Below are 72,089 nucleotides of genomic sequence, written 5' to 3'. Positions count from 1 at the left end.
AAGGGAAACGTAAAGAACCTCCCGGATTCGAGCATAACTCCGCTAAAAAACTGAAAATTAAAGATGGCACTATTTAGATCTATCTTCGCTTTTATGCCTAGCTAGGGGCGTTAAACGATAGCGCTAGTTGGGAGGCAACCCAATTTTTCTTTGTGTTTTTTTGTTTTTACTCCTATTTAGTAATAAATTTTGCATCTACCTTCTGTTTAGATGTGTTCTTATCTTTTAATTAGGGTTTGTGCCAAGTAGAACCTATAGGATAAACTATGATGATAGTTGATTTGATTCTGCTGAAAAACAGAAACTTTGCGCTCACGAGAAAAAATTCAATAAATCACGGAAACGTGATTTTGCATTGATTCTTTTTGCTGATGATCAATAACCAAATTTTCCAGTACGTCCTATTTTGGTAGGAATTTTAGAGTTCTATAAGTTTGCGTTAGTTACATATTGCTACAGACTGTTCTGTTTTTGACAGATTCTGTTTTTCGTGTGTTGTTTGCTTATTTTGATGCATCTATGGCTAGTAAAATAGTTTATGAACCATAGAGAAGTTGGAATACAGTAGGTTTAACACAAAAATAAATAAAGAATGAGTTCATTGCAGTATCTTATGTGGTGGTTTTGTTTTCTTTCACTAACGGAGCTTATAAGATTTCCTGTTGAGTTTTGTGTTGTGAAGTTTTCAAGTTTTGGGTAAAGCTTTTATGGACTATGGAATAAAGGGTGGCAAGAGCCTAAGCTTGGGGATGCACAAGGCACCCCAAGATATTCACGGATAGCCAAAAGCCTAAGCTTGGGGATGCCCCGGGAAGGCATCCCCTCTTTCGTCTTTGTTCATTGCTAACTTTACTTGGAGCTATATTTTTATTCGCCACATGATATGTGTTTTGCTTGGAGCGTCGTGTATTATATTATTTTTTGCTTTTTAGTTTACCTCAATCATCCTTGCTGTACACACCTTTTGGGAGAAGCCTATTTGATTAGAATTTTCTGGAATACTCTATGTGCTTCACTTATATCTTTTGAGCTAGATAGTTTCTGCTCTAGTGCTTCACTTATATCTTTTAGAGCACGGTGGTGTCTTAATTTTGAAGAAATTGCTAGTCTCCCATGCTTCACTTATACTATTTTGAGAGTCTTTTAGAACAGCATGGTATTTTTTATGGTTACAAAATTGGTCCTAGAATGATGAGCATCCAAGTTGGGTATAATAAAAACTATAATAGGAAGTGAATCTGATGCTATGATCAATTTGATACTTGATAATTGTTTTGAGATATGGAGGTACTGATATTAAAGTCATGCTAGTTGGGTGATTATGAATTTAAAGAATGCTTGTGTTGAAATTAGCAAGTTCCGTACCATGCACGTATGGTTAAAGTTGTTTAACAAATTTGAAACATGAAGTGTACCCGGCTTGTGCATCCTTATGAGTGGCGGTCGGGGACGAGCGATGGTCTTTTCCTACAAATCTATCCCCCTAGGAGCATGCGCGTAGTACTTGATTTTTGATGACTTCTAAATTTTTGCAATAAGTATATGAATTCTTTTGACTAATGTTGAGTCCATGGATTATACGCACTTTTACCTTTCCGCCATTGCTAGCCTCTTCGGTACCGTTCATTGCCCTTTCTCACCTTGAGAGTTGGTGCAAACTTCGCCGGTGCATCCAAACCCCATGATACGATACGCTCTATCACACATAAACCTCCTTATATATTCCTCAAAACAGCCATCATACCTACCTATTATGGCATTTCCATAGCCATTCCGAGATATATTGCCATGCAACTTTCCACCGTTCCGTTTATCATCATCATGACATACGTTACTTTTGTCATATTGCCATTGCATGATCATGTAGTTTGACATCGTATTTGTGGCAAAGCCACCATGCATTATTTTTCATACATGTCACTCTTGATTCATTGCACCATCCCGGTACACCGCCGGAGGCATTCATATAGAGTCATATCTTGTTCTAGTTTTGAGTTGTAATTCATATGTTGTAATCAATGAAAGTGTGATGATCATCATTATTAGAGCATTGCCCAAAGAAAAAAAGAAAGGCCAAAAAAAGCCCAAAAAAGAAAAAGAAAAAAAGAAGAAAAAAAGAAAAAAGGGGAAAAGAAAATAAATAAAAGGGGCAATGTTACTATCTCTTTTTCCACACTTGTGCTTCAAAGTAGCACCTTGTTCTTCATGTAGTGAGTCTCATATATTGTGCTTCAAAGTAGTACCATGTTTTTCATATAGTGAGTCTCATAAGTTGTCTTTTTCATACTAGTGGGAATTTTTCATTATGGAACTTGGCTTGTATATTCCTACGATGGGCTTTCTCAAATGCCCTAGGTCTTCGTGAGCACGCAAGTTGGATGCACACCCACTAGTTTTCTTTTGTTGAGCATTCATTTATAGCTCTAGTGCATCTGTTGCATGGCAATCCCTACTCCTCATGTTGACATCAATTGATGGGCATCTCCATAGCCCGTTGATTATCCTCGTCAATGTGAGACTTTCTCCTTTTTTGTCTTCTCCACACAATCCCCATCATCATATTCTATTCCACCCATAGTGCTATATCCATGGCTCACGCTCATGTATTGCGTGAAGGTTGAAAAAGTTTGAGATTATTTAAGTATGAAACAATTGTTTGGCTTGTCATCGGGGGTATAGAAGTTGGGAACATCTTTGTGTGACGAAAATGAAGCATAGCCTAACTATATGATTTTTGTAGGGATGAACTTTCTTTTGCCATGTTATTTTGAGAAGACATGATTACTTTGATTCGTATGCTTGAAGTGTTACTACTTCTTTATCAATATGAACTTTTATTTTGAATCATTTGGATCTGAACATTCATGCCACAATAAAGAAAATTACATTGAGAATTATGCTAGGTAGCATTCCACATCAAAAATTCTCTTTTTATCATTTACCTACTTGAGGACGAGCAGGAATTAAGCTTGGGGATGCTTGATATGTCTCCAATGTATCTATAATTTTTGATTGTTCCATGCTATTATATTAGGGATAATTGCATTTTTACCCCTAGTTGGTTCCTACCCACGGGTTTTGCCCTTACTTTTCGAGCTTGCTCAGTTTTGCCCTTACTTTTTTCGTTGAGGTCCCTCGAATGCCCTTTGACCGTTTGACCAAAACTTTGAAAATTCATAACTAATTCATATGAACTCGGAAAAATGCAAATAAGATATTAAAATGTTCAGATAAACATTACATTTATGGGCATATCATTTGCATTCAGGACAAAAGCATCGTTTAAACTACCCGAGGTAATTAATGTTATTAACATTATTAAAAATAAATAGGTAAAAACAATATTTTTTCGTGAATAAAAATTATATACAAATGTAGGTGATGTTTTCTGAACATCCTGATACCTTATTTGCATTTTCCTGAGTTCGTATCAACTTGTTATGAAGTTTCCAAATAATGGTCAAAGTCGTTAGAACATTCATAACAAGTTGATACAAACTCTGAAAAATGCAAATAAGTTATCAGGATGTTCAGAAAACATCACCTACATTTGCATGTAATTTTTATTCATGAAAAGAAATATTGTTTATACCTATTTATTTTTAATAATGTTAATAACACTAATTACCTCGGGTAGTTTAAATGATGCTTTTGTCTTGAATGCAAATGATATGCCCATAAAGGTAATGTTTATCTGAACATTTTGATATCTTATTTGCATTTTTCTGAGTTCATATGAATTAGTTATGAATTTTCAAAGTTTGGTCAAACAGTCAAAGGGCATTCGAGGGATCTCGACAGAAAAAGTAAGGGCAAAACTGAGCAAGCTCGAAAAGTAAGGGCAAAACCCGTGGGTAGGAACCAACTAGGGGTAAAAATGTAATTGTCCCATTACATTACCCCTTTTGGATGCTTATGGGCTTTATTTTACACATTTATATCATTTTTGGGACTAACCTACTAACCGGAGGCCCAGCCCGTATTGCTGTTTTTTTTTTGCCTATTTCAGTATTTCGAAGAAAAGGAATATCAAACGGAGTCCAAACGGAATGAAACCTTCGAGGGCATGATTTTTGGAACGAACGGGATCCGGAGGACTTGCAGTGCAAGCCAAGAAGCAGCCAAGGCGCCCACGAGATAGGAGGGTGCCCCCCCCCCTGTAGGGCGCGCCCCTATCTTGTGGGCCCCTCGGGTGGCCACCGACGTACTTCTTCCTCCATATATATACCTACATACCCCGAAAACATCCAGGAGCACCACGAAACACAATTTCCACCGTTGTAACCTTCTGTATCCGCGAGATCCCATCTTGGAGCCTTCGTCGGCACTCTGCCGGAGGGGGAATCGGCCATGGAGGGCCTCTACATCAACATCCTTGCCCCTCCGATGAGTTGTGAGTAGTTTACCACAGACCTACGGGTCCATAGTTATTAGCTAGATGGCTTCTTCTCTCTTTTTGGATCTCAATACAATGTTCTCCCCCTCTCTTGTGGAGATCTATTTGATGTAATCTCTTTTTGCGGTGTGTTTGTCGAGATCCGATGAATTGTGGGTTTATGATCAAGTTTATCTACGAATAATATTTGAATCTTCTCTGAATTCTTTTATGTATGATTGAGTTATCTTGGCAAGTCTCTTCAAATTATCGGTTTGGTTTGGCCTACTAGATTGATCTTTCTTGCCATGGGAGAAGTGCTTAGCTTTGGGTTCAATCTTGCGGTGTTCTTACCCAGTGACAGAAAGGGTTGCAAGACACATATTGTATTGTTGCCATCGAGGATAACAAGATGGGGTTTATATCATATTGCATGAGTTTATCCCTCTACATCATGTCATCTTGCTTAATGAGTTACTCTGTTCTTATGAACTTAATACTCTAGATGCAGGCAGGAGTCGGCCGATGTGTGGAGTAATAGTAGTAGATGCAGGCAGGAGTCGGTCTACTTGTTATGGACGTGATGCCTATATACATGATCATTCCTAGATAATCTCATAATTATTCGCTTTTCTATCAATTGCTCGACAGTAATTTGTTCACCCACCGTAATACTTATGCTATCTTGAGAGAAGCCTCTAGTGAAACCTATGGCCCCCAGGTCTATCTCTTATCATATTTGCTTCCAATCTACTTTTATTTGCATCTTTACTTTTTGCATCTATATTATAAAATACCAAACATATATTTATCTTATCATACTATCTCTATCAGATCTTAGTTTCGCAAGTGGCCGTGAAGGGATTGACAACCCCTTTATTGCGTTGGTTGTGAGTTCTCAGTTTGTATGTGTAGGTGCGTGGGACTTTTGAGGAGCCTCCTACTGGATTGATACCTTGGTTCTCAAAAACTGAGGGAAATACTTATGCTACACTTGCTGCATCACCCTCTCCTCTTCGAGGAAAACCAACGCAAGCTCAAGACGTAGCACTCCACCGTCAACTGTTCATCCAGCTCTTCACGGGGTCGTCCTGTTCATCCAGCCCTCCACGGGGTCCTGTTCATCCAGCCCCAACCAGCTCGATTGATCGGGGTCCTGTTCATCCAGAGGCAATGCCACAAGGTCCTGTTCATCCATCCCCACCACCCACTGTTCATCCAAACCCCCCTGCAACGCTCACTGTTTATCCGGAGGCAGCATCGATCGGCTTCAGTTAGCAGCAGTAGCAATGGAATTGCTTGGCGGGTTCAGTTAACAGCCATCGATCGATCACTCGGGTTCAGTAACGCGTAGCCTGCAGTGCAATCGCTCGGGCTCAGTTAGAGCCCAACGCCTCGCTCCGGTTCAGTTAGAGCCAACGCCTCGCACACACGCACGTACGTGTACAAGAGAAACGCACATCGCTCGGCCCCCGACCACCCGCCGTAACCGGGAACTCCCCAAAATTCTCCTCGCCCTCGCTTCTACCACGGGTTTTTCCGTCATGGACGGCCCAAATAATGTCATGCAGCTGCGTCTCCGGCCCGCCCAAGACTAAAAGCCCATTTTATGTCATGATTTTTTTGTCATAGAAGTAGGATCCCACAACATCTATGATAATACCGGGTTTTGTCACAATTATCGTCATAGAAGTGTCATAAGTATGACAAAAAAATCGTTCGGCCCAAAATGTCATGGATGTGTCTTTTTTTTGTAGTGCGTGCGGCCTTGTGAATGGCCGCCAGAGAAGTTTATGGTCAAAGCGGGCATCAAGGATGAATTTGATGCATATGTGCATAATATTGATCTTGAGGACTTCATGCAAGATAAGTGCCCTCAGTACTACCATTTAACTAACTCCTTTGTGAGAAGGTTCAAATTTACATCTTCGAACAATTCTCAAAATGTCCTATTTGATATTTATGATAAATCATATACCATGGACCTAGAAGATTTTACTACTGCTTGTAAACTTCCGTAGTGGGGCAGTGTTAATGAACCTCGTAAATCTGAATATAAAGACTTTCTTGCTAGTATCACTGTGGGAGAATCCAGAGAAATAGCACAAGCTACCATAGGGAGCATTCATTTTCCTGTTATACATTATTTTTCTCTCTTCATAGGTAGGTGCATTAACGGTTCAGATGAAGCTTGTCACATGTGTTTTCCGGATCTCAGTGTTCTCAAGAGTGCTGTATTAGGTGATAAACAATATAACTTGGGGCAATTTTTGCACGTAGGTTGCACAATAATTGTTTAGATGGAGACTTGTTTGGAGGGATTTATGCGACCCGTGTGGCCAATTATCTTGGTATACACGTACATGAAAATGATAGGGAGTTGCCTCCCGCTTATTTAGATTACAATGCCATGGTTAATCATCATTTGTTGAGATGAATGAACAAATCCTCCAGTATCAACTAATCTTTCACAGACGTCGTGCTGTCCATATTACTCTCCCTGCTCCTGCCTTCTTTGACTATCAGGCAAATGGAAGGTATGTAATCACTAGGGAGGAGGCGAACGAGTATGAGAGGAGGACGGAGGCAGCTCGCCTCCAGGCTGCAGCTCGCGAGGCAATGGTTGCTGCATCTCAGTACGACCCCAGTTACAACTTCGGATATCCGCCAGGCCATCCATGGGCATAGACCAAGTTACGCCAAAATCCTAAGCTTGGGGGAGTACGTATTTCTCACCGACATTACATTCATGTTAACACACTCATTCTAGTTGTCGGTGCTCGTACTTTTTCATTGTACTATCCATGCTAGTTTATTTTCTTTTCTAGCTTTATTCTTGTGTGTTTGTTAACCTTAAGAAAAAAACCAAAAAAATATATTAGTAGTAGCTTTTAGCTAGTCTATTTTCCATGCTTTTAGTAGTAGTAATTAAAAGAAAACCCAAAAAGATTTCTCGTTCTTCTTTTGCTTGTTGGGAGCTTTCCTGTGTAAATAGTTTTATTTCTTTTCTTTGAGGGACGAGAGGGTAAGACCATGATGAAAATGTTGAGTGGCTCTCATATGCATTATTGTTGATTTAACCAAGAGCCCATATTACCTTGTCTTCTCCCTTGAATTGAATGCTTGCAGATTCCAGCTTAGTCCAATGCATGTGCACTACTATTATTATCCACACCGTTCGGTTGTGCAAGTGAAAGGCAATAATGACGATATATGATGGATTGATTGAGATGAGAGAAGCTGGTATGAACTCGGCCTGTCTTGTTTTTGTAAATATGATTAGTTCATCGTTCCCGATTCAGCCTATTATGAATAAACATGTTTGCAATGACAATTAGAGATTACAGTTGCTTATGCCATGCTTAATTAGCTAGGAGTTTATAATGATTTACCTTGCGTGCCAACATGCTATTAAAATGGTTGTGATTGTTATGATAGGGTGGTATCCTCCTTTGAATGATTCGAGTGACTTGACTTAGCACATGTTCACGCATGTAGTTGAAACAAAATCAGCATAGCCTTCACGATATTTATGTTCATGGTGGATTATATCCTACTCATGCTTGCACTCAGTGTTGATTAATTTTAATGCATGTTCATGACTATTGTCGCTCTCTAAGTTGATCGCTTCCCAGTCTCTTTCTAGCCTTCACTTGTACTAAGCGGGAATACTGCTTGTGCATACAAACTCCATAAACCCCAAAGTTATTCCATATGAGTCCATCATACCTTCCTATATGCGGTATTTACCTGTCATTCCAAGTAAATTTGTATGTGCCAAAATCCAAACCTTCAAATGAAATTCTGTTTTGTATGCTCGAACAGCTCATGTATCAACTAGGGTTGTCTGTATCTTCCATGTTAGGCGGATTATTCTCAATAGAAGTGGACTCCGCTCCTCATTCATGAGAAAATGGCTGGTAACCAGGATGCCTAGTCCCATGCTCAAATCAAATCAAATAAATGCAAAGAAAACTCCCCCAGGATTGTTGTTAGTTGGAGGCACCCGTTGTTTCGGGCAAACCATGGATTGATGCTTGTTGGTGGCGGGGGAGTATAAACTTTACCATTCAGTTTGGGAACCGCCTATAATGTGTGTAGCATGGAAGATATCGAGATCTCTTGGTTGTTATGTTGACAGTGAAAGTATACCACTCAAAATGTTATTTATCTTTATTTCAAAATCGAGCTCTGGCACCTCTACAAATCACGGCTTCCCTCTGTGAAGGGCCTATCTATTTAGTTTTATGTTGAGTCATCACCCCTCTTATTAAAAAGCACCCGCTGGAGAGCACCGCTATCATTTGCATGCATTACTATTAATTTATATTGGGTATGACTATGACTGGATCTCATTTACCATGAATTACAATGTTTAGTCGGTCCTCGATCTTTAAAGGTGCTCTGCATTTATGTTTTGTGGTCTCAGAAAGGGCTAGCGAGATACCATCTTGTTATATCATATTATGATTGTTTTGAGAAAGTGTTGTCATCTGAGATTTATTATTATTGCTCGCTAGTTGATTATGCCATTGATATGAGTAAACATGAGACCTAAGTGTTATTGTGAATATGGTTAGTTCATAATCTTTGCTGAAAACTTGAATGTTGGCTTTACATATTTACAACAAGAGCAAACAGAGTTTGTAAAAGTTTTTCTTTATCACTTTCAGTTTGTCAACGGAATTGCTTGAGGACAAGCAAAGGTTTAAGCTTGGGGGAGTTGATACGTCTCCGTCGTATCTACTTTTCCAAACACTTTTGCCCTTGTTTTCGACTCTAACTTGCATGATTTGAATGGAACTAACCCCGACTGGCGTTGTTTTCAGCAGAACTGCCATGGTGTTATTTTTGTGCAGAAATAAAACTTCTCAGAATGACGTGAAAACCACGGAGCATCTTTTTGGAATTAATAAAAAATACTGGCAAAAGAATCAGCACCAGGGGGCCCACACCCTGTCCACGAGGGTGGGGGGCACCCCCCCCCCCTAGGGCGTGCCCCCTGCCTCGTGGGCCCCCTGGACCTCCACTGACCTCAACTCCAACTCTATATTTCACATTCGCGGAGAAAAAAATCAGAGAGAAAGATTCATCGCATTTTACGATACGGAGCCGCCGCAAAGCCCTAATCTCTCTCGGGAGGGCTGATCTGGAGTCCGTTTGGGGCTCCTGGGAGGAGGATCCGTTGTCGTCGTCATCATCAACCATCCTCCATCACGAATTTCATGATGCTCACTGCCGTGCGTGAGTAATTCCATTGTAGGCTTGCTGGACGGTGATGGGTTGGATGAGATTTACCATGTAATCAAGTTAGTTTTGTTAGGTTTGATCCCTAGTATCCACTATGTTCTGGATTGATGTTGTTATGACTTTGCTATGCTTAATGCTTGTCACTAGGGCCCGAGTGCCATGATTTCAGATCTGAACCTATTATGTTTTCATGAATATATGTGAGTTCTTGATCTTATCTTGCATGTCTATAGTCACCTATTATGTGTTATGATTCGTTAATCCCGGAGTGACAATAATCGGGATACTTACCGGTGATGACCGTAGTTTGAGGAGTTCATGTATTCACTAAGTGTTAATGCTTTGGTCCGGTACTCTATTAAAAGGAGGCCTTAATATCCCTTAGTTTCCATTAGGACCCCTCTGCCACGGGAGGGTAGGACAAAAGATGTCATGCAAGTTCTTTTCCATAAGCATGTATGACTATATTCGGAATACAAGCCTACATTACATTGATGAATTGGAACTAGTTTTGTGTCACCCTATGTTATAACTATTACATGAGGAATCGCATCCGACATAATTATCCATCACTGATCCAATGCCTACGGGCTTTTTACATATTGCTCTTTGCTTAGTTACTTTACCATTGTTGCTGTTACAATCACTACAAAACTGATACTGTTACTTTTGCTATTGTTGCTGTTACTTCCATACTACTTTGCTACTAAATACTTTGCTACAGATACTAAGTTATCCAGGTGTTGTTGAATTGACAACTCAACTGCTAATACTTGAGAATATTCTTTGGCTCCCCTTATGTCGAATCAATAAATTTGGGTTGAATACTCTACCTCGAAAACTATTGTGATTCCCTATACTTGTGGGTTATCAGCTGCAATTGATCCATCCTTCCTGGTGTGAATCATCTCCCATTGCTCGTCTCGGTGTCCACATATCTGATAGATGCTGTCTTCAAGCTCCTTGTGGTACACCTCACATATGCGTCCAAAAGTGATGTGGGCTGCCATGCTCTTTCCCAAGCTCCAAGTTGGTGCATCCAAGGTAAAATCAATGGGCTCCGTTGTTGGTGCAAACATCCTCCCAGGTACACAAACTTTGATCCTCCAGCGCTCCTCTTCTGGGAAAGTTGCAGTGAAGGTTCCAATGAAGCTTGGTAGTTCGATGTCCAAGTACTTCGTGACTTCCTTCAAGTGTCATCCGAAAGGGGTGTCATCATCCGGCTAGGTGAACCTGTTCCTGGGGTCCGCCATCTATAGAGTAGAAATAGAGGAGGATTAGAGATAAGCAGAGAAGAGTATCTTGTGGCTTTTCCTAGTGGCCGCGTCCTACAGCCAGCGTGTGTTATGATACCATCTTGTAGCAACCACAATCCCAATGGACCGAAGTCTCTATGCTTAAGTGTCATCCCTGGATCGGTATGCTGACACACACAGTACTCGAGGAATTATAACAGAGTTCAATCACACACTTATTACATCGAGATCCTCATAAAGAGTATTTATTACATGAATAATATGGTGAAGTCCATCTAAACAAAATAATTGTGGAAGCTTCGAAGATAAATGAGTCCATCAACTCCAACGGCATAGCTGAGTACATGACAACGACCTATCGCACCTTATTCTTTGTTGCTAAAGTCTGCAACATGAGACGTTGCAGCCGTGTAGGTCCGCACATGGAATATGCTAGCAGAGTTACACTTTAGAGCAAAAGAATGCAAGAAACTATATCTACATGCATATTTGGCTGGTGGAGGCTCTAAGTTTAATGTTTTGCATAAAGCTAACTTTTACCTACAACAAAGGAATAAATTTTATTTACTACAAAGTTTATACCAATATTTGAGAAGGTTCCTCCAACTCAAATCCCAACATTAACCAAGTAACATTAAACCCAATTCATTAATTAAAGAGTGATGAGATCAACAATAATATCCACTTCTAGATACTCAAAATGTCCATAACCGGGGACACGGCTAACCATGATTAGTTTATACACTCTACAGATGTTGCGCACTTTTCCCCACAAGACTAAACCGCATCCATGATCGGAAGATCGAGACATCGTCTTTCTGAAGCATTAAGTCTCTACTCTAGGTAGACCGGTACACCTACTTTCCCCTACATCTGCTAGTCCACATCTTCAAGAGCTCACACAACTTACTCAACTATGCTAGAGCCCATAATGGCTTGTGGCTGCACACGGAAGTTTCTAGGCATGAAATGTCATATGATCCCTTTGAGCCTGGGTGGCGAACCGAGGGAAAGTCACATGGGTACCCCGGGATTCCCATGGGCAAGCACTGGTTTCTCCAGGTGCCCCAACCAATCCACCCAGATGTGTACTAAAGTTCCCACCTTAATGTTGTCCAAAATTATGATCTCTCACAACTTCCATGAATATCATGATCCAATCCCCGTCTACGAGCATGGCTAAGCAAATTAAGAGCTTAATGTATATTCTCGGGGTGATCAAAGGTAATAGGTTCCTACCTCAAGTACTACAGCCAAACCACATGTTCCCAAATCCTACTCATGCAAATATTCGAGGCGCAAAACTAATGCATAGTAAAAACTGGGTATTGAGAAGTATCATCAAAGTATAACTTGCCTTGCTAATGATCTCAAAACTCTAGAGATCCATAGTAACAAGCTTCGCACTCCGGAAAATCTAGCGTGGACAAACAATAGCATATCATAAGTAATCAAGCAAACGATGCAAAGAGAAAACGAAGAAAAGATCCAAAGAACTTGAAAACAAGCAAATAACTAATCTAAACAGGAAAAAAATTCTAACAGCATTATATTTATGTGGATTAGATCTTAACAGTAGGTACATGTGATTAGCTACGATTTGCAAAAGAATCAACTCAAATGGAGCTACGAAACTCAAGTAACAAACAAAACAAGATCAAATTCTAGTCTGAATAAACTCAAACTTTAAATTGTCAAAATAATGTTCAAGTTGGTTTACTGGATAGATGAGATCGCTCTAAAGATTTAGGCGTTGGTTTCGTCTAATTTGGACAAACGAGCTAAAAGTTACGAGGGTTTAAAGATGAGGGGCTAATCTGCGAAGAAAATATTCGTGGATAGGTCCCTGGCTGAAAATAAAACTAAAAAGAAAAATCCTATCAAACGAACGTTCGCTAGAGAACCTAATCTAATGAATTCGTTTGCTACAGAAACTAAACGAGTGAACGTTCGTTATTTAGACTAACTAAATAAAAATAAACCGATCTAATACGAAAATCAAAGAAAAACCGACAGAAAACCAGCGGTTCGGTCAGTTTTGTACCGGTTCGGGGTTCGTCGGTGCTGGTGGCGGGATCGACGGCGGCGGCTTCGGGGCTCCGGCAAGGCGACGGCAGCGGCTCCCGGTGACAGCGGCAAAGACGGCGGGGCGCGGCGGCGGTGGCAACTACGAGCAGCGGCTGCGGCGGCGATGGTAGCGGCGGCCACTTGGACGGGGGAGAGAGGGGGGCGGGGCGGCGCTATATAAAGGCCCGGCTTGGGGAGGAGGCAACGCGGCGCGGCGGCGGTGACGTGTCCGGAACGGACACGGCGGTGAGCGCCGGCGCGGCTCGGGACTCTGTCCCGGGCGCGACTCGGGCGAGGCAGCGGCTGTTGGGCCGGCTGGGCTAGCGCGGCCCAGTTCGGTCGGCCCGAACCTTTCTTTTAAAAAAATAATTTTTCTAGAAACTAAAACACGCAAAATAAATATAAAAAATTCTAAAAATTCCAGAAAAATGCATGTAGCTATATGGCCTTATTAGTGACCTAGTGAACATTTTTCTGAGCCTAAATGCCTAAACTAAAAACAAACAATATAGTACTAATTACTCAGCTAACAAATAAATAAACCCAGCGAATAAAATCAAATAAACTCTTCAAAAATTCAAAATTCAATTTCCAATATTTTTTCTATTGATTTTGAAGAAGTCATATTATCTTCTCTCTTTATTTTAAAATATTTGGAAAAGAATTTTGAAAAACAATTTGATCCAATTACCAAATTTTGATAAATCAAAATTGGATTTTTGTGAAACCAATATGGTCCTTGAGTTGCTCAATATGGTCCTTGGATAAAAATGCAAACAAAATAGAACAACAAAATGCATAAATCATGAATGCATATGAACGATCTATGAATAACATCCAAATTAAAAATTGGGATGTTACATTCTCTAGAAAACAACAAGAAATTCAAAAAAAAAGCTCAATGGCATTTGACTAAACACTTACCTGGCGCGGTGTTTGCCATGGATGGTGTCGGCAGGGATGCAAACGGATTCCTATGTGGACAGCGGTGTAGTCCAAGGCCGGAAGTTCTGTGGGTGGGGACTGCGAGCGTCTGAGGATGCCTGGGCGAAACTGGAGAGGTACAGCGGCGGCGACGGACGACGGGGGTGCGAATGAAAGGAAGGGGCAGTGGTAGACTGGAAGAAAAGGGGACCGGGAGGAGGATTTCAGTGTGTCTGGGGTGTCGGAATCCTATGTGGTTGATATTCGGATTCCTACAAAGCTCCCCCCCCCCCTCCCCCAGTTTGCAACCCCTTTGGATGACAAAACGCGTCTGAACCGCGCGGTTCGGACGGCTGCCTTGAGAGTTCGCGTTGGAGATGCCCTAAGAAAGGCAGCAGTTTGCTTTTGGGTAAAATTTGAAAATTCTGCTAAATAAGGTATTTGGTGTCACATACGTGAAACTCGGGGTTACGAAAATGGAGTTTGCTAAAATAAATAGCTTGTTTTGGACCAGACCATATTACAATCGAAGAATCTTGGGCGCGACATGGAAAAAAAGATCGCTTTTCCAGAAGATCATACAATATATTCGCTCGTCCGGGCATTCAGATCTTTAAGCTCCAAATCGCCTAGGTCTGTTTCAGGTACGGCATCTAAATAATGGAGGAACAGAAACGAAGCAAAAAACCTTGGCCTCTATTATTGCCTTTCAGCAACAGTACAGGAAAGGAAAATGCTCCAAAAGATTGACACGGGACTGCCACTTGTGAGACACCACAATCACACACAAGGATTCCACATGTGTGACCCGTGCGTCCCTGGCTAGCAGACGGATGTGCCTACCTAGCTGTCATGTGTTCCATGCCTCTCAATGCTGCGATGCATGTGACATGTACCTAGAGTGCTAGACCGGTCGATCTCTACTCTGGTCGGAACTTGTTATCCTCACAAACTGCGTCGACCAAAACTATATGCATGTTTCTGGTCTTCTCCGCCTCTCTTTCTCGCGCACACAAAGCAAAATTGTTTTGATACGGATCGTAGCAACTTGGCCCGGGGCTCTCGTCCATGTCAATGTTTCTATCATCATGTCTCTTAGAGTATCTACAGCTGCGGACAGCAAATTCGGGCCCTCAAACGCACGTGGACGCGACGCGTCCACGAGCAGACGGGTCACACCTTAAATTTTTCCTCTGCATCCGGATACCTCATACTTGAAACTTTAAATTCATACAAAACATGAAGAAAAAACTACTTACTACATTGATCAGATAACTTACACTATCCTAATCCTCGTCGTGGATGTCCATTATCTCCGTGCAAGGCTCCTCGCACACAGGCGGCGGCCGCAATTCCGACTCCTATGGCTCCTCCAAGTCGGCCTCCGCCTCTGTGTCTAGTTCAGCGAAAAGCGCGTTGGTCGCTGCCTGTTCTTGCCGGATGAACCATCGGTTGGCCTTGACATAGGCCTCATCCTGTATGGACTCCAGGATGGCCGGTGCTCCGCCATCTTCGCCGCTTGGGCGATCGCAAATTCCGCCATGGCATCCTCCATGTCGAAGCTTGCAGCCGGCATCGGCTCCACCACCGGCTGCTCCGTGTCGTCCTCCTCCGGATCCCCCGCGTCCTCCTCCTCCGAATCCGCAACCTCCATGGGAATCTACTGCTGCTCCGGCTTTGGCCACTGCTTTCCTTCCTCTTTCTCCTCCTCCTCCTCCTCATCCTTCGGCTCCAACTCCGACGAGTCTGGAGGCAGGCCGACAGCGAAGCGAGCGGCGCGCCTCGCCCGGATCTCCTCCTAAATCTGGAACATGTGCTCCGACATTACCATAGCCTAAGGCATCTTCTTTTGGCGGGCCAGGGTGAATCCGGACAGCGAGCGAAGAGTAAGGTGCAAAGGAAGAGAGGTGGATGGGCTCAGGCCGACAGAGAGAAGTGGGAGGAAGTGTATGTGGCTAGGAATGGGGAACGTCGTCCAGCTTAAATAGACAGACTTTGGCCCTCGAGCGGCGAGCCAAAGCGGCGCCACGTGACGTACACACCCCATCGGGGGAAACGCTCATCGGGTTTATGGGTGTTTTCCTCTGGGATCCCAACGTTAGTCATACGTGGCGAACGCGCCCGGTCACTGATACGTCTCCATTGTATATATAATTTTTGATTGCTCCATGCTAATATTCTACAATTTTCATATACTTTTGGCAACTTTTTATACTATTTTTGGGACTAACATATTGATCTAGTGCCCAGTGCCAGTTCCTGTTTGTTGCATGTATGTTTCGCAGAAACCCCATATCAAACGGAGTCCAAACGGGATAAAAATAGACGGAGATCGCTTTTGGAATATTTATGATTTTTGGGAAGAAAAAACAACGCGAGAAGGTGCCCGAGGGGGCCACGAGGGAGGGGCCGCGCCCCTGACCCTCGTGGGCACCCCATAAGGCGGTTGACGCTCTTGTTTTGCCGCAAGAAAGCTAATTTTTGGAGAAAAATCTGGGCGAAGGTTTCAATCCAATCGGAGTTACGGATCTCCGGATATAAAAGAAACGGTGAAAGGGCAGAATCCAAAAAACGCAGAAACAGAGAGAGACAGAGAGACAGATCCAATCTCGGAGGGGCTCTCGCCCCTCCCATGCCATGGGAGCCAAGGACCAAAGGGGAAACCCTTCTCCCATCTAGGGAGAAGGTCAAGGAAGAAGAAGAAGGGGGGCTCTCTCCCCCTTTCTTTCGATGGCGCCGAACGCCGCCGGGGGCCATCATCATCACCGCGATCTACATCAACACCGCCGTCATCTTCACCAACATCTCCATCACCTTCCCCCATCTATATTCAGTGGTCCACTCTCCCGCAACCCGTTGTACCCTCTACTTGAACATGGTGTTTTATGTTTCATATTATTATCTAATGATGTGTTGCCATCCTATGATGTCTGAGTAGATTTTCGTTGTCCTACCGGTGATTGATGAATTGCTACGGTTGGTTTAATTTGCTTGTGGTTATGTTGTTGTCCTATTGTGCCCTCCGTGTCGCACAAGCGTGAGGGATTCCCTCTGTAGGGTGTTGCAATATGTTCATGATTCGCTTGTAGTGGGTTGCTTGAGTGACAGAAGCATAAACCCGAGTAAGGGGGTTGTGGCATATGGGATAAAGGGGACTTGATATGTTAATGCTATGGTTGGGTTTTACCTTAAATGATCTTTAGTAGTTGCGGATGCTTGCTAGAGTTCCAATCATAAGTGCATATGATCCAAGAAGAGAAAGTATGTTAGCTTATGCCTCTCCCACATAAAACTTGTTATCGGTCTAGTAAAGTAGTCAATTGCTTAGGGACAATTCCGCAACTCCTACCACCACTTTCCCACACTCGCTATATTTACTTTATTGCTTCTTTATCTAAATAGCCCCTAGTTTATATTTAGGTGCTCTTTATTATCTTGCAAACCTATCCAACAACACCTACAAAGTACTTCTAGTTTTATACTTGTTCTAGATAAAGCGAACGCTAAGCGTGCATAGAGTTGTATTGGTGGTCGATAGAACTTGAGAGAATATTTGTTCTGCCTTTAGCTCCTCGTTGGGTTCGACACTCTTACTTATCGAAAGAGGCTACAATTGATCCCCTACACTTGTGGGTTATCAAGACCTTTTTCTGGTGTCGTTGCCAGGGAGTCATGGTGTGGGGTGAATATTCTCGTGTGTGCTTATTTGCTTTATCACTTAGTAATCTTTATTTGTTGTTCTTAGTTGTTTTTTATCTTTAGTTATGGGTAGGAAATGCAAAATACCAAAAACATTAGTTGTACCTACTACACCAATGGTTGAAGAACCACTCAAAATCTATCACACTCTTGAAGCTTTTTACTTGGATCATCTTCGATCCCTTTGTGCTCATGCTGAAACCCCAACTAGCTTAGTTGAGGGTAAATCTTTAGATGAGCATGCTTGTTATGTGCGACACTGCATATCTGAAAAAGGGAAACTTTTACTGGATCAAATTCATCGTTTGCAACGCTATGCTTGGAATTTAAGTGAAATATATAATTTTACTTGTTGTTCTGAAAACCCTAAGAAACACTTTCCCTGCCAATGTGAGTTTAGTGATAATGGAATCGTATCTTCGTATGCTAAGGGTGTTTATAATTACTATGATGTTCAACAAATTGAAGAATTTGTTGCTTTTAAGGGTGCTTATGAAATTGCTTCTTTGATTGAAAAGTATGATGCTACTCTCTACAAATCTGAAAATTTTGCCATATTTAAATATTGTTATGATAATTATGCTTCTAATGCCTATGTTAAACCATATATTGAGGACTCCTCCACTGTCCAAGAAGAGACTAATATTTTGCAGGAGTCTATGGAAGAAGAAATTGATGAAATTGTGAGCTCATTGGATGAAAAAGATGATGAGGAGAGCGAAGAACAAAAGGAGGAAGAGCGGATTAGCTACCCGTGCCCACCTTCTAATGAGAGTAACTCTTCAACTCATACATTGTTTAATTCCCCTTCGTGCTTACCGAAGGATGATTGCTATGATGATTGTTATGATCCCGTTGATTCTCTTGAAATATCCCTTTTTGATGATGCTTGCTATGATGATTGTTATGATCCCTTGATTCTCTTGAAATATCCCTTTTTGATGATGCTTGCTATGCTTGTGGCCAAGATGCCAATATGAATTATGCTTATGGAGATGAACTTGCTATAGTTCCTTATGTTAAACATGAACTTGTTGCTATTGCACCCACGCATGATAGTCCTATTATCCTTTTGAACTCTCCAAACTACACTATATTGGAGAAGTTTGCCCTTATTAAGGATTATATTGATGGGTTGTATTTTACTACTACACATGATGATTTTGATAGATATAATATGCATGTGCTTGCTGCTCCTACTTGCAATTATTATGAGAGAGGAACTATATCTCCACATCTCTATGTTTTCAATATGATAAAATGGCAAGAAACTGCTTATACTATGCATTGGCCTTTACTTGGTGTGCATGAATTGTTCTTTTATGACATGTCGATGCATAGGAAGAGAGTTAGACTTCGTTGTTTCATGATATATATTACTTTGTGCTCAGTACTAAATCATAAATCATTGTTAATTAAAATTAGCTTTGATATACCTTGCGATCCGGGTGGATCCATTACTTGAGCACTATATGCCTAGCTTAATGGCTTTAAAGAAAGCACTGCCGGGGAGACAACCTGGAAGTTTTAGAGAGTCGTTTATTTCTGTTGAGTGCTTTTATATAGTTTAAAAACAAAAAAAATAAAGAGGGGAACCCAGAACATTTCAAAAAGGAAAGTGAAAGTGAGAAAGACAAGCATTGTTGAAGTGGGGGAGCACCTTGAACTTTGTTCATGCTCACGGAAACTTTGTGAATCTTAATTACAGAAACTTTTCATCAAAAATAATTATCCCCTTGTACAATTCCATTGTATTATAAAAATAATGTGCCAAGGTTTTCCTTTAGGATGTTTACAATGCTTGTTGGTTTGTGCGGTGCAGGACAGAAACTTTGGCTGTAGTGCGTGATTTTACATTTTTTTACTGGAACGTCAAAGGGTTCTGATTCTTTTTGCATTGTCTTTCTATACAAATTTTTTATTTTTTCGAATTTTGGTAAAAAATTTGAGGTACCAGAAGTATGGTGAATGTTCAGATTTGTACACAGTATTTTTTTTGACAGATTCTGTTTTTGATGCATAGTTTGCTTCTTTAGATGAAACTATCAATTTCTATCAGTGGATTAAGCCATGAAAAAGTTATATTATAGTAGAAACAATGCAAAAACAAAATATGAATTGGTTTGTAGCAGTACTTAGAGTAGTGATTTGCTTTATTATACTAACGGATCTTACCGAGTTTTCTGTTAAAGTTTTGTGTGGATGAAGTGTTTGATCAAGGAGGTCTCGATATGAGGAAAAGGAAGAGAGGCAAGAGCTCAAGCTTGGGGATGCCCAAGGCACCCCAAGTAAATATTCAAGGAGACTCAAGCGTCTAAGCTTGGGGATGCCCCAGAAGGCATCCCCTCTTTCTTCAACAAGTATCGGTATGTTTTCGGATTTGTTTCGTTCATGCGATATGTGCAAATCTTGGAGCGCCTTTTGCATTTAGTTTTCACTTTTCTTTTATGCACCATGCTAGTATGAGATAGTCCTTGGTTGATTTATAGAATGCTCATTGCACTTCACTTAAATCTTTTGAGTATGGCTTTATAGTGCTTCATGTGCCTCACTTATATCATTTGAAGTTTGGATTGCCTGTTTCTCTTCACTTAGAAAACCGCCATTTGTAGAATGCTCTTTTTCTTCACTTATATGTGTTAGAGCGTGGGCATAATATTTGTAGGAATAATTAAACTCTCTTGCTTCACTTATATCTATTTAGAGAGATGACAGGAATTGGTCAATCACATGGTTAGTCATAAAATCCTACATAGACTTGTAGATCATTGAATATGATATGTTTGATTCCTTGCAATAGTTTTGCGATATAAAGGTGGTGATATTAGAGTCATGCTAGTGGGCGACTGTGGATTAGTAGAAATACTTGTGTTGAGGTTTGTGATTCCCGTAGCATGCACATATGGTGAACCGTTATGTGATGAAGTCGGAGCATGATTTATTTATTGATTGTCTTCCTTATGAGTGGCGGTTGGGGACGAGCGATGGTCTTTTCCTACCAATCTATCCCCCTAGGAGGATGCGCGTGGTACTTTGTTTCGATGACTAATAGATTTTTGCAATAAGTATGTGAGTTCCTTATGACTAATGTTGAGTCCATGGATTATACGCACTCTCACCCTTCCATCATTGCTAGCCTCTTCGGTACCGTGCATTGCCCTTTCTCACCTCGAGAGTTGGTGCAAACTTCGCCGGTGCATCCAAACCCCGTGATATGATACGCTCTGTCACACATAAGCCTCCTTATATCTTCCTCAAAACAGCCACCATACCTACCTATCATGCCATTTCCATAGCCATTCCGAGATATATTGCCATGCAACTTCCATCATCATCATATACATGCCTTGAGCATTCATTGTCATATTGCTTTGCATGATCGTAAGATAGCTAGCATGATGTTTTCATGGTTTGTCCGTTTTTTATGTCATTGCTGTGCTACATCATTGCACATCCCGGTACACCGCCGGAGGCATTCATATAGAGTCATATATTTGTTCTAGTATCGAGTTGTAATATTGAGTTGTAAGTAAATAAAAGTGTGATGATCATCATTATTAGAGCATTGCCCCTGTGAGGAAAGGATGATGGAGACTATGATTCCCCCACAAGTCGGGATGATACTCTGGACTTTATAAAAAAAGGCCAAATAAGCCTAAATAAAAAAAGGGAGGCCAAAGAAGCCTATTCAAAAAAAGAGAAAATAAAAAAACAAGAGAAAAAGAGAGAAGGGGCAATGTTACTATCCTTTTACCACACTTGTGCTTCAAAGTAGCACCATGTTCTTCATAGAGCGAGTCTCCTATGCTTTCACTTTCATATACTAGTGGGAATTTTCATTATAAAACTTGGCTTGTATATTCTGATGATGGGCTTCCTCAAATGTCCGAGGTCTTCATGAGCAAGCAAGTTGGATGCACACCCACTTAGTTTCAGTTTGAGCTTTCATACACTTATAGCTCTAGTGCATCCGTTGCACGGCAATCCCTACTCCTCGCATTGACATCAATTGATGGGCATCTCCATAGCCTGTTGATTAGCCACGTCAATGTGAGAATTTCTCCCTTTATGTCTTCTCCACACAACCTCCACCATCATATTCTATTCCACCTATAGTGCTATGTCCATGGCTCACACTCATGTCTTGCGTGAAAGTTGAAAAGGTTTGAGAACGTCAAAAGTATGAAACAATTGCTTGGCTTGTCATCAGGGTTGTGCATGATTTGAATTTTTTGTGTGATGAAGATGGAGCATAGCCAGACTATATGATTTTGTAGGGATAACTTTCTTTGGCCATGTTGTTTTGAAAAGACACGATTGCTTTATTAGTATGCTTGAAGTATTATCATTTTTATGTCAAATGATAGACTATTGCTTTGAATCACTCGTGTCTTAATATTCATGCCATGATTAGATATATGATCAAGATTATGCTAGGTAGCATTCCACATCAAAAATTATCTTTTTTATCATTTACCAACTCGAGGACGAGCAGGAATTAAGCTTGGGGATGCTGATACTTCTCTGTCGTATCTATAATTTTTGATTGTTCCATGTCAATATTCTACAACTTTCATATACTTTTGGCAACTTTTTATACTATTTTTGGGACTAACATATTGATCCAGTGCCCAGTGCCAGTTCCTGTTTGTTGCATGTTTTATGTTTCGCAGAAACCCCATATCAAACAGAGTCCAAACGGGATAACAACGGACAGAGATCATTTTTGGAATATTTATGATTTTTGGGAAGAAAAACCAATGCCAGACGGTGCCCGAGAGGGCCACGAGGCAGGGGGCGCCCCTGACCCTCGTGGGCACCCCGTAAGGCGGTTGAGCCTCTTCTTTTGCCGCAAGAAAGCTAATTTTCGGAGAAAAATCTGGGCGAAGGTTTCAGTCCAATCGGAGTTACGGATCTCCGGATATAAAAGAAACGGTGAAAGGGAAGAATCCAAAAAACGCAGAAATAGAGAGACAGAGAGACAGAGAGACAGCTCCAATCTCGGAGGGGCTCTTGCCCCTCCCATGCCATGGGAGCCAAGGACCAGAGGGGAAACCCTTCTCCCATCTAGGGAGAAGGTCAAGGAAGAAGAAGAAGGGGGGCTCTCTCCCCCTTGCTTCCGGTGGCGCCGAATGCCGTCGGGGGCCATCATCATCACCGCGATCTACACCAACACCGCCGTCATCTTCACCAACATCTCCATCACCTTCCCCCATCTATATTCAGCGGTACACTCTCCCGCAACTCGTTGTACCCTCTACTTGAACATGGTGCTTTATGCTTCATATTATTATCCAATGATGTGTTGCCATCCTATGATGTCTGAGTAGATTTTGGTTGTCCTACCGGTGATTGATGAATTGCTATGATTGGTTTAATTTGCTTGTGGTTATGTTGCTGTCCTATTGTGCCCTCCGTGTCGCGCAAGCGTGAGGGATTCCCGCTGTAGGGTGTTGCAATACGTTCATGATTCGCTTATAGTGGGTTGCTTGAGTGATAGAAGCATAAACCCGAGTAAGGGGGTTGTGGCGTATGGGATAAAGGGGACTTGATATGTTAATGCTATGGTTGGGTTTTACCTTAAATGATCTTTAGTAGTTGCAGATGCTTGCTAGAGTTCCAATCATAAGTGCAGATGATCCAAGAAGAGAAAGTATGTTAGCTTATGCCTATCCCACATAAAACTTTCTATCGGTGTAGTAAAGTAGTCAATTGCTTAGGGACAATTCCGCAACTCCTACCACCACTTTCCCACACTTTCTATATTTACTTTACTGCTTCTTTATCTAAACATCCCCTAGTTTATATTTATGTGCTCTTTATTATCTTGCAAACCTATCCAACAACACCTACAAAGTACTTCTAGTTTCATACTTGTTCTAAGTAAAGTGAACGCTAAGCGTGCATAGAGTTGTATCGGTGGTCGATAGAACTTGAGGGAATATTTGTTCTGCCTTTAGCTCCTCGTTGGGTTCGACACTCTTACTTATCGAAAGAGGCTACAATTGATCCCTACACTTGTGGGTTATAGTCACGCTCGGGCCGCCCCATATCCGCCCCAAATTTGGGTTGGATATGAGGGGTTCCGGTTAGCCCAGGTGTTTGAGGCCCGTTTGAGGCGCCCGTCTTGGTCACACTTTCTTGACCTTCACTGACTGGGCCGTCCACCTGGGCATTTGATCGGGGTTTGAGGTGCCCGGTTGTAGATGCTTTTACCTTTGGCATCTGTAGTTTAGAAGAAAAATATTGAGACTCATATCTTAATTTATGCATAAGGTTACTTTTATTTATTTGTTTTTGAAACAAGGTAAATGGCTTGCCATTTTCATTGAATAAGAAGAAGGTTTTTAGAGTTTTTTGCCAAAGGCCGAATTACATGCATCATTCTCGCGTCATATTACACGAATATTTGGCCCCGGGGGCACCGCAACGGTGCTTCCTCTTTGATTCGATAAACAATGACTCCCATCGGAATCTCGGTGTTGCGGAAAACACGTGCATTTCGCTCCTTTCAGATTTCCCATAACATAAGTGTTGAGAAACGTTGCATGGAAAACAAAAAAATTCTATGCGCATGCAATGATCTATCCATGGATATGCATAAGCGGAAACATTTATTCAACGCGGTTGATGTATTCGTACACCTTCGCGATTCGCCCGATCAAGTCCCGAACGTACGGCACCTCCGCGTCCTGCACACGTTCAGCTCAATGTCGTCCTCGCCATCTTGATCCAGCAAGCGGGACGAGGTAGTAGATGAGTTCCATCAGCATAACAGAGTGGTGACTGTGGTGGTGAAGCAATCCCGCAGGGCTTTGCCTAAGCACTACGACAATCTAGAGCGGAGGAGTAAACTAGAGGCGGAGGGGTGCCGACACACGACGTGGAATAAGTTGTGTCTTGTGTGGCACCCCTACCCACATATATATAGGTGTGGGAGGGGGGAGGCAGCCCCTAGGGCGCCCCAAGTGGTGCGGTGGTAGCCCTAGGGCTCCTCCCTTTGGCCCCCCCCCCCTCGCCCAAAAATAGGCACAAGAGAGAAGGAAAGGGAGGAGGCGCCCCCTTCTTTCCTTCCTCCCCTCTCCGGGATATGGTAAGAGGAGGCGGAGCCTCCCCTTTCCATCTAATTGGGTGTGGCTGCCATAAAGGGGGCGCACTAGCCCATGTGGGCTGATGTGTTCCCCTCTACTTGGCCCAATACTCTCCTAGTGCCTCTGCAGCCCCTTCTGGTATTCTGATAACTTTCTGTTGCATTCCGAAATCATTCCAGAGACCAAATAGCATCGTCATATATATCAATCTTTACCTCTAGACCATTCTGTAGCTCCTCGTCATGTACGTGATCTCATCCAGGACTCTGAACAATTTTCGGTCACCAAACCATATAAGTCATATAATACCAAATCAACATTGAATGTTAAGCATGCGGACCCTACGGGTTCGAGAACTATGTAGACATGACCGAGACACCTCTCCGGTCAATAACCAATAGTGGAACCTAGATGCCCATATTGGCTCCTACATATTCAATGAAAATCTTTACCGGTCGAACTGTTATGACAACATACGTTATTCCCTTTGTCCATCGGTATGTTACTTGCCCGAGATTCGATCGTCGGTATCTCTATACCTAGTTCAATCTCGTTACCGGCAAGTCTCTTTACTCGTTCCGTACTACATAACCTTGTGACTAACTCCTTAGTCGTTTGCTTGCAAGCTTATAATGTGTATTACCGAGAGGGCCCAGAGATACCTCTCCGATACTCGGAGTGACAAATCCTAATCTCGATCTATGCCAACTCAACAAACACCTTCGGAGATACCTGTAGAGCATCTTTATAATCACCGGTTACATTTTGACGTTTGATAGCACATAAGGCATTCCTCCGATATTCGGGAGTTGCATAATCTCATAGTCGAAGGAATATGTATTTGACATGAAGAAAGCAATAGCAATAAAATTGAACAATCATTATGCTAAGTTAACGGATGGGTCTTGTACATCACACCATTCTCCTAATGATGTGATCCCGTTATCAAATGACAACTCATGTCCATGGTTGGGAAACCTTAACCGTCTTTGATCAACGAGCTAGTCTAGTAGAGGCTTACTAGGGACACGGTGTTTGTTTGTGTATTCACACATGTACCAAGGTTTTTGATCAATACAATTCTAGCATGAATAATAAACCTTTATCATGAATAAATAAATATAAAATAACAAATTTATTATTGACTTGAGGGCATATTTCCTTCAATAAGCAGCATAAGAGAAACAAGCGCCCTTCGATATTGCGACATTCTAGAAGCATTGCTGCACAGCCACTCCTTCATGGAGGCCATGCCTCCCCTATTCGTAGGATGGGCATCATGTAAGTCGAGCCAGGATTTAATCATGCCCCAAAGTAGCAGGCAGCATTGGAAAATAAGGTGGGCCGTCGATTCTCAGACCTACTTGTAGAGGGGGCAATATTACAGTTTGGCCATCCCCGGTGCTCAAGCCTGTCAACCATCCATATCCTATTGTTTATGACCAACCAATTAAAGAATTTACACTTGGGGGAGCCTAGTTCTTTCACACCAACAGAGGCATGTCCGTGTCCACCAGCCCAAGAAATTGGGTGCGATAAGCCAATGCCACAAAATATTGACTATCATTGGTGAGCTTCCATGAAATTGTATGAGCCACATCGGGATTGAGATGGACATGTGATAGCTTCCCCCCAAAGGTTGATGAACTCTAATAGATGGTTAACAGTGAGGTTCCCACCAATTTCAACTTGGTAAATCCAAAAATTGTTGTGTAAGGCCATCAGGATGGACCAATTTCTTCTTTTAGAAAGATCGAAAATATTTGGCGTGATGTCTTTGGGTCTCATAACATCCAGCCAAGCAGATTCCCCTAACGGGACCCGAAGACCGTCTACAACAAAAACCTTGGCAACATCCATGAAAATATCTTTATCCTTATCATCATAAGGATTCCACAACCTAACCCCTAGCTTGACCGGATTCATCCAACCACACACAACCAACCAATGCAAAGGGTAGTAGCAATATTTTCCAAATTGAGAATACCCGGGCCACCCTGCACTTTTGATTTGCACACTTGCTCCCAATTGATCTTTCATTTTCCACTAACGACCTTATCACTACCTACCCAAAGATATGCACGTCGTAGGGAGTCAATCTTCATGACCTCCACATGGAGGTTTAACGATGTCATGTAGTATGTAGCAATGTTGTGATGACCGACTTGAATAGCACAGCCCTTCTAGGTGATGCAATGTGCTTGACCATCCAAGGCGTGAGATGGGCAGCAATCTTATCTTTGAAGGGTTAAAAGTGGATTCTATTTAATCTCTTGATCAAAAATGGGCCAAGATATTTCATCTGGAATAGTGAACATTCGAGGGGTTAATTATAATTTAACCTTATCTCAATGAGCCAATGGATTGTGTCGATCATCGGACATTCAGGCGTGCTTTACATTTATTCACAACAACGGCGGCCTACGAAGGGGGTGGCATTGGGTGTGTCTTTATTCTTCAGTTCAATCTCCACCCGATGAAGCTCATCAAGATACGGCTCCGTCGGGGAATTTGTGAGGTTTGTGTCCCCTTGCTCTATCTATCTAGAGTCTGGACTATCCTTTTCCCCTTCTCGGCGTCAGCTTCCCTAGGACAACGAGTTGTGAATACCACGGTCGCCGACCTCTTTTGGTTCACATTTACGACTTCCATGTCATTTGTCGGTGTCAAAACCGGCGGATCTCGGGTAGGGGGTCCCGAACTGTGCGTCTAGGCGGATGGTAACAGGAGACAAGGGACATGATGTTTTACCCAGGTTCGGGCCCTCTTGATGGAGGTAAAATCCTACGTCCTGCTTGATTGATATTGATGATGTGGATGTTACAAGAGTAGATCTACCACGAGATCAAGGAGGCTAAACCCTAGAAGCTAGCCTATGGTATGATTGTTGTTATTGTTGTCGTCCTACGGACTAAAACCATCCGGTTTATATAGACACCGGAGATGGCTAGGGTTACACAGAGTCGGTTACAATGGTAGGAGATCTACATATCCGTATCCCCAAGCTTGCCTTCCATGCCAAGGAAAGTCCCATCCGGACACGGGATGAAGTCTTCAATCTTGTATCTTCATAGTCTTGGAGTCCAGCCGATGATGATAGTTCGGCTGTCCGGACACCCCCTAGTCCAGGACTCCCTCAGTAGCCCCTGAACCAGGCTTCAATAACGATGAGTCCGGCGCGCATATTGTCTTCGGCATTGCAAGGCGGGTTCCTTCTCCGGATAATTTGTAGAAGATTGTGAACACCAGGATAGTGTCCGGCTCTACAAAGTAAGTTCCACATTCCACCGTAGAGAGAATAATATTTACACAAGTTCAATCTACTGACGTATTTCGTGGCGTGACGTCACACCACAACCAAGCCTTTACTCGAATCGTTTTTATTATACCGCCTCAGCGCATTTAGCGAAGCGGTTTCCTTGGCACGTCTTGTCGAAGCAGAGATCGTGCTCCCCTTATTCCGGGATTCTCATCAATACGGACGTGGGTAACCCAACCGCGCCCGTCGCCACGCCCCCTCCATCGAAGGCGAGTTCCAAATGGTCATGGAGACGGCTCTTGGTATTCTCCCCTTTATAATGAGACCAAGGCCCGTTCCTTTTCTTCGATCCTCAATCGAATCCGCCCTTCGCCCCGAGTTCCAACACCCAGGGCTCCAGATTTGGGTACTTAGGACCTTCGACAATGTCTGGCTCCGACCTTCAGGGCCGGTGGATGCCCTCCTCCATCACGGAAGAGGACGTGCTCAAGCTTAGGGACGCCAGGTACTTAACCTACGAGATTTTGCATAGGTTGCCTGCCCAAGGGCAAGTCATTCCTACCCCTGAGCCTGGCGAGAGCGTCGTGTTCGTGCCTCACCTCTGTCGTGGTTTAGGCTTCCCGATGGATCCCTTCGTGAGGGGGCTCCTGTTTTACTATGGGCTGGAATTCCACGACCTGGCTCTGGAGTCTATCCTCCATATCTCATCATTTATTGTCATCTGTGAAGCCTTCCTCCGCACTACCCCTCACTTTGGTTTGTGGCTCAAAACCTTCAACGTGGAGCCGAAGATGATTGAGGGGCGTCAGGCAGAGTGCGGCGGGGCGGTCATAAGCAAGAGGGTCGATGCCCCATGGCCCGAGGGCTCTTTTTAGGAGGAGCTCGGTTTGTGGCAACAGGAGTGGTTCTATATCACCGCTCCCAGGGGCAGCAGGCAGAGGCCGCCGCCCGCCTTTCGCCCAGGCCCTCCACCACGGCTGACATCGTGGGTCACCAAAGGGTTCAATTGGGGGCCGTCCAAGGACGTAACCCTATTGCAGGGCCGGATTCGAGATCTCCAAGAGAGGGAGATCAATCTGGTTGTAGTGACGCAGGTTATGCTGATTCGGCATCTTCTGCCCTGCAAACGTCGCCCCCTCCGCCTGTGGGAATTCAATCCGGAGGGACCACGAGCTCTCCAACACTTTATGGGTACAAAACCCGTGGAGATGTACAAACTGTTCTTTGGATCACAAGAAGTGTGTCCGGACTTGACCGAGGACGCTGGCCTACGCTGCAATCGCCCGAATACTCAAGTAAGTAGCCCTGTGACCGGACACATCATCCATTTATTTATCATGGATTTTCCTTTTAACCAGCTATCCCCTGAATAGGAGTGGATAGCGCAAGCGAAACTGATACGGTGTCTGGCCCCCCTCCCTGAGACCACGCCGGGTCCCGTGTTAATCAAAATGTTGGAGGTTGCACCTTCGGAGGAAGGCGAAGGGGGGAACAGGGAAACTACCACCTCTATTAAGGAGGCTCTTAGTAAGGAGGGAATCAAGAATCCCTCCCTCCAGGGGGAGAAGAGGACCGCTTCCGAAAACCCGAAGGCCAAAGCCTCGAAGCGGGGAAAGAAATCTGCATCGGAAGGTCCTGCGCCGGGAGGAGTCCCGGCCGTACAGTCTCCCCAAAGGAATCAGCCCTCCAGCGAGCCGTAAGTAGAAAAAAGGGAAGTTTTACAATAAAAGGCATCCCTATTTTATCTCTAAGGATAACCCAAGTTTTTACCTTGTAGTTCGGATCTCAGCCCTTCCCAGCAGAGCTCATCCTCGGGGGACCTTCGTCCGGAGATGATGGAGAGTGAAACGCCTCCATTTGCCGTACCATTAGGCGGGGCGCACGACCCTGAGGTGTCATCACGGAGGGTCTCCCCGAGTCCGGCGAGGCCTGGGAGTTCGGCACCCACTGGAGTGCGGCCGGTGGAGCTGCAGGGTTTACTCGAGAGGGCGTCTCTCCCAGAAGATCACCACGCATTAATGAGTGTGGTGATTGAAAGGATCTCATCCGCCGAAAGTGGGTTACATGAGGCCGTCGGAAGTTTACTGACGGGGTTTGAGGTACGCAAAAAATGACATACCTTTTGACAGTGTTGCACATAGGGTGCGCCCTGTATAGATAGTAGCCCCTGAGACTCGGTATGTTGTCGAAAGCGACAGCGTGCCGAAGATCATAATCTCAGTTACGAAATGTCACCTTTCCTATGCAGGTGGTGGAGCGTTCGGTGGCTAGCCGGACTGATAGAGTTGCCAAACTAAAGCGGCAACTCGACGTTGCGGATGCGGACATCACGCTGGTCAATAAACGACTTGACGAGTCGCAAGGTAAGTGGTTTCTCCGCGGTCACCTGGTAAGGGAGCTGACGCCTATTCCTTACAACATGTATGCTTGATGCAGATGGTGCCGCTGCTGTGGAAGACCTTCGGGCGGAGCTTGCTCGAGCCAAGGACCAAGCCAGAAAAAGTGATGCGGCTGCCTTGAAGGCAGCGGAGGAGCTAAAAGCCGAGAAGGCTGCTCACTGCCGAAGCAGGGAGGAAATGGCCGCAATGGCCGTGAAATTAAAAGATGCTACCGACCGCTATGAGGTTCTTGAAAGAGAACGCCAAGCGGAGCAAGAGGGCCTGAAGAAGGCCACCGCCGAAGCCAAGGATGCCCGTTCTGCAATGCGGGCTATAAAGGAGGAACTGCGTCAGGCCAGAGACATTGTGGCTAGAAAGCCCTTCCTGTTGCGTAGGAAATTCACGGACCCGAAGTATGCTCAGTTGGGCCAGCTGTGGAGTGCGGAGGATCCTTATCTGGATTTGGCGGTGAGTGCGGCAGACGCGGTTCGGCACTTCCGAAGTCAGAAGGATCATGAAATGGAAGAGCTGTTTTGGTCTCAATTCCATAGTCCGGAGCATCCGCTGTCGTTGACCGATCAGTTAGCTGAGTGGGCTGAGCTGAATAGATTGTCCGGACTAGCCATGACGGATGTGGTGGCTTATCTGTGGCCGGAAAGGCCCAAGCCGAAGAGTTATTTTGGCTTATTGTAGCAATTCCTTGGGGCGGTGCCTCATATCAAGGCGATGAAGCAGTTGGCCTGCATAAAGGGTGCACGGATGGCTCTTGCCCGTGTTAAGACATACTGGGCGGAGATGAATGCCACCGATGTTGCGTCCCGGGGTTCGGACGAGAGCCGATTACCCACCGAGCACTATTTTGAGGAAGTCCTGCAGGGCGCTCGTTTAATAGAGTCGCAGTGCTCGAAAAATGTCATGTTCAAATGACGTGTATGATTTGTGAGATCATATTTGTAATATAACGACTTTTTATACTTGTGCGTTCAAGTATTGAAATATCTCATGTGCGGCCGTTAATGTATATGTATTTATAACCTGAAAGATGGCAGTCTTTGGCTTCAGCCCCCACGCACATAGTGCGGGGGTGTTTGCAAAAAAAGCACATTTTCACACTTAATCCAACGTCTTGGTCCTTTGAAGGAGGTGATAGCATAGCAAACTAGGCAACCGGACTATAATGCTTTATCACTTTCACTTAGCCATAGGAGCTCGATGGTGGGGCTACGATATAGCCCCTAGAGGCACCGCGCTTCTCCAAACTCGGGGCGCGTGTGTGCCTGACCGGGAAGCAGTCCTTCGTCAAAGCGGAGGAATTCTAAACATTCCAATAGTCGATCGAGTGGTTGACCAGTCTCTCGCTGTATCATGACAGTCAGTTTTCGGCTTTCTCTACTGAGGTGCTCGCCTGGCCGAACCGGGGCACAATCGCAGTAGTTCTCCTGGTGCCGCGTTAGCCGATGGAGCGGAACATAAGGCAGCAAAACACAGGAGCCAGGCAAACCCAACATTTGACCAAAGACATGATTCGGAGCTGATGCGTATAAGGCCTAACTCGAGATGCCGAACACTCCCGAAGGTATTCAGACTTTATGATAACGGGCAGAACAGTGCCGTAAGCCCCCAATGTCCAGGCACAGGCGAAAACTTCTGACGCGGCCGATGCCAAAACGCCAGCCTCCTCCTCGATTATGGTAGGAAACCGGGGGATGAGTATCAACAAGAGACAGTAAGAAAGGTTTATGCAGGGTCTTAATCTGAAAAGAATCCTTGTAACGGGTCCCTGTTGCACGTCTGCGCCTGTGTCTCCGTTGTGCTGTATCCTGGACGGGTGTAGCACGTGATTCATCTGTAAAAGAGAATAACTTAGTTTGGAAAAAATATCGTGTGAAAGATGTATTTAAAACAGAGTATGATTTGGAAAGATTGAGCTTTATTGGCTCTCACTGTTTATACGTGCAGCCCCTTGTAAAGAGGTGTGCGGCTGGGAAGCCCCTTGTTTATTTATGTCGGACTCGCCTAACCATGTCCGAGGTCTAAATGACCTATTTTTAGGGGCTTTGATCAGCAAGGTTGAATTAATGTGCGGCTGTCCAAGCAGTCTCATGTTTTCCGTTGTCGAGGAACACTCGGAGTTTCCCTTTAATGGGATGATGCCACGTGGACCGGGCATTTTGAGTGTAAGGGACGCGTAAATGCGGTATTGTGTTAAAGCGGGCGAAAGCTTCGCGTCCCAGTAGTGCTTGATGGCCACTTTTGAATGGGGCGATATGGAAGGTTAGCTTTTCGTGACGGAATTTGTCGGGTGAACCGAACACAACTTTTAGTAGTACAGAGCCTGTACCCTTGGCATAAGGGCCTGGCGTCACTCCTTTGAAGGAAGTGTTGCTATGGCGAATTTTGGTAGGGTCTATCCCCATTCTGCAGATGGTGTCCTGGTATGGCAGGTTTATATCGCTTCCGCACAACTTATCACACGAAGTGAGTTCATTGTTTAGACCTCTAGTGGGAAAGTCTTCTGTGCTCCGGTCTGCTGCTTGTGGAATTCGTCATCGTCTTCGCTTGGTGTGTCGAGCCCCTTGTGTTCGGCGTTAAGTCGACCGGACTGTTTGAAGACCCAACAATCTCTGTGGGTATGGTTTGCAGGCTTCCCGGGGGTACTGTGGATTTGACATATCCTATCCATGATTTTGTTTAGGTTGGATAGCTCGTCACTGTTGTCCTTAAGGGGCATTGTTTTGTTATCCGGCCGAGAGCTTTTGAATCCGGCGTTGCCCGCCATGCTATTTGGGCCGCTATCCTTATTCCTGCGCTGATCTTTTCTGCGCCGTGATTTCCCATTTCCATCCCTGACCTCGGATGTACTCGGGTCGCTGGTGCTGCATCTTGCTAGCCAGCTATCTTCCCCCGCGCAAAAGCGGTTCATGAGGCTTGTTAGTGCGGCCATTGTTCTAGGTTTTTCCTGGCCGAGGTATCTGGCGAGCCATTCGTCTCGGACGTTATGTTTAAAGGCTGCTAAGGCTTCTGCGTCCGGACAGTCGACTATTTGGTTCTTTTTGGTGAGGAACCTGTTCCAGAATTTGCGTGCTGACTCCCCAGGCTGTTGAGCTATGTGACTTAAATCGTCTGCGTCCGGGGGGCGGACATAAGTTCCCTGAAAATTTGCTCGAAACGCATCCTCAAGCTCTTCCCAACTTCCAATGGTATTTTCTGGGAGGCTTTTGAGCCAATGCCGAGTTGGCCCTTTGACCTTGAGGGGTAGGTATTTTATGGTGTGGAGATCGTCTCCTCTAGCCATATGTATGTGTAGGATATAATCCTCAATCTAGACTCTGGGGTCTGTTGTAACGTCATATGCCTCTATGTTTACGGGCTTGAATCACGCTGGAAATTCATGATCCAGTACCTCGTCGGTGAAGCATAGTGGGTGTGCGGCGCCCCTGTATTTGGGTGTGCCGTTATCTTCGAACACTCGGCGGGTTGTGTTGCTTCCTGGAGCCTTCTTTTTATGACCCATAGACGGACCTGACTGGGCCATCCTTTTTGCCGGGATCCTTATTTGGAAAGTGTGCCGGATTATGTGCGGCGCCGCTTGCCGCTCTTAGCCTGTTATCTGGTCGTCTATCCGGCCAGGCAGCCTCTTTCTTTTTTGACTGTGGGGGCTCTTGTTGGGGAACGTAGCATAAATTCAAAATTTTCCTACGTGTCACCAAGATCTATCTATGGAGAAACCAGCAACAAGAGGAGAGTGCATCTACATACCCTTGTAGATTGCTAAGCGGAAGCGTACAAGAGAACGGGGTTGAAGGAGTCATACTCGTCATGATCCAAATCACTAGAGATCCTCGTGCCGAACAGACGGCACCTCCGCGTTCAACACACGTACAGCCTGGTGATGTCTCCCACGCCTTGATCCAGCAAGGAGAGAGGGAGAGGTTGAGGAAGACTTCGTCCAGCAGCAGCACAACGGCGTGGTGATGGTGGAGGAGCGTGGCAATCCTGCAGGGCTTCGCCAAGCACCGCGGGAGAGGAGAAGGGAGAGAGGTAGGGCTGCGCCAAGAGGGAGAGAAACTCATCTATTGGCAGTCCTCAAGACCTCAACTATATATAGGGGAGAGGGAGGGGGTGCGCCCCTCTAGGGTTTCCACCCCAAGGGGTGCGGCTGCCACCAATCCCATCTAGGGTGGCGGCCAAGGGGGGGAGAGGGGAAACTTGCCCCCCAAGTTAGGTGGGTGCGCCCCCTCCCCCAACCCTAGGCGCCTTGGGCCCTTGTGGGGGGGTGCACCAGCCCACCTGGGGCTGGTCCCCTCCCACACTTGGCCCATGCAGCCCTCCGGGGCCGGTGGCCCCACTTGGTGGACCCCCGGGACCCTCCAGGTGGTCCCGGTACGTTACCGATAAAACCCAAAACTTTTCCGGAGACCAAAACAGGACTTCCCATATATAAATCTTTACCTCCGGACCATTCCAGAACTCCTCGTGATGTCCGGGATCTCATACGGGACTCCGAACAACATTCGGTAACCACATACAAACTTCCTTTATAACCCTAGCGTCATCGAACCTTAAGTGTGTAGACCCTACGGGTTCGGGAATCATGCAGACATGACCGAGACGTTCTCCGGTCAATAACCAACAGCAGGATCTGGATACCCATGTTGGCTCCCACATGTTCCACGATGATCTCATCGGATGAACCACAATGTCAAGGACTCAATCGATCCCGTATACAATTCCCTTTGTCTAGCGGTATTGTACTTGCCCGAGATTTGATCGTCGGTATGCCGATACCTTGTTCAATCTCGTTACCGGCAAGTCTCTTTACTCGTTCCATAACACATCATCCCGTGATCAACCCCTTGGTCACATTGTGCACATTATGATGATGTCCTACCGAGTGGGCCCAGAGATACCTCTCCGTTTACACGGAGTGACAAATCCCAGTCTCGATTCGTGCCAACCCAACAGACACTTTCGGAGATATCTGTAGTGCACCTTTATAGCCACCCAGTTACGTTGTGACGTTTGGTACACCCAAAGCATTCCTACGGTATCCGGGAGTTGCACAATCTCATGGTCTAAGGAAAATATACTTGACATTAGAAAAGCTTTAGCATACGAACTACACGATCTTTGTGCTAGGCTTAGGATTGGGTCTTGTCCATCACATCATTCTGCTAATGATGTGATCCCGTTATCAACGATATCCAATGTCCATGGTCAGGAAACTGTAACCATCTATTGATCAACGAGCTAGTCAACTAGAGGCTTACTAGGGACATGGTGTTGTCTATGTACCCACACACGTATCTGAGTTTCCTATCAATACAATTATAGCATGGATAATAAACGATTATCATGAACAAGGAAATATAATAATAACTAATTTATTATTGCCTCTAGGGCATATTTCAAACAGTCTCCCACTTGCACTAGAGTCAATAATCTAGTTCACATCGCCATGTGATTAACACTCACAGGTCACATCACCATGTGACCAACATCCAAAGAGTTTACTAGTGTCACTAAACTAGTTCACATCATCATGTGATTAAGACTCAATGAGTTCTGGGGTTTGATCATGTTTTGCTTGTAAGAGGGGTTTTAGCCAACGGGTCTACAACATTCAGATCCGTATGTACTTCGCAAATCTCTAGGTCATATTGTAAATGCTGCTTCCACGCTCCACTTGGAGCTATTCCAAATGGTTGCTCCACTATACGTATCCGGTTTGCTACTCAGAGTTATTCGGATAGGTGTTAAAGCTTGCATCGACGTAAACCTTTATGCCGAACTCTTTATCACCTCCATAATCGAGAAACATGTCCTTATTTACTCCAAGGACAATTTTGACCGCTGTCCAATGATCCATTCCTGGATCATTCTTGTACCCCTTGACTGACTCATGGCAAGGCACACTTCCGGTGCGGTACACAGCATAGCATACTATAGAGCCTACGTCTGAAGCATAGGGGACGACCTTCGTCCTTTCTCTCTCTTCTGTCGTGGTCGAGCTTTAACTCTTAACTTCATACCTTACATCTCAGGCAAGAAGTCCTTCTTTGACTGATCCATCTTGAACACCTTCAAGATCATGTCAAGGTATATGCTCATTTGAAAGTACCATTAAGCAGTTTTTGCTCTATCCTCATAGATCTTGATGCTCAATGTTCAAGTAGCTTAATCCAGGTTTTCACTTGAAAAACACCTTTCAAATAACCCTATATGCATTCCAGAAATTCTACATCATTTCTGATCATCAATATGTCAACAACATATACTCATCAGAAATTCTATAGTACTCCCACTCACTTCTTTGGAAATACAAGTTTCTCATAAACTTTGTATAAACCTAAAATCTTTGATCATCTTATCAAAGTGCATATTCCAACTCCGAGATGCTTACTCCAGTCCATGGAAGGATCGCTGGAGCTAGCATACCTTTTAGCATCCTTAGGATCGACAAAACCTTTCTGATTGTATCACATACAACCTTTCCTTACGAAAACTGGTAAGGAAACTCGTTTTGACATCCATTTGCCAGATTTCATAAATGCAACTAATGCTAACATGATTCCGACGGACTTAAGCATCGCTACGGATGAGAAAATCTCATCGTAGTCAACTCCTTGAACTTGTGAAAAACTCTTCGCCACAAGTCGAGCTTCATAGACGGTGACATTACCGTCCACATCCCTCTTCTTCTTAAAGGTCCATTTATCTCAATGGCTTGCCGATCATCGGGCAAGTCCACCAAAGTCCATGCTTTGTTATGATACATGGATCCTATCTCGGATTTCATGGCTTCTAACAATTTGTTGGAATATGGGCCCACCAGCGCTTCTCCATGGCTCGTAGGTTCATTGTTGTCTAGCAACATGACCTTCAAGACAGGATTACTGTACCACTCTGAAGTAGTACACATCCTTGTCACCCTACGAGGTACGATAGTGACTTGATCCGAAACTTCATGATCACTATCATAAGCTTCTACTTCAATTGGTGTAGGCGCCATAGGAACAACTTCCTGTGCCCTGCTACACACTAGTTGAAGTGATGGTTCAATAACCTCATCAAGTCTCCACCATCCTCCCACTCAATTTTTGAGACGAACTTTTCCTCGAGAAAGGACCTGATTCAAGAAACAATCCCTATTGCTTTCGGATCTGAATTAGGAGGTATACCCAACTGTTTTGGGTGTCCTATGAAGATGCATTTTGTCCGCTTTGGGTTTGAGCTTATCAACCTGAAACTTTTTCACATAAGTGCCGCAGCCCCAAACTTTTAAGAAACGACAACTTAGGTTTCTCCAAACCATAGTTCAAACGGTGTCGTCTCAATGGAATTACGTGGTGCCCTATTAAAGTGAGTGCGGTTGTCCTTAATGCCTAACCCATGAACGATAGTGGTAATTCGATAAGAGACACCATGGTACGCACCATATCCAATAGGGTGCAACTATGATGTTCGGACACACCATCACACTATGGTGTTCTAGGTGGTATTAATTGTGAAACAATTTCCACAATGTCTTAATTGTGTGCCAAAGCTCATAACTCAGATACTCATCTCTGTGATCATATCATAGACATTTTATCCTCTTGTCACGATGATCTTCAACTTCACTCTGAAATTACTTGAACCATTCAATAATTCAGACTTGTGTTTCATCAAGTAAATATACTCAACATCTACTTGAATCATCTGTGAAGTAAGAACATAACGATATTCACTGCATGCCTCCTCACTCATTGGACTGCACACATCAAAATGTGTTACTTCCAGCAAGTTGCTATCTTGTTCCATCTCAGTGAAAACGAGGCTTTTCAGTCATCTTGCCCATGTGGTATGATTTGCATATCACAAGTGATTCAAAATCAAGTGATTCTAAACGATCCATCTGCATGGAGTTTCTTCATGCATATAAACCAATAGACATGGTTCGCATGTCTCAAACTTTTCAAAAACAAGTGAGTCCAAAGATCCATCAACATGGAGCTTCTTCATGCGTTTTATACCAGTATGACTTACATGGCAGTGCCACAAGTAAGTGGTACTATCATTACTATCTTATATCTTTTGGCATGAAAATGTGTATCACTACGATCGAGATTCAATAAACCATTCCTTTAGGTGCAAGACCATTGAAGGTATTATTCAATTTAATAGAGTAACCATTATTCTCCTTAAATGAATAACCGTATTGCGATAGACATAATCCAATCATGTCTATGCTCAACGCAAACACCAAATGACAACTATTCAGGTTTAATACTAATCTTGATGGTAGAGGGAGCGTGCGATGTTTGATCACATCAACCTTGGAAACACTTCCAACACGTATCATCAGCTCACCTTTAGCTAGTCTCCGTTTATTCTGTAGCTTTTATTTCGAGTTACTAACACTTAGCAACCGAACCGGTATCTAATACCCTGGTGCTACTAGGAGTACTAGTAAAGTACACATTAACATAATGTATATCCAATATACTTCTATCGACCTTGCGATCCTTCTTATCTACCAAGTATCTAGGGTAATTCTGCTCTAGTGGTTGTTCCCCTTATTACAGAAGCACTTAGTCTCGAGTTTGGGTTCAACCTTGGGTTTCTACACTGGAGCAGCAACTGATTTGCCATTTCATGAAGTGCCCCTTCTTTCCCTTGCCCTTCTTGAAACAAGTGGTTTCACTAACCATCAACAATTGATGCTCCTTCTTGATTTCTACTTTCGCGGTGTCAAACATCGTCAATATTTCACGGATCATCAGATCTATCCCTGATTTGTTATAGTTCATCACAAAGCTCTAGTAGCTTGGTGGCAATGACTTTGGAGAAACATCACTATCTCATCTGGAAGATCAACTCCCACTCGATTCAAGTGATTGTTGCACTCAGACAATCTGAGCACAAGCTCAACGATTGAGCTTTTCTCCCTTAGTTTGCAGGCTAAGAACAGGCTAAGAAAATTGTCGGAGGTCTTATACCTCTTGACGTGGGCATGAGCCTAAAATCCCAATTTCAGCCCTCGAAACATCTCATATGTTCCGCGACATTTCGAAAAACGTCTTTGGTGCCTCAACTCTAAACCGTTTAACTGAACTATCACGTAGTTATCAAAACGTGTATGTCCGATGTTCGCAACATCCACAGACGACGATTGGGGTTCAGCACACTAAGCGGTGCATTAAGGACATAAGCTTTCTACTGTCCGCATAATCGCTACTGTCAACTTTCAACTATATTTTCTCTAGGAACATATCTAAACAGTGGAACTAAAGCGCAAGCTTACGACATAATTTGCAAAGATCTTTTGACTATGTTCAGGATAATTAAGTTCATCTTATGAACTCCCACTCAGATAGACATCCCTCTAGTCATCTAAGTGATTACATGATCCGAGTCAACTAGGCCGTGTCCGATCATCACGTGAGACGGACTAGTCATCATCGGTGAACATCTTCATGTTGATTGTATCTACTATACGACTCATGCTCGACATTTCGGTCTCTTGTGTTTCGAGGCCATGTCTGTACATGCTAGGCTCGTCAAGTTAACCTAAGTGTTTCGCGTGTGTAAATCTGGCTTACACCCGTTGTATGTGAACATAAGAATCTATCACACCCGATCATCACGTGGTGCTTCGAAACGACGAACTTTTGCAACGGTGCACAGTTAGGGGGAACACTTTCTTGAGATTTTAATGAGGGATCATCTTATTTACTACTGTCATTCTAAGAAAATAAGATGCATAAACATGATAAACATCACATGCAATCAAATAGTGACATGATATGGCCAATATCATTTTGCTCCTTTTGATCTCCATCTTCGGGGCTCCATGATCATCATCATCACCGGCATGACACCATGATCTCCATCATCATGATCTCCATCATCGTGTCTCCATGAAGTTGTCTCGCCAACTTATTACTTCTACTACTATGGCTACCGGTTAGCAATAAAGTAAAGTAATTACATGGCGTTGTTCAATGACACGCAGGTCATACAATAAATAAAGACAACTCCTATGGCTCCTGCCGGTTGTCATACTCATCGACATGCAAGTCGTGATTCCTATTACAAGAACATGATCAATCTCATACATCACATATCATTCATCACATTCTTCTTGGCCATATCACATCACATAGCATACCCTGCAAAAACAAGTTGGACGTCCTCTAATTGTTGTTTGCATGTTTTACGTGGCTGCTATGGGTTTCTAGCAAGAACGTTTCTTACCTACGCAAAAACCACAACGTGATATGTCAATTGCTATTTACCCTTCATAAGGACCCTTTTCATCGAATCCGTTCTGACTAAAGTGGGAGAGACTGGCACCCGCTAGCCACCTTATGCACCAAGTGCATGTCAGTCGGTGGAACCTGTCTCACGTAAGTGTACGTGTAAGGTCGGTCCGGGCCGCTTCATCCCACAATACCGTCGAAACAAGATTGGACTAGTAACGGTAAGCATATTGAACAAAATCAACGCCCACAACTACTTTGTGTTCTACTCGTGCAAAGAATCTACGCAATAGACCTAGCTCATGATGCCACTGTTGGGGAACGTAGCAGAAATTCAAAATTTTCCTACGTGTCACCAAGATCTATCTATGGAGAAACCAGCAATGAGGGGAAGGAGAGTGCATCTACATACCCTTGTAGATTGCTAAGCGGAAGCGTTCAAGAGAACGGGGTTGAAGGAGTCGTACTCGTCGTGATCCAAATCACCGGAGATCCTAGTGCCGAACGGACGGCACCTCCGCGTTCAACACACGTACAGCCCGGTGACGTCTCCCACACCTTGATCCAGCAAGGAGAGAGGGAGAGGTTGAGGAAGACTCCGTCCAGCAGCAGCACAATGGCGTGGTGGTGGTGGAGGAGCGTGGCAATCCTGCAGGGCTTCGCCAAGCACCGCGGGAGAGGAGAAGGGAGAGAGGTAGGGCTGCGCCAAGAGGGAGAGAAACTCATCTGTTGGCAGCCCTCAAGACCTCAACTATATATAGGGGAGAGGGAGGGGGGTGCACCCCCTCTAGGGTTTCCACCCCAAGGGGTGCGGCTGCCACCAATCCCATCTAGGGTGGCGGCCAAGGGGGGGGAAACTTGCCCCCCAAGTTAGGTGGGTGCGCCCCCTCCCCCAACCCTAGGCGCCTTGGGCCCTTGTGGGGGGGCGCACCAGCCCACCTGGGGCTGGTCCCCTCCCACACTTGGCCCATGCAGCCCTCCGGGGCCGGTGGCCCCACTTGGTGGACCCCCGGGACCCTCCAGGTGGTCCCGGTACGTTACCGATAAAACCCGAAACTTTTCCGGTAACCAAAACACGACTTCCCATATATAAATCTTTACCTCCGGACCATTCTGGAACTCCTCGTGACGTCCGGGATCTCATTCGAGACTCCGAACAACATTCGGTAACCACATACAAACTTCCTTTATAACCCTAGCGTCATCGAACCTTAAGTGTGTAGACCCTATGGGTTCGGGAATCATGCAGACATGACCGAGACGTTCTCCGGTCAATAACCAACAGCGGGATCTAGATACCCATGTTGGCTCACACATGTTCCACGATGATCTCATCGGATGAACCACAATGTCAAGGACTCAATCGATCCCGTATACAATTCCCTTTGTCTAGTGGTATTGTACTTGCCCGAGATTCGATCGTCGGTATGCCGATACCTTGTTCAATCTCGTTACCGGCAAGTCTCTTTACTCGTTCCGTAACACATCATCCCGTGATCAACCCCTTGGTCACATTGTGCACATTATGATGATGTCCTACCGAGTGGGCCCAGAGATACCTCTCCGTTTACACGGAGTGACAAATCTCAGTCTCAATTCGTGCCAACCCAACAGACACTTTCGGAGATACCTGTAGTGCACCTTTATAGCCACCCAGTTATGTTGTGACGTTTGGTACACCCAAAGCATTCCTACGGTATCCGGGAGTTGCACAATCTCATGGTCTAAGGAAAAGATACTTGACATTAGAAAAGCTTTAGCATACGAACTACACGATCTTTGTGCTAGGCTTAGGATTGGGTCTTGTCCATCACATCATTCTGCTAATGATGTGATCCCATTATCAACGACATCCAATGTCCATGGTCAGGAAACTGTAACCATCTATTGATCAACGAGCTAGTCAACTAGAGGCTTACTAGGGACATGGTGTTGTCTATGTACCCACACATGTATCTGAGTTTCCTATCAATACAATTATAGCATGGATAATAAACGATTATCATGAACAAGGAAATATAATAATAACTAATTTATTATTGCCTCTAGGGCATATTTCCAACAGCTCTACGGCCTCCTCGTCAAATTCGAGCAAGAGTTTGCGCTTCGGGTAGCTCTTTGCGTGGTGACTATCGTCGTACTTATCTGCGGTCTTGAGTACTTTGGTCCATCTCATTCTGAGTACGTCTTCCGCCGTTTTGAGCTTTCTTTTTTGCTTCTTCAAACTCCTTGCAGTGGCGACGAGCCTTCTGTGAAGGTTCTTATGCTCCGGTGATGTGTCCGGCGTGATGTCGTCTGGACTATTGTTTTCGCCGGGAATGGGTTGCTCGTCCACTGGTTCGCCCTGCTCTATGGCTGGGTCAGTATGGGTGCCGTTGTTATCGAGGCGGGACTTCGGGAGGCGCTTGCGTTGCCGTTTTTGTTGTTTTTCGGGGGAATTATCCTTCGCCGCGTCCCGTTGTTCCTCGTCATCACTTCCTTTTGGTGTATCCACCATGTATACGTCGTGAGTTGAGGTGGCTTTCCAGTGCCCAGTAGGCGCTGATTCTTGGTCGTCTCCGGCATCGTCGTCCATACCGTCGATGTCTTCAGAGTCGGAGTCTAGCATGTCGGTTAAATCGTCGACAGTGGCTACTAAGTGGGTGGTGGGTGGGCTTCGAGTTTCGTCGTCCACATCCCAACCATCCCGACCGTAGTCCGGCCGGGGCTCTCCTGATAACGAGAGATGCTTCAGCGAACTCAGGACGTCGCCAAAAGATGGGTGTTGAAAGATGTCCGCGGCGGTGAACTCCATGATCGACGCCCAATAGGATTCGATTGAAGGGAGGGCGGGAGGTTCGGAGTCCGGCAAGGAGTCCGGCGCCTTGGAGTCACGAGCTTCAGAAGGGACAAAGTCAATATTCGGCTCTATCGTCGTAGAGGTTGCAGCCCCCGAGGCGGTGTCTAACCACCCATCCTCGATCTGCACATCCGGCCCCAAATCGAAGGTCAGAGCGGACTCGTGTGCGGCCTCCAGGGCACAGTCCGGCAGCAGAGCTAAATCATGCCCATCGTGACAGTGCGGCACGCTCGGCTGTGGCTCGAATCCATTGAAGATCAAGTCTCCGCGGATGTCAGCCGTGAAGTTCAGACTTCCAAATCTGACCTGACGGCCAGGGGCGTAGCTTTCGATCTTCTCCAGATGGCCAACCGAATTGGCCCGCAGTGCAAAGCCGCCGAATACGAAGATCTGTCCGGGGAGAAAAGTCTCACCCTGGACCGCGTCGTTGTTGATGATCGAAGGAGCCATCGAGCCTATCGGTGACGACACAGAGGAACTCTCAATGAAAGCACCATTGTCGGTGTCAAAACCGGCGGATCTCGGGTAGGGGGTCCCGAACTGTGCGTCTAGGCGGATGGTAACAGGAGACAAGGGACGCGATGTTTTACCCAGGTTCGGGCCCTCTTGATGGAGGTAAAACCCTACGTCCTGCTTGATTGATATTGATGATGTGGATGTTACAAGAGTAGATCTACCACGAGATCAAGGAGGCTAAACCCTAGAAGCTAGCCTATGGTATGATTGTTGTTATTGTTGTCGTCCTACGGACTAAAACCATCCGGTTTATATAGACACCGGAGAGGGCTAGGGTTACACAGAGTCGGTTGCAATGGTAGGAGATCTACATATCCGTATCCCCAAGCTTGCCTTCCACGCCAAGGGAAGTCCCATCCGGACACGGGACGAAGTGTTCAATCTTGTATCTTCATAGTCTTGGAGTCCGGCCGATGATGATAGTTCGGCTGTCCGGACACCCCCTAGTCCAGGACTCCCTCATCGTTGCTTCTACAAACTCCAACGTTTCAACAGGGTTGTTCTGGTAAGACGTGGGCCCATAGGTGGCAATGAGCTTTGCTCATAGTGTACCTCAGAGGGATGCAGGAGGAAGGTGGTGCTATTTTCTTCAAGGATTTGACTTTAGTTTCTTATTTTTGTATCAGAGTCCTTGTAAGGGTTGGTTCTATGTAATATATATGGCTTTGTGCCTTTCCAAAAGGAAAAAACCTTGACCCTATACGTCACTCAGGTCCACCCGAGACATATTGGGATCTCAAGTTTAGCCATAAATTCAAATGTAGTTTTTACCCCAAATTTGCACATCAAAAAATATTCATCACAATTCAAAGAAAATATTTAAATTTTAAAATTATGCATGCAAATTAATGTTAATCAATCTGAAGTTCTTTACTCAAGACAGTTTAATCCTTGTTTGGCACCCCCCCCTCCCCCTCGTTTCATATAATTTCCTTCAGTAGAAATGAAATCGAATCAAAATTTTGGTACCCCCATTTCGTTTCATTTGGTTGAATTAAAATTCTAGTGATGTCATGTGTCTTTGTACATGCCCTTAGATTAATGGCATCTCCAACATTGACCCACAAATTTTCTCCCGTACCCGTCCACGGACAGGGGGGCAGTCCATGGACACGAATGCGGAAGTCGGCCATCTAAAGCTATCTGCATACATCTGGCCCAAAAAAAGTTAAGCCCACATGCTCAAATAGCTGCATATATAGCTAGAATAGTTCAAATGTTCGAATGGAGCAGTAGTTCTAATTTAAATAAGTTTAAGTATTACAATCCAACATTGTTAGCCCCTTTGACCGCCCACAGATGCTCAATCAGGTCTTTCTTCAGTTGTTCGTGAGTTGCTCAATGCCAAATTTGTTGATGCATTTGAACAAACTCTTCAAATGTGGCTGGATTCTGGTCTGAAAGTTTGCTAGGATCACTCATGTTCTCAAATTCAAAACCTGCAGCAGCATCGTCACCCTCGTCCTCCCGATCATGTTGTGCATGATCACACAACAGGTCATCACCTCCCACAAGGTCTATATATCCCATTGTTTAGCAGGTCCATGAACAACTACAAAACATGCCTACGGAACTTCAAATACCCTCTCAACATTCTTTCTAGCTGCTTCTTGTCTCTGGGCAAAATAAGACTTTTTCTGGCCAACTGGATTAGAGAAGGTGTTCACAAAGGCAGCCCATGGAGGATAGATACTATCAACCAGATAGTAGCACATGTTGTACTCGTGTCCATTGATAGTATAGTGGCAAGGAAGAGCTTTTCCTTCAGTCAGCCTAGCAAACAATGGGGTCGCTGCAACACATTGATGTCATTGTGAGACTCAGGCATGTCAAAGAAAACGTGTCAAATTCAAAGATCATGTGATGCAACTACTTCAAGAATGATGGTGGGCTTCTTAACATGACCCTGATATTGCCCTTGTATAGCTTTTGGGAAGTTCTTCCATTTTCAATGCATGCAGTCAAGAGATCCAAGCAAACCTGGCCACCCTCTTACTTCTGAGATTGCCAAGAGCCTCTCGGTGTCTGTGATAGTTGGTTCTCTCAGGTATTGAGGTCCAAACACCTAGACCCCGGCAGTTGCAAACATGACCATGGCATCTCCGCATGTGCTCTCAGACATCCGTAGGTACTTGTCCCACGAATCAGCGGTCATGCCATATGCAAGCATCCGCAATGTGTTCGTGCACTTCTGGTAAGCAGAGAACCCAATCCTTCCCACGGCGTCAAAGGATTGGACGTCATGGTAGGGACGATCAAACACATCTTTGTGCATCCGGAAGCACCGGCGAAAATTATCAGCGAAGAGGGCATCTGGGTAAAGTAGTCGTCCATCAACGTCAAATGGGCGCGCTCTCTGTTGCGGTTGACTGCACTCGATGACCCTTGATTGATCCCCTGAAATTGAGAACATGCTCTTCCGCATGCTTTGTGTCTGCAAGGACCGTCTGTATCATCGTCGTCTCATCCGTGCAGCCCTCCTCATTGGACGACTCAGCATAGTGCTCGTATATGTACTCTGAATTCATTTCTTAAAAGAAGAAGGGACAAAAAAATTGCACGGGCATTTCACCGAAAAGTTGTCGGGCATGGTGAGTATGTAGGAGCAGATGGTACCTGTGCGGCGGTAGAAGGAGAGGTGTGGAACGGCGATGGAGGAAAAGCGGCGTGGAGCCCGTGGTGTACCATTGGAGGTGATGGACCCGTCGAGTTCCGGCAGGGGTGTGGCGGGGGCGGCGGGGATGGTGAAGCAGCGGCAATGGCAAGAGAAAAATAGAAGGAGAGAAAATGAGAGGATGGAGTCGCGGGGTCCGGAGGGGTTTTGATGGGTTTTGGGTAGGCTGGGGGTGTCGAAGTTCGACGTGGCTGTTGTCGGGGCTCCCGCAAAGCCCTCCTAGTTTGTCTCGGGTTCACGAGAAAAACTGCATTCGAACTGGTCGGCGGGCCGATACAAGCCCGTGTTGGATGGCTAAACACGTCCATATCCGGACAGTTGCAGATCGCTTTGGAGATGCCCTAAGGTACCATCATTAGTATTCCAAAAAAAACAAAGGAGGGCGACCCCTGCCTTCAAAAGCGGTGAGAGGTGCCCCAAAATAAAATTCTCTTGGTAAAGCTAGAAAGCAACCTAGGAAAAGCGACGTTTGGAGTGCATCGAGTCTCAAGTCAGTTGCACATGGGGAACAAGTGTGCGGCAATAATACACGCGACATGCACACTACCATTTCCCTCAACTCGACCCCTTCGTTGCCGCGTCCGACGCTATATATAACTCCACGTCCTTCCCGCCATTAGGCACCGCAATGATCAACACGGCACAAAGAAAAACTTCGTGCAACAGCTCATAAATGGATCGCCAGAGCTTGCGAGTCGGTGGCGCCGGCGACGCGCAGGAGTTCTGCTACGTCGGGAGCCGGCAGCTCGAGGTCGCCGGCGGGGCGTTCCTGATGGAACTGCTGGAGGACACGCCGGCGCCCGCCGACCAGGCACCGGAGGCCGCCGACGACCGGCTGAGGCGCGTCATGCGGTCCCTCGAGGCCGAGCTCGGCGTCGCGGCGGTGCCGGCACCCTCTGCGGCGGAGGACGGCGGGAGCACGGCGGACGGGCCGATGAGCGACTACGACGACGGGGAGCTGGAGGAGATGCTGTCGGAGTTGGGCGGTAGCCTGGGGGCCGAGGCGCCGTCGTTGGCCGCCGTGCTGCCGTTCGAGTACTGGGAGGAGGTGCCGCCGGTGATGGGCAGCGGCATGGGCGGCTGGTACGTCGACGGCGAGGGCTTCGTGGCAGGGTACCAGTTCAGGGAATCATCCTACTACACCTATGGTGAGGTCTCCGCCGTTGAGCAGGTGTACAGTCCCCCCCTGTGCCTGTGGGAGTGAGCGTTGAAATATGCGCGTGCGAAAAAGAGGTTGTGAGCTGAAACTTATGAAAGACAAATTGAGCTGTGCATTTGTTCTTATATTTTTGGGAATTATCTGGTGACCGTTGGCTAGGAGGGAGTGGCATTCATAAATGTTTTGATGGTATTTTTAGTTGTCTTACGGTGGCAGATTATTCAGAACTGCATGACATTTCTGGGCAGAGACAGGAAAATATCATGCAGTTCTAAAAAAACTGTCACCTCTAACACAGCCAAAACTGCGAGGAAAACGTTTGTAAATGCCAACCCTTACAGCAAACGTTTGTCGGTTAGCTTTTCTGTTTGGAAAACAAATACATGTAAAACATGTCAAAGATCAGAATTGTTGTAGGAAATATAGGGCGCGTTCGGCAGTCCACCAACTACTTCAAATTCTAGAATCTGCGGAGCAGCTGTTTGCTGGGTCCAAGGATTTTAACTACCGCTCCGGGAGCAGAACGCAGCCATAGACTTATGCTTGTCAGATCCGCTGATATACAACAGCAGAAGAGGGCAAAATTGTAAGACTCGGCTGAGGGCTGCTAATTAAGAATATCATGGAACTGCGATTTCATAGGCGACAGTTTGATTCCTGCATCTGGAAAATCTAGTGTTTCAAAGAATAATAAAATCTCGTGTTTCAATGTATTGGGGTACATAGAGGAACAAGCGATATACAATACAAGTGTGTGGCTGTCATGAAGTAAGAGATAAATGGACAAACGGTCACAGAGTAATGAGAACGAGTAATCGAATCCACTAGTAGACGGGAAGCCGGGAAGGGGTAAGCAGGCGGACCTAGAACCAACTGAGCACAACGTAATCTAGTGTTGGATCAGTAATCAGTTTCAAGATATATGCTTCATCTTTTAAGAATGCGAATAATGTGAAGCGAAGATTATTGCAGCTTAGCTATTGGCACATCAGAGATTTTTCACCACTAGCCAAATAGCAATACTTCTAAGTTCAAACTGAGCACAACACTGAGACTACTGTAAGATTTACCAAACAGGTTTGACTACCTGTGTTGGAACATAGGTTGGATCGTTTGAGATGCAACTGTCAGGTACTCCATGAATCAATAGGTTCAAGCTGTCACAAGAACGAACCTCGATTTCATGTGAGAGAAGCAAGAAATTATATACCTGCAACATCCAGAAGGAGAAGAGCAAACATTGACAACTAGAACCAAGAGAATGCCTAATTACACTCCGTTAGCTTCCAATATTCAAGCAAAATAAGGTATAAATCAACTACCAAGCACGCAAAGTTGGATGCAAAAGTAAGAGACTATGTGAACTGTTCTACACATATAAGATTAACCTGGCACCACCCAGTATTTTACTCCATGCAGGAACTCAACCAAAGGGCATCTAAATAAAGCAAGCACTAGTAATGGTCACTAGAACACCCTTGGATGACAAAACATTTGATTTACAGCTGGAATTATGCCTTCTTCGCTACAGTCTACAATGCACGACGAGCTAGCCACAGTTGCCAATGCCATGTCTCGCTGTTGACGTCAAACATCCAATGCACACATCCAAGAGACCTCTCCATCTTCACATTAGAACCTGCCATAAAGATCCCAGTTTTCAGTACACAGACATATTATATACCGTAACATAATAAACAAGCAAGTACAAATCATGTTCTGATAACAAGCCAAAACCATAATCAACATGGATATTCACGATCTGAATGATCCTAGGCTAACTATCATACATGAAATGGAGCCCCACAAGGCCACTTGATAAATCCTGCCTTCTTAGTTGTGCTTGTGTGTGTGTGTGTGTGTGTATGTGTGTGTGTGTGTTATATGTCAAATTTGATATTTCACCCTGAGTGATGCCAAGTTGTGTGCAAGAATAATGGCAAGTACTCCCTCCGTAAACAAATATAAGAGCGTTTAGATTATTAAAATAGTGATCTAAACGCTCTTATATTTGTACCACCAAATAAATTAAGGTGAGCTAAGTGGGTTATTTCATTATTGATCCTATTAGTTTCACTAACTATTTTAGTAGTTTGTTAATTAAGTGATGCCAACAGTAGCTTAGCATTCTACTGGCCCAAAGATAACCCAACCATACAGAAAGTTTGAATACATAAAATAAACAAGAATTTCCAAACCATAGAAAACAGGACAGTCTACTAACCACCATTTGGATTCCTACATAATACAAGAAACTAGTTTATCTCCTAACCACTGAATTTAATCACAGTACACGAACATAAGAAAGTAGGTCATGTACCTCTTAACTATCAGAGAAATCATTCTTCCCTAGCAAGGGCTGCAAGCTTTGCTTTTCTTTTTTCCTTGAGAAGATCAAGCTCCCGAGCCAGCCCTTCAGTTTTCCTCCACAAAAGGTTGATGCGATGTTCCCAATCATCAGGCTTTGAAAACCATTCAAGCTTGAAACGTTCAATCATCTCATTTACTGCAAGTTTCTGCTGCTCTTCCTCCCACCGTTTCTGCTGCTCTTCCTCCCACCGTTTCCTCTCCAACTCCCTGACGCTAAGGACAAGACCGCCACCATTAGGAACATCATGATAACGGAACTTGTTAGAAGGGAACTTCTTCCTGTACTCATTGAAAGAAGCATGACTCTGTTTCAAAGCCCTCTTATACCCACTGACCAACTGACCCATCACATTCAGATCATGCTCAAAGCACCTAAGCTTTGCTTGCAACTTATTCTCTTGCTCAAACCTGGCTGAGTTTAGTGAGTGGATAAGTGCTTCCTTCTCCTGCAGCAAGTTGGCCATAAATTGCTTCTGTGACAGCGCCTCTTGAATCTCTCTGTCTTTCTGTTCATATAACATGCTGGCATTGACCAATAAGTTCTGTATGGGTTCTGAATAGTTTGCATTGAAGAATGCTGATCCAGGTGGTACACTACTGCTGGAGTTCCGCATCCGCTTATGTTGATTGCCCTGCAGAAACTGCTGTTGTGTTTGCATCTGGTCATCGTACCCATCATCAATATCCTCAACATGCCTCTTCCCATTATTATTGCCAAAGAAAAATGAATTGCCGGCCCCCAGGTCCACTCCATTCTTATGTGCATCAGCCCCCATAGCCAAGAAATTTCCAGAGGACAGGTCATGTGCATTCTCCGTGCCATTATATGCCGCAGGATCTGAGTTCATAGCCTGGAGGAGGTTTGACTCCATCCCATGCAAGGAGCCCATTTTGAATCCATCATCAAAGCTCACACCATCCCTCATCCCAACATTCCCTTTATTCAAATTCTCAAACTCCACCCCTGGAAAGTCACATTGCTGTAAACAATGTGTCGTCCCCTCGCCCCCCTTCTCATCCCCAATACCCCAGTTCATCTCCACTCCACCGCTACACCCCTCAAATGCATCACGCTCTGACTCCTCCACCTCCTCATTATCACTATCCAGATTTTGGACAGATACATGATCTTCGACATCCATACTGTCATCGTCATCATTGGCAGAGCTCCACCCTGCCTCATCCTTCTCTTCTTCCTCTTCTGCCTCCTCATCCTCCTCTGGCACTACTAGCACTTTCTCCTGTGTCACCAGTTCCACATCCGGCGATGGGCATGCATCCTTCTCTGCTGCACCCACAATTGTGTCTTCATCTTCCTCCCATGCAAAGTCTGCCAAAACCTCACCATTCACAGTATTTATTTCATGTGTACGAGCTACAGCTTCCTCCAGCACCATGGCATCCCCTGCCTTTGATTGATCCAAGCTCATGCCCTTTACATCCTCATCCGCCACCTTCGATGTCTCCAATCTCTCCACATCCCCCAACTGCAATTCATCATCCTCATCAGCAACATTTGGTGGCTCCAGTCTATTGCTGCTTGCATTACCATCCACACACCCCAACAGCAGTTTGAAGTCCCCATCCACCACATTGGGTGTCTCCAGTTTGTTGCTGCTTGCATTAGCATCCACGTCCACCTTTACATCCTCATCCACCAACTTTGATGTATCTGGTGACTTGTTCCTTGCATTAGCATCTGCATCCCCTGACTCCAATTCGACATCCAAGCTCATGACCTTTGCATCCTCATTCACCACCTTCAATGTATCCGGCGAATTATTGCTTGCATTAGGATCCATAGCCCGCGACTCCAGTTCGACATCCAAGCCCTTTGCATCCTCATCCATAACCTTCAATGAATCCGGTGACTTGCTCCCTGCATTAGGATCTGCATCCACCGACTCCATCTCAACATCCAAGCCCTTTGCATCCTCATCCATCACCTTCAATGTATCCAGTGACTTGCTCCCTGCATTAGCACCAACATCCCCTGACTCCATCTCAACATCCAAGCCCTTAGCATCCTCATCCATCACAATAGATGTATCCAGTGACTTGCTCCCTGCATTAGCATCCGCATCCCCGGACTCCATCTCGACATCCAAGTTCATGCCCTTTGCATCCCCATCCGCCACCACTGATGTATCCAGTGACTTGCTCAATGCATTAGCATCCACATCCGCCAATTCATCCATGCTCTTGCTCCCTGCATCCCCAGAATCTGACTTCTTTAAGTCATTGTTCCTCAAATCCGAACCTTCTGTCTCTGGTTCCTCCAAGATGTTGCTCCTCGCATTCCCAGACTCATTCAAGTCATTGCTCTTCAAATCCACAGCTGCTGTCTCTGATTCCTCAAAGATCTTGGTCGCATCCCCAGACTCATTCAAGTCATTGCTCCTCAAATCCACACCTGCTGTCTCTGATTCCTCCAAGATGTTGCTCCTCGCATCCCCAGACTCCAACTCCTTCAAGTCATGACCACTAGCATCAGCATCTGCAGGTCCCGATTCATCCAAGCTCTTGCTGGTCAGACTCACACCCTCTAACTCTGATTCCTTCGGGCTCTTGCTGCTCGCATCCGTATCTGCATCTATAGGCTCCAACTCCTGCAAGCCCTTGTTCCTGGCATCTGCATCCCCACCACGCTCGTCCTTAACTAAATCAAAAGACACCTTCTGAACAAGCTTCCCTGCCTCCTCTTTCTGCGGCAGGTCAAACAGCAGCGGCTTCTGCACCCGGATGAGCCGCTGAAGATACGCCCCGTATTGGCACACCCCATCATCCCTCCCGGGCAGCTCGTGAATCTCCTTCTCGATGATACCCCAGATGATGGCGGCCCAGTTAACCTTATGCGGTGACCCATCCTTCACAGTCTGTTCCGCGGCGGCCACCTCATGCGGCAGTGTGCAATCCGTGAACCAGGGATGGATGCAGACGCGCATGAACTCCAGGGCGGCGGAGACCAAGGCCGCGGTTTTGAACCCTCGGGGCGGGACGGGCGGCCCGACAGTCTTTTTGGGGAGGGAGAAGGCGATGGCCAATTCTGAGCGGTTGAGACTGATGCGGGTGTCCCAGACGAAGCTGCGTTGATTAATCCGGTCGTAATAGGCGATGAGTTGCGCGACGAGGTCGGGGCGCGGGGGCTCAGATCCGGGGTCAAACCGCGCGAAGTCGAGGAGGCCGAGGGCGCGGAGGGCGGCCTCGTGGTTGGAGATGGAGGGCGGCGGGGCGTCCAGCGGGCGGAGGCGGAGGTCGACCGGGATGCGCGCGAGGCGCTCCTCCGCGGCGGCGCGGAGCTTCTCGGTGAAGGGCTTCTTGAGCTTGCTGGCGGTGGCGGATCTCCGGGGCGGCCCGTCCAGATCGGGTCTGGCGGCGGCGGCGGCGGCGGGGGTGGCCGCCTCCGGGGCCTGGGGCGGGACCGGATCGGTGGAGACGGGCTTGGCGGCGGGGGCGGGGGTGGCCGCCTCCGGGGCCTGGGGCGGGACCGGATCGGCGGAGACGGGCTTGGCGGCGGCGGGGGAGGCCGACTCCGGGGCCGGATCGACGGAGACGGGCTTGGCGGCGGCAGAGGAGGCTTCCGGCGGCGGCGGGGACGGGGTTGGATCGGCGGAATCGGCCATGGCCGCGGCGGAATTGACCCTTCCGGAACGCCGCAGGGGTTTCTTCGCCGACGGTTGGGGTTTGCGTCTGGGAGGCATATCGACTTGGGGGGGTTGGGGGAGGGATGGGGAGAGAAGGGTTGGACGGGTCTTCTTCTTCTTGGAAAAAAATGCCTCCCAGGTCTCCCCTCTCGCCGTCCCCCAGGTCTACATCGCCATATATATCGGATACCGGGCGCAGATATGACGTCAAAACCGCCAAACTGGCCAACGGAGCGCCACCAAATTCAAACAGATATACCACTGGGTTTCTTTCTTTTTCTTCTGGCCTAGAAAAAAATTAATCTTTTTCATTTTGCCTAGAAAAAACATAGTGATTCTTTTTTTCAAATGGGAATTCATATTTCGTGGTTTATTTGAGGCGCTTAATATATTTCACCCTTCTTTGTTTTTTGTGGGGAAAAATATATTTTGCGCTTTGAGTTGATATGCCTCTTATCTATGTTTTTGCCGTTGTAAACAAAGATGAGTAGTATTTGTTTTGACTTTCAAGCTATCTTTATGCTAACGGTTTCATTGCATAGAAGGAAAGCATCTCCCAACAAAACAATTGATTCATCACCATCAATTAGTAAAGTGATGAGCTTCTATGCAAAATGAGCAAAGATAAGCATCTATCGACAAAACAACAGATTCTTCATAGCCCACTCGGCGGCACACGGGTTTCATGAGAATCTACAACCCCTCTTTTCTTATCTCTCCCAGGTAAATCCTCTATCCCCTTTTCTACGCTTCTTCTCCTAGACTGTTTTGAGGAAGTGGGCCACAAAATACTTTTATGCCATGTCCTCAATTGTCTTATTTTGTGTCGTGACGGACTCCTCACATGTTCAAGGGTTAGTATTCTGGTATTAGAATTTGAGAATGTAGGCTAGACTGGTTTCAAGCCGAATAAGCAAAATGAACTATTTATATATTCCCTCCGTTCCATAATATAATATGTTTTTGCAAGCTAACATAGCTTGCAAAAATATTTTACATTATGGGGGTGGCGGGAGTATTTATGAAGGTTCATTTTGTCAGATTTCATCTATTGGGGTCGCATTTGAGTGTGTTTACAAAAAAAATATAGTAGTATTATGTTTCCCCATTCTTCTTGTTGCCAAAATCAGACAAACATTATGTCAAAACTACATAATTGCCAAATCAAATAAATACTATATATACTTCCTCCATCCCTAATTACTTCTTAAATTTGTAATTTGGGTCGGAGGTAATATATGGCAAGATATTTACTTTGACACTATTTATATGTTCCAAAATTCGGCTTGATATGCATTGGTAGACTCAACTTTATGGCTAGAAAAAATTCTTATGTTTCCCCATGCATTTGTAATGTTTTTGAACCCTAATAAGCATTCAAAACAAAACAAACAAAAGCGGCGCGTTCAAAGATTTCCCTTTGACTTGCATAACTTTGAGTTGGATAGAATAAGAAAGCAGGAGGGGGATAGAATAAGAAAGTGAATTGGAGAACTTCCAATCGAGAAAGTTCAGGTAGTGCCACAACAGCATCGACGAACTGGCATCGCCTTACTATAATAATAAAAGAAAACTGGCATCGTCACAAAGCTAGTTTTGCTGTTAAATTCAAGTTCTGATATACGTTCAGTACAAAGTCCAAAAACAAAACCGAACAGCAACCATCCATGCAACAGTCAGATCCCAAAATGCTGATACAATTACACAACTGAAACCCGCATACCGCTCGCCATCCGACATAGGAAAAAGCTACAATCCAAACTAATATTAGACGACCCTGAAGGTGTCCGGCCACCATCAAACATTCAAGAAATGCAACCAGGCGAGGACATTTCACGTGTTAATAAAACATTCTGCTCCGCGGGCACTTTTTTCTAGCTTTGGCACACAACATCGCCGGTGCTTGCTCACTCCAACAGCACAATAGTTCTACTCCGGGATCATCTGTTCAGTGTCTGCATCTTCACCCGTTTCAATCTGGGGTTGCTTGGGAGCACCGGCGCCAGGAGCCTGCTTCTTCTTGATTCCACTGACAATGTCGTCAATCCTTAGAAGCATGCAAGCTGACTCGATAGCTGTCTTGAAGGTCTGTGCCTTCACGCTGTAAGAATCCCAGATCTACAACACCAACACCAAAAGGTGGGGTGCTTAGACATGCACGCACACAATACAAGTGAAGGGACAGTAGAATTCATGCAAGAGTAAAAATACTACCTTCCGCTCTTTCATGTCAACAATATCACCAGTCCTTCCATCAACGCCAACCCAAGGATTTTCACCGTTCGCATGCTGAAGCAAAACAATGGAATTTAACCAACACTCGCGAAAATACAAGTGTAATATTTTAAAATTGAAAAAAAAACAGGATCATACAGATAAAGTATTAACTCGATTTGGGGTGGGAAATGATGCTTAAGCTTTAATTACTGTAAGCACCAATTTGCAGTTAAAAGTTATGTGCTGCACTGTATTTAGGAATGCAGTTGTTGTAGATAATCCCATAGTCATCCATAATAGCTCAAAAACGATTCTTGAGGTACTGTATCAAAGCCGTTGCAGTGCCAAACTGCCAAACCAAGCCTTCTTACAACTGGCTCAATTTATAAAGGGTGGTTTATTCAAAAAGTCTAAAACCTACAGCTAAGCAATTTCCAAAGCTCAAGTCCAATGGTAAAGCTGTGACACTTCCAGCTATATAAGAAAAACATGTCAAGGAAGCTGCGACACTTCGAGCTATATAACAAAAACATGTCAAAAAGGATCCGTGTATATAAAATGCTGGACTCCCTTTCTTCGTCAACTTTTTAACAAGGTCACTGGATAGTTCAATATCTAGAAGAAGAGTTATTACCTTTCCCTGGAGCTGTGTCATCGTCCTGATAACATTCAAACCACAATTTTGAAGCAAAGTTCTTGGGATCGCTTCGAATGCTAAAGCAGCAGCTTCATAAGGCCACTGATAAAAATAAACAGAGGATAATTAGATACTCGAATCATAAGATAATCACAACAGAAAGCTATATGTGCAATGCCCCAAACACACACAAAAACACATTTATTTCAGTTCGCTGTGGTAGCATGGACTTGTGTGAATGCACTAATAGGCCTCTGCCTAAATGACTTCATTACTCATAAATGCTAGCATTAATACTTCTGAGGCAATACCTTTTCTACACCTTCAACTGAAGAACTCTTTTGCTTTAGTGTTGCCGATACAGTCAATTCAGAAGCACCACCTCCAGGTAGAAGTTTTGGGTTTTTCAAAATGTTCCGTGCAACAGACATGGCATCCTGTGAATGCAAAAAAAAGAGGGAAAGGTTGAGAGCAGTTCTTACTATGAAATAAAATAATAAATAGGACAAAACGAGCAGACCAATACCTGAAGGTTCCTCTCCACCTCGTTCAAGATGTCCTTGCTTGCTCCCCTCAACAGAACAGTGCATGCTTTAGGATCTTTGCATTCAATAATGAAGGAAAAGAATTCATCACCGATCTTCTTAACCTCAAAGAGACCAGCTCGTGTTCCCACATCTGATTCTTGAAGCTCCTCTGGCCTGTTCACTATAACTGCACCACAGGCTTTAGCAATCCTGTTGTTATCTGTCTTCCTAAGCCTACGGATTGCACTAACGCCAGCCTTGCTTAAATAATGCATAGCCATGTCACTGAGTCCTTTCTCTGTGATAACCAGGTCAGGCTTGAATTTCAAAATTTGCACACAGAGGTTCTTTATGTATTCTTCCTCCATATCTAGCAGAACCTTCCTGTAATAGCATATTTACCAAATTATTAGATCCTGACCGATAGCAACTCAATAGGATTAATCTAGTTCACAGTACATATGGGCAGGAGAATTTGAATCTAGACATCACTTACCAATCTTCTTCACTCATCAACTCAGCATTTGTCTGATTTTCTCCCTTTTTGTACTCAACAGGGCAATCCAAAAGGATGATGCGTGGATTTACTATCTTCCTTCTCATTTTTCCAGGAGCCACAACATCTTTATTGAACATGACCCCTTTAAGAACCTTTGAATCCTCCAACTGGCCGCCAGGAATCTTCTCTACTTTGATATATTTCTTGATATCGACTTCACGCATTCCTTGACCCAGGTCTACACCTGCTGTTGTGGTAGCATCTATGGCAAGGTCCTAAGAACAGCATGAGAAGGTATCAAATGATCCATAAATTTATCCCATCAAGTGAATCTACGTAGTAGCCAACTTGGCAAACAAGAATGATACTTACAGCAATTAGGTCACCAAACTGGCCAGTGAATTTTGTACCAATGGAGCTCTTCACCAGCCCTAGCATCGCCTCACCTACATCATGGTACATCCCAACTGAATCAGATTACAAAACAGAACATGATCTATGCAAGAGAACCAAATTCAAGAAGAACAGTGACAATGTTTGCAACATGCTGGATGCAGACTTACGGTCATTAACATCAACAGGCATTGCAATTTTGTCAAGGACAGCTATGGCATCCTCAAGAGCTCTGCTGTATGCTGAAACCAAGAAAGAATAAAAGGTTAAGAACAGATACATAAATCACCAAAGAATATATATATAGAGAGAGAGAGAGAGCATCAAGTAAATACCTCGGCAAATGACAGTGGGATGGTAGTTCTTTTCAATAAATGTTTCTGCAACATGCAGCATCTCACCAGCTAAAAAAACGAAAAGTTAGTACAAAAGAATAAAGTCCCAAACCAAATAAGCTTCCTGGCTACTGAAAACTGATTTTTAGTCATTCTTGCTAGCTTATACTTTGAAGTGCAACAATTTAGTACACTTAGATACAAAGAAATAATGACAGACCAGAAACAGAATTTGACAATTGAAGTGCAAAAAATTTAGTGTATTTGGTAGCCATATGCTTAGTTTGACCAGAAACCGAATTGACAGTTATAGCAAAGTTTATTGACCTCGGATGCCATGCTTATGAAAATAATAGAACTTGGACGCAAGTAAATAATGATCTTGATATTCATCAATAGCAAAGTAATTACCAGAAAGGAATGCATCACAGAAAACATCATACCTAGAACAATGACAGACGTTGTCCCATCTCCCACTTCTTCATCCTGTGTGCGGCTTAGCTCAATCATAGACTGCACAGATTGAAAAGGGAGAGTTAGATTGAACATAGTTTCATCCACTTTATGACAAATATTACAGATTGACAACCAATTCTAACCACATATAACATAAACAAGAGAGAGAGAGAAAACAAATACTCCACACACCTTAGCAGCAGGATGTGCAATGTCTAATTCCCGCAGTATAGCATTGCCATCGTTGGTAACCACAATACCTGCAAAATAAGAATAACTCAGATACAATAAACTTGTAAAAACAAATTATGCAATGCAAACATGAATGTAAAATTAAGCCCAGAGTGGTGTAAACAGACAATGAATTATCTCCAATAACAATTCTCAGTATTACACAAAAAGCAAGCAATTACTAATGCTAATTTCAGATGTGAAATTATAAGCAAACAAAAGTACAAGACGCGAGCATTTTCACACAAATAAGCCAAGAGCCCACACAAAAAACCTAGTGGAGGGCAAAAGCTTGATCTGGTTAGCAATTAAGCAAAACCAGTTCATAAGGATCTACCCTCGACACATTTGTCTACAGGCATCTGTTAAACTATATGGAGCACTGTATCGTCCCAAATGCATTAATTACAGTTGTGCAATTAAGGGAGATAAAATACAATGAGTTCAAGCTGCTGTTGATACATTTAATCTCCAAAGAAATTAAGATAGTCAGACTTTTGAAAACAATAAACAGTGTAGCCTGCTAAACAAGTGGAATCATGCAAACATTATCCAACATGAAACAAAATGAAGCAAGTTCTTTAACAGATAAACTTGCTATCATGTACTCTGATAACAAGTAGTACTATGTATGGACAGCAGAGTGTAACATCAGCTGGCATATTAAAGTGCAGAGAATATGTTAAGGGTATGTGCAAGTACCTCCACTGGCATCCAGAAGCATCTTCAACATGGACCTGGGACCGAGCGTAGTGCGGATGATGTCTGACACAGCCTGCACATAAAACCATTAGATTTACCCAACAAGTCCTAGGAGGAGATACAGGTAAATGAATCAACTAGTCCTCACAAGACACAAATTTAAAACTTCTTGATTGTTGGGCTAAAACAGTGGCAAACCAAAACCAAACTGCCAGATCGTCAATTGAAGGTTCCCACATTCGAACCCTCAGATTAAGCTAATAAGACACCTGACCTATGTGACGCCCAGGGCAAGGAGATAACAGATTACTCAGACATCTTGGCTAGGATCACTTGCGCAGATCTATACTGTGGAAACGACAACAGTGAAACGTGCATCCTAAGGTGAACTGATTGGCTACGATCTAGAGAGTACTGCCTGAGAGGCATCAACGACAACACCAGCACCCAACTGACGAAGTGAAACAAAGCTCAAGACTCAAGAGCACAAACCTTCGCGGCCTGGATGTTGCCATGCTGAACCTTGGCGCCGGATTCCCTCTTCAAAGAGTCCTCTGCTCAAATCGAAACAAAAACGCACAACATTAGAAAGAAATGCGCATAAACAGAAACGGCATAGATCAGATCAGAGCAAAGAAACAATATAGTTGAACAGGCAAAGCCAAATCGTGGATTCATGTCGTGTGATCAAGTGAACTTCGACACCAGGAGTTCAAGGGCGCTGCCTATCTCAAAACCTAGAAGCGAGAACGGACGGATGCTACCGGAAAATACGGGGGAAGGGGAGGCGCGGGAACCCTAGGAGGCGGGGAGGAGCGGGGTCGGAGAGGCGAGGGGCGAAGGGCGCTTACTCAGCACGAGGACGGGGGCGTGCAATGCCATGGCGATCTGGCGAGAGGCGAGACGACGGGGAGGCGGCGGCGAGGGGTGGGAGGGAGATGAGAATGGGAAGGCGCCGCGCGATCTTTCGAGCTCGAGGGTTTGTTCGGTTTGGGCTTGCAAGTGAAACCCTCGTCGCGACCAGAGTGCGCCTGAGCGTGCGTGACCTAGGGGAACTGCCGGTGGGCCCGCTGAGGGGGCTACCGACGTGCCGTGTTTTCTCGAAGGCCGAGCGATTTTCTTTTTTATTTTAATATTCTTTTTAGCAATGGTTTAATCTTCTCCGTCTAAATGGATAGCCCCGCAATGGTCTCATACTACTAGGTATTTGCCCGTGCATACACTGCCGCGCATAAGCTTGCTAGGGTAGATGTAGGAGATGAAATAAGTGCCGAGTGGGTGGATTCTCCCACAGATTTTATTCTTGATGTAATTTCGGATGAGATCCCGAACTTTGCTGAGTTAATAAAAGCGGCAAGATTTCCCCCCCTCAAAAAAAAAGTATTTACATGTGCATAGTAATATATGTCTCATTAATAAAATAAAGATTCAGTTACAACCCACTTAAACATTGACTAGAATAATACTATGCAAAGAACCGGCATGTCCCTCCCCGCTAAGAAAAAGGAGACACTTTTCACTCGATCTCGACGCGGCTTCATTGTTGATCAGCAACTTTACGAAACTCAAAAGTAGTTTGCCTGAAGAAAAACCATTGTCGTTGAAAGAATCAGACCGGGGACACGCCATCGAACTCCGGAACTGACACCCCTGCACGACTACAATGTCGGAGGAGAAAATCAGAACTGTCAGCCTCCAACCACAAACCCAACACAAGATGCACCATATTTCAGTTGTCACTTGTGTAGACAGCCATATGATTGTGTGAATAAATGTTTGCCTAACTATCTCCATGATTTTATTTTGTAATCATTTATTGACTTGCCAAAGAAAATAAAAGATGAGACAATTAAGGCGCTTTTCAAGGAATGATCATCAGGGGAAATATGGAATGTTGGACGAGCCACTCCGCCTAGCAGGAAAAGGAACGCTATTTATTTTCTAATTTAAATAAATAAATAGGACAGTGCATGTATGTTGCAACGAGATATAAATATTCTAGTACTAGCTTGTGATTACCTATCTGTCGTGGAATTGTCACGGTAGATGCCCTAGCATGAGGACTTAGGTGTGGAGCCATCGCAACGTAGCTAGCTTGAAGGGCTAAAACGGGATAAGGGACACGGAGAATTTACCCAGGTTCAGCCCTCGCAACGAGGTAAAGGCCTACTCCTGCTTTAGGTTGTATTGCTTGGGTTTCGATTACCAGGGAGCGAATACGCTTGATCTAGTTCTCGGCGTTGTTTCCTGCCTTAACCCGCCGCCTGGTCACCCCTTTATATACACAGGCTGATGCCCGACGGCTTATAGAGTCCCGGCCGACTCATACACAACGTGTCTGGCTCGGTGACAGAACTAGACCTTCCTTATATACAAGTTAAACATATGGTGGTTTATGCATGTGGGCCTCAAGTCTCCTCCGGGTCTTGGGCCTTCAGTAAGCTTGCTTCATGAACCGCCATCTTCAACATCTTCTTGGGACTTCTTATTGTAAACCGTCAGTGGTATGACCTGGCCCCTCCTTGGCGGGTCATACCCAATAATTATATCCCCAACATTAGGCCCCAGGTTGATGTGAACTTGTTCATATCAATCTTCAACACTTAGAAAAACCCTTCCTCATCAGTCCTTACAAAACCTTACAACCCGCCGTGACATCAGCTCACAGAATTGTGGTAACCCGCCATGACGTCACCTCACATTAATATTACACAAGCACCAAATCTCAACATGCCTTCACTTTTAATGAATCTCTGAAAATCGAGGCGTCTTTTGTTGTCACAATCTTTTTTGGCCTCCTCGATTCCGGCGCATGACACTTATCCTTCTACCTTATAAATAGGGCCAGGGGTCTCTTTCATTTTTTTTCCTTGCCTCATCGTCTTCGTCCTCTTCCTCGCAACACCTCCAGCGCCCGAGCTCTGCCGCCGCTGTCCACCTTCGTCCACTACGTCAACCTCGGCCGCTCCATCGACCTGAACGCACCAGAGCTCGTCCGCGCGCCTCCGCTGTTCAACAGCCTCGGTAAGCCTTCCTCTCCCCTCACCATATATCTGCATTAGGGTTTTCTTTGGGTTCTTCGGAGTTCATCTCTATTCCTCCTTGTTCCTTCCTGTCTTTATAGTTTTGATGTGAGGTTAAGTGCTCATCTTGCGCGACATCAGTTTTAGCACTCATTTTTGATACTTGAGCGCCTCCCCTCAATTAGAGATCCCATCTGAGCACATGAACTGCTCTGCTGCCGCAACTTAGGTTTCGAATTTTCTTCATTATTTTGAACTGTTGTATATCCAAAATTATAGCATCCATCTATGAAAGCTGTTTTTGCAACACTTAGCAATTTTTCCACTCATAGATCTGAAAATTGATAGTTGTGTTGGCAATTTAACTTATAAACCATAACCCGCTAGGTATCATTAGTCCCCTCTTAAGCCGCCAATAGTTTGCCTTGCATAACACCACCGCTATCCTCCGACTTAACACAGTGCTTATTGTTCTTACCCTTAAACCAATGGTTGGCTTAACAACATAATATTAAACCGGCAAAATTTTCTTTTCAGATCATCATCAAAAATGACTAAGACATTCACTGCATGCAACTAGGCATCATCCCGGGTCCCCGAGGATGGTTTGAACAATTTCGTTGAAACTGGCGTCTTAGCCAAGAAAGTTGAGGGTCCGAGGCCTCGAAAATCCTCTTGAGCCCAAGGAGAAGTAATTGTTTTCACTGATATATGATCCGGGGGTTTACCCCGCCCGGCTCAAAATTCTTTCGAGATGTGCTACACTTTTTCCAACTTCATCCTCAAGACATCGAACCTAATTCCGTCTCCAATATTTGCAATTTCCAAGTCTTCTATGAAGCTTATTTCCAAGAAGAGCCCACTGTTGAATTGTTCAGAGCGTTTTATTACTTAAACCGGCAGACAGAGTTTACTGACGGACCCAGTTTGGAACTAGGCGGGGTTTTAATTCAGAAGAGGAAAGAGACCTCCTTCCCATATGCCAAACCGCCCAGTCACCCCAAGGACTGGAACCAGACTTGGTTCTATTGCCAAGATACATCTCCAGCGGGTGAGAATCCCCTTTGGGGTTATCGTGACCACCGGCTTAGCAACACACATCCATTCCCACCGCGGATCAGCACGAAGGAGCGGGCCAAGTATGCGTCCACTTTTTCAAAGATCAGAGCCTTCATGGCTAACGGCTTAACTGGCATCGACCTTGTTCGCTGCTGGGTCTCCTGGAGGATCATGCCCTTAAGCCGCCGCCCCGGCTTAATGTGCGAGTACACCGGCAACTTGAAAGATCCCCAACGCCACTGTGAAATTAAATTGTCTGATGCCGAAGTCACTGAAGCAATCAAAGCATTGTTGAATGAAAGCTGGGTAGAATGCAATAAAACTAGACTTAATCCTTACTGCACCTTCAACCAGCCGCCAGATGTAAGTGTACACACTATGTTTCCAGTCTGAATCATGTTTTTGTTAATACTATCCACTTGATTGTCTGACCTTAACAGGTCGATTCTCCGTTTTGGAAGAAGAAGCCGCAGGATAAGCCGGCCAAGCCGACCCGGACCAAGACCAAGGCCACAAAGAAGCCTGCCAAGAAGAAGACCGATCCCTCCGAGTTATTGAACTTGGATGATGATGGTGATGATGACGAGTCGGAGGTAGAACTTGATTCTCTTGGCTCATTGTTTGTACGTCTCATTGACAATGACTGTTATCAGGATGAAGCGGAAGCCAGCTGCGCAGGTTACGAAGAGGTAATTGTTCTTTCCTCCGGCTCAGAATCTCTGCCAAAACGGAAAACTTGCCAAGCAAGCCGGAAAGTAAGGTTTTCTCATCCTTTGGCTTATTTGGATCCCAACTTTATTTTGAAGAAGCAACAACATGAAGCTCACCGCACAACCCGGAACAGCGGAAGCGGGATCTTTTCCTCCGGCTTACCAAATACTCCGGCTCCCCGCAAGCGTCGTCCACAGGTCTCAACAAACTCCGACTTAACTTATCCCAGGGCTGGTCTTTTTCAATAACGTCATAATCCTTCCGATTCAAATTATCAGGGAACGTATCATTCCTCCTCTAGCGACTCAATGGGGACTCATGTCCCGGCCTTCAAACCTATGCCTAGGTAAGACTGGCAAGTCCTTTGCTTTCAATTATATACTCAATTGTTGTATTAACCTCATCTTGTGTTTCATTCACAGGGCTATGGCAAAGCCCGACAAGAAAATGAAGGTGACAAAAACCACTAAAAACCCCTTTGAGACGGAGCAGCAGTCAGCAGAGACTTCTCACCATACCCCTGAAGCCACAGCCGATGAACCGCCACTGGTCGATCACAACGTTGACGTAGACCAGATGGATATTGATCCAGCCGCCACCAAGCCGCCAAGTCCCATTAAGCCGCCAAGCCCATGAAGCCTACTGATAAAAAGGCTGATGATATTACCATCACTGGGCATGGTTATACAGCGCCAGGCAACCCCACTGTCTTGGCAAAGCACAGTGCCAAGGAAGAAGTTTATGTTGCTGACAAAAACAAATGGTCAATAAACTTGGAGAGTTATGCCCAATTCAGCGCCCAAGAGATCCGCTCTGGGTATTTGAACCGCCTGCACACAAGTCGTGATTTTGAAGCTGGCTTAGTGAATTTGATGAAGGAGCGCTTTGAGGTAAATGATACGTCTCCAATGTATCTATAATTTTTTATTGTTCCGTACTATTATTTATCTGTTTGGATGTTTAATGGGCTTTATTATACACTTTTATACTATTTTTGGGACTAACCTATTAAACCGAGGGCCAGTCCAAATTGCTGTTTTCTTGCCTATTTCAGTGTTTCGTAGAAAAGGAGTATCAAACGGAGTCCAAACAGAATGAAACCTTCAGGAGAGTCGTTTTTTGGAACAAACGCAATCCAGGAGACTTGGAGTGGACGTCAAGGAAGCAACGAGGTGGCCATGAGGCAGGGAGGCACGCCTCCCACCCTAGCGGGCCCCTCGTGGCTCCCCTGACTGACTTCTTTCGCCTATATATATACTCATATACCCTGAAAACATCAGAGAGCACCACGAAACCCTATTTCCACCGCCGCAACCTTCTGTACCCGTGAGATCCCATCTTGGAGCCTTTTCCGGCGCTCCTCCGGAGGGGGAATCGATCATGGAGGGATTCTACATCAACACCATAGCCTCTCCAATGATGTGTGAGTAGTTTACCTCAGACCTTCGAGTCCATAGTTATTAGCTAGATGGCTTCTTCTCTCTCTTTGGATCTCAATACAAAGTTCTCCTCAAATTCTTTTTGCAGTGTGTTTGTCGAGATCCGATGAATTGTGGGTTTGTGATCAAGATTATCTATGAACAATATTTGAATCTCCTCTGAATTCTTTTATGTATGATTTTTTATCTTTGCAAGTCTCTTCGAATTATCAGTTTGGTTTGGCCTACTAGATTGATCTTTCTTGCAATGGGAGAAGTGCTTAGCTTTGGGTTCAATCTTGCGGGGTCCTTTCCCAATGACAGCAGGAGCAGCAAGGCACGTATTGTATTGTTGCCATCAAGGATAAAAAGATGGGGTTTGTATCATATTGCTTGAGTTTATCCCTCTACATCATGTCATCTTGCCTAATGTGTTACTCTGTTCTTATGAACTTAATACTCTAGATGCATGCTGGATAGCGGTCGATGTGTGGAGTAATAGTAGTAGATGCGGAATCGTTTCGATCTATTTATCGCGGACGTGATGCCTATACACATCATCATGCCTAGATATTCTCATAACTATGCACTTTTCTATCAATTGCTCGATAGTAATTTGTTCACCCACCGTAATACTTATGCTATCTTGAGAGAAGCCACTAGTGAAATCTATGGCCCCCGGGTCTATTTTCCATCATATAAGTTTCCGATCTATTTTATTTTGCAATCTTTACTTTCCAATCTATGTCATAAAAATACCAAAAATATTTATCTTATTATCTCTACCAGATCTCACTTTTGCAAGTGGTCATGAAGGGATTGACAACCCCTTTATCGCGTTGGTTGCAAGGTTCTTATTTGTTTGTGCAGATACGAGGGATTTGAGTTTAGCCTCCTACTGGATTGATACCTTGGTTCTCAAAAACTGAGGGGAATACGTATGCTATTTTGCTGCATCATCATTTCCTCTTCAAGGGAAAACCAACGCATGCTCAAGAGGTAGCAAGAAGGATTTTTGGCGCCGTTGCCGGGGAGTCTACGCACAAGTCAAGACATACCAAGTAACCATCACAAACTCTTATCCCTCGCATTACATTATTTGCCATTTGCCTCTCATTTTCTTCTCCCCCACTTCACCTTTGCCTTTTCTTCGCCTTCTTCCCGTATGTCTTTTTGTTTGTGTTTCCTTGTGCCTTCTATTTGCTTGCATATTTGCTTGCTAAAAATCTATTGATATGGATTCACTTAAAGTGTTCTACTTGGATCATCTTTGATCCTTATGAGCTCGTGCTGAAACCCCAACTAGCCTAGTTGATGGGAAATCTTTAGATGAGCATGCTCATTTTGTGCGTCACCGTTTGTCTAAAAAAGGGAGACTCTTATGGGATCAAATAAACAGATTGCTGTGTTATGCTTGGAATCTTTGTGAAATTTATGATTTTACTTGTTGCTCTAAGAACCCTAAAAAACACCTCCCCTACCTATGTGAGTTTAATGATAATGAAATCTTATCTTCTTATGCAAAGGGTGTTTATAGTTACTATGATATCGAACAAACTGAAGAATTTGTTGCTTTTAAGGATGCTTATGAAGTTGCTTCTTTGATTGAAAAGTATGATATTACTCTCTATGAATCTGAAAATTTTGACATACTTAAATATTGCTATGAAAACTATGCTCATAATGTCTATGTCAAAGAATTTATTGAAAGAATTACCGTTGCTTCTTAAGAAAATAATGATATGCATGAATCTATAGATAATTATGATTCCGATGATTTGATTGAAATATCCCTTGATGAACATGATGCTTGCTATTTTTGTGGCCATGATGCCAATATTTATAAAGATGAATTTGCTATAGTTCCTTATGTTAAACATGAGATCATTGCTATTGCACCCATACTTGATAGTTCCTTCGATGAAAAGCATGATTGATGTTATTATAAATTCTCTTAATGTCAATTGTGTTAATGATATGCAAAACCTCGAGCTTGGGGATGCTAGTTTTGCTATGACTACTATTTGTTGCAATGATCATGATTGGGGTGATTCTTCTTATGATTTTGAAAATTTATGTAAGCCCCATGATGAATATGAGATTGATAATAGTGTTTGCAATAATATTGAAAGTGGGTTTGGAAGACTGTCAACTTTAGGTCCCACATATTTGGAGAATGTTCAATCTTATGATTTTTTTGATAAAAGTGGGTTTGGAGAGGTCATGACTTTAGTTAATGTTAATCCCACTATTTTGGAAGAGTGTCAACTTCGTATGCATGTCAATTGTGTTGAAAATATTTTATGTGATAGCTATTTTGTTGAATTTGCTTATGATCCCACATGTAATTATTATGAGAGAGGAAAATATGGCTGTAGAAATTTTCATGTTACTAAATTACATCTCGTTATGTTGAGATTGCTATTGTTTCTTTCCGCTTCCTTGCATATGCTAGTTTTTACTTTCTATGATAATTTGTTTGCCTATAAGATGCCTATGCATAGGAAGTATGTTAGACTTAGATGTGTTTATCACGTGTTTCATGATGCTCTCTTTGCGCTTCAATTCTTGTATTTCATGTGAGCATCATTGAAATTAGTAATGCCTAGCTAGGGGCGTTAAACGATAGCACTTGTTGGGAGGCAACCTAATTTTATTTTTGTTCTTTGCTTTTTGTTCCTGTTTAGTAATAAATAATTCATATAGCCTCTGGTTAGATGTGGTTTATGTTTTTATTAGTGTTTGTGCCAAGTAAAACCTATAGGATCTTCTTGGGTGATAGTTAATTTGATCTTGTTGAAAAACAGAAACTTTTGCACGCACGAGAATAATTTTCATAAATCACAGAAACGTGATTTTCAGTTGATTCTTTTTGCAGAAGATTAATAAATAAATTATATAGAACTTCCTATTTTGGTAGAATATTTAGGGTTCCATAAGTATTCTAAAGTTACAGATCGCTACAGACTGTTCTGTTTTTAACAGATTCTATTTTCGTGTGTTGTTTGCTTATTTTGATGAATCTATGGCTAGTATCGGGGGTATGGACCATAGATAAGTTGGAATACAGTAGGTTTAACACCAATATAAATAAACAATGAGTTCATTACAGTACCTTAAAGTGGTGGTTTGTTTTATTTCGCTAACGGAGCTCATGAGATTTTCTGTTGAGTTTTGTGTTGTGAAGTTTTCAAGTTTTTGGGTAAAGATTTGATGGATTATGGAATAAGGAGTGGCAAGAGCCTAAGATTGGGAATGCCCAAGGCACCCCAAGGTAAAATTCAAGGACAACCAAAAGCCTAAGCTTGGGGATGGCCTGGAAGGCATCCCCTCTTTCGTCTTCGTCCATCGGTAACTTTACTTGATGCTATATTTTTATTCACCACATGATATGCGATTTGCTTGGAGCGTCTTGTATGATTCGAGTCTTTGCTTTTTAGTTTACCATAATCATCCTTGTTGTACACACCTTTTGGGAGAGACACACATGAATCGTAATTTATTAGAATACTCTATGTGCTTCACTTATATCTTTTGAGCTAGATAATTTTGCTCTAGTACTTCACTTATATCTTCTTAGAGCACGGCGGTGGTTTTATTTTATAGACATTATTGATCTCTCATGCTTCACTTATATTATTTTGAGAGTCCTTTAGAACAGCATGGTAATTGCTTTGGTTAAAAATTTAGTCCTAATATGATGAGCATACAAGATAGGTATAATAAAAACTATCATATAAAGTGCACTGAATACTATAAGAAGTTTGATACTTGATGATTGTTTTGAGATATGAGGATGAAAATATTAGGGTCATGCTAGTTGAGTAGTTGTGAATTTGAGGAATACTTGTGTTAAAAGTTTGTGATTCCCGTAGCATGCACGTATGGTGAACCGTTATGTGATGAAGTTGAAGCATGATTTCTTTATTGATTGTCTTCCTTATGTGTGGAGGTTGGGATCGTGCGATGGTTAACTCCTACCAACCTTTCCCCTAGGAGCATGCGTGTAGTACTTTGTTTTGATAACTTGTATATTTTTGCAATAAGTATGTGAGTTCTTCATGACTAATGTTGAGTCCATGGATTATACACACTCTCATCCTTCCACCATTGCTAGCCTCTCTTGTGCCGCGCAACTTTCGCCGGTATCATACACCCACCATATACCTTCCTCAAAACAGCCACCATACCTACCTATTATGGCATTTCCATAGCCATTCCGAGATATATTGCCATGAAACTTTCCACCGTTATGTTTATTATGACACGCTCCACCATTGTCATATTGCTTTGCATGATCATGTAGTTGACATCGTATTTGTGGCAAAGCCACCATTCATAATTCTTTAATACATGTCACTCTTGATTCATTATTCCGGTACACCGCCGGAGGCATCCACATAGAGTCATATTTTGTTCTAAGATTCTTGTGTTCTAAGTAGATAAAAGTGTGATGATCTTCATTATTAGAGCATTGTCCCATGTGAGGAAAGGATGATGGAAGCAATGATTCCCTCACAAGTTGGGATGAGTCTCCGGACATTATGAAAAATAAAAGAGGCCAAAGAAGCCCAAATAAAAAAGGCCAAATAAGCCCACCAAAAAATGAGAGAAAAAGAGAGAAGGTACAATGTTACTATCCTTTTACCACACTTGTGCTTCAAAGCAACACCATGATCTTCATGATAGAGAGTCTCCTATGTTGCCAGCTTCATATACTAGTGGGTATTTTTCATTATAGAACTTGACTTGTATATTCCAATGATGGGCTTCCTCAAATTGCCCTAGGTCTTCCTGAGCAGGCAAGTTGGATGCACACCCACTTAGTTTCTTTTGATGAGCTTTCATACACTTATAGCTCTAGTGCATCCGTTGCATGGCAATCCCTACTCACTCACATTGATATATATTAATGGGAATCTCCATGGCTGGTTGATACGCCTACTTGATGTGAGACTATCTTCTCCTTTTTTGTCTTCTTCGCAACCACCATCCTATTCCACCTATAGTGCCATGTCCATGGCTCACGGTCATGTATTGCGTGAAGATTGAAAAAGTTTGAGAATACTAAAGTATGAAACAATTGCTTGGCTAAAACCGGGGTTGTGCATGATTTAAATATTTTGTGTGATCAAGATAGAGCATAGCCAGATTATATGATTTTGTAGGGATACTTTTCTTTGGCCATGTTTTTGAGAAGACATGATTACTGTGTTAGTATGCTTGAAGTATTATTACTCTTATGTCAATATTAAACTTTTGTCTTGAATCTTTCGGATATGAACATTCATGCCACAATAAAGAAAATTACATTGAGAATTATGCTAGGTAGCATTCCACATCAAAAATTCTGTTTTTATCATTTACCTACTCGAGGACGAGCAGGAATTAACCTTGGGGATGCTTGATACGTCTCCAACGTATATATAATTTTTGATTGTTCCATGCTATTATATTATCTATTTTGGATGTTTAATGGGCTTTATTATACACTTTTATACTATTTTTGGGACTAACCTATTAACCGGAGGCCCGGTCCAAATTGATGTTTTTTTTTGCTTATTTCAGTGTTTCGCAGAAAAGGATTATAAAACGGAGTCCAAACGGAATGAAACCTTTGGGAGAGTCGTTTTTGGAACAAACGCAATCCAGGAGACTTGGAGTGGACGTCAAGGAAGCAACGAGGCGGCCACGAGGCAGGGAGGCACGCCGAGGGGGGTAGGCGTGCCCCCCACACTCGTGGGCCCCTCGTGGCTCCCTTGACTGACTTCTTTTGCCTAAATATACTCATATACCCTGAAAACATCCGAGAGCACCACGAAACCCTATTTCCACCGCCGCAACCTTCTGTACCTGTGAGATCCCATCTTGGGGTCTTTTCCAGCGCTCCGCGGGAGGGGGAATCAATCACGGAGGGCTTCTACATCAACACCATAGCCTCTCCGATGATGTGTGAGTAGTTTACCTCAGACCTTCGGGTCCATAGTTATTAGCTAGATGGCTTCTTCTCTCTCTCTTTGGATCTCAATACAAAGTTCTCCTCGATCTTCTTGGAGATCTATTCGATGTAATTCTTTTTGCGGTGTGTTTGTCGAGATCCGATGAATTTTTGGTTTATGATCAAGATTATCTATGA

The 72,089-nt window shown here is 44.2% G+C and overlaps 3 protein-coding genes across 3 annotated transcripts; 1 reads left to right on the top strand and 2 right to left on the bottom strand.

The window, feature by feature from the left end:
- The first annotated feature begins 47,155 nt into the window (after positions 1–47,155).
- On the top strand, positions 47,156–47,923 carry LOC123156213 (uncharacterized). The gene has a single exon (XM_044574368.1). It carries the CDS (start codon positions 47,246–47,248, stop codon positions 47,774–47,776), a length of 531 nt encoding a protein of 176 aa, XP_044430303.1. The 5' UTR covers positions 47,156–47,245; the 3' UTR covers positions 47,777–47,923.
- A 1,070-nt stretch (positions 47,924–48,993) lies between these two features.
- Positions 48,994–53,866, bottom strand: LOC123156212 (uncharacterized). The gene is made up of 2 exons (XM_044574367.1): positions 50,052–53,866; positions 48,994–49,370 (listed from the first exon to the last, which is right to left on the bottom strand). Exon 1 carries the CDS (start codon positions 53,800–53,802, stop codon positions 50,071–50,073), a length of 3,732 nt encoding a protein of 1,243 aa, XP_044430302.1. The 5' UTR covers positions 53,803–53,866; the 3' UTR covers positions 48,994–49,370; positions 50,052–50,070.
- Positions 53,867–55,327: 1,461 nt separating this feature from the next.
- Positions 55,328–60,800, bottom strand: LOC123156094 (T-complex protein 1 subunit gamma). Its single transcript, XM_044574262.1, has 14 exons — positions 60,594–60,800; positions 60,235–60,296; positions 59,743–59,815; positions 59,002–59,069; positions 58,797–58,866; positions 58,354–58,422; positions 58,189–58,260; positions 57,998–58,071; positions 57,623–57,900; positions 57,126–57,510; positions 56,911–57,036; positions 56,597–56,701; positions 55,960–56,034; positions 55,328–55,863 (listed from the first exon to the last, which is right to left on the bottom strand). The coding sequence occupies exons 1-14, from the start codon at positions 60,622–60,624 to the stop codon at positions 55,675–55,677; spliced, it is 1,677 nt and encodes a 558-aa protein (XP_044430197.1). The 5' UTR covers positions 60,625–60,800; the 3' UTR covers positions 55,328–55,674.
- Positions 60,801–72,089: the final 11,289 nt, after the last annotated feature.

This window comes from Triticum aestivum, chromosome 7B (assembly GCF_018294505.1).
Source record: "Triticum aestivum cultivar Chinese Spring chromosome 7B, IWGSC CS RefSeq v2.1, whole genome shotgun sequence".
Taxonomy (NCBI): Eukaryota; Viridiplantae; Streptophyta; class Magnoliopsida; order Poales; family Poaceae; genus Triticum; species Triticum aestivum.
This window is presented reverse-complemented; position numbering and strand designations above follow the sequence as displayed.

Bases quoted from the DNA above. Each gene is read 5' to 3' on its own strand.
- LOC123156212 (XM_044574367.1), bottom strand. From the start codon at position 53,802: ATGCCTCCCAGACGCAAACCCCAACCGTCGGCGAAGAAACCCCTGCGG.
- LOC123156094 (XM_044574262.1), bottom strand. From the start codon at position 60,624: ATGGCATTGCACGCCCCCGTCCTCGTGCTGA. The intron at 56,702-56,910 runs GTATTGCCTCAG...TATTTTTATCAG, and splicing joins CAGTTGAAGGTGTAGAAAAG to TGGCCTTATGAAGCTGCTGC. The intron at 55,864-55,959 runs GTAGTATTTTTA...TTGGTGTTGTAG, and splicing joins TTGACATGAAAGAGCGGAAG to ATCTGGGATTCTTACAGCGT.
- LOC123156213 (XM_044574368.1), top strand. From the start codon at position 47,246: ATGGATCGCCAGAGCTTGCGAGTCGGTGGCGCCGGCGACGCGCAGGAG.